Source organism: Macaca fascicularis, chromosome 5 (genome assembly GCF_037993035.2).
Source record: "Macaca fascicularis isolate 582-1 chromosome 5, T2T-MFA8v1.1".
Classification (NCBI taxonomy): Eukaryota; Metazoa; Chordata; class Mammalia; order Primates; family Cercopithecidae; genus Macaca; species Macaca fascicularis.
The window spans coordinates 51,404,180-51,474,967 of record NC_088379.1 but is presented as its reverse complement, the minus strand read 5'-3'; the positions used below and the strand labels follow the sequence as shown (position 1 = coordinate 51,474,967).

Here is a 70,788-nt window from a genome sequence, read left to right as displayed (position 1 = left end):
CCAGAGGTTTTTTTGTTTGTTTTTGTTTTTAATCACTTGACACTTTCTTGAATGCAAAGCAAGATTTAGCATCTTTGCCTTCGTTGTACACAGCTGAAGCGTGAGCCCAGAGAGGAAAGGACTGCCTGGCTTTCCTTGGTGGGGGAGGTGTGCACCCTGCAGCCCATGTTCTGGTGGTTGCTGTAGCCCCAAGGATGGGTGTCCTTCCAGTCATCCCACTCCCGAGCTCTGTAGAGTGTTTATTCATCATGCTTTTTCTCCTTTTCTTCTTGATGTTCCTGTTGCTGAGCTGCTTTTCTGAATTTCTCTGGTGTTGCCTTGGCTATTCCCTGATCTGGTAATTCTCCATATTTCCGATGTTGCTCATACCAGTCACTCACCGTCATAGTTGCCAGACTTGGATAACCTGCTCCAAACGCTTTGACTTGGGCGGTATTCTGAGTGAGAATGAAGGGTTTCACTGGAGGCTTCTCCTGGTGAGATGAGTTAGAAGTTGATGCCTCTTGGGCCCGGTATGGTGGCTCATGCCTGTAATCCCAGCACTTTGGGAGGCCAAGCCAGGAGGATCACCTGAGGTCAGGAGTTCGAGACCAGCCTGACCAATACAGAGAAACCCCATATCTACTAAAAATACAAAATTAGCCGGGTGTGGTGGCACATGCCTATAATCCCAGTTACTAGGGAGTCTGAGGCAGGAGAATCGCTTGAACCCAGGAGGCGGAGGTTGCCATGAGCCGAAATCGTGCCATTGCACTCCAGCCTGGGCAACAAGAGCAAAACTCCGTCTCAAAAAAAAATAAAAAAATTAAAAAAAGTTGATACCTCTTGAAGAGTCTCTTTCTCTCAGGATCTTAATTTCCTGGTCAATGCTCTTAATCTCTTCTAAGATGATACCAATCCACCTCTGAAGGTAAAGAAGATAATATTCACAAACACGCTCATCATCTGCTTGACCACTTTCCACAGCAGATTTCACTTCAGACAACCTATGCTCCAACTCCTTCTTCTGCTTGTATCTCTCTTCTTTACTCTGTCTTTGAGATGCCATAGCAACGAGGCTAGGATAAGCCATGGAGGAATTAGCAGTGTGATTTTCGGCTGAGTTGCTCTTGGCTTTGGTCAGCTCAAACTCTGCCACATGATAGCAATGACACTGAGTTAAGTAGTTTATAAAGTGTTTTCGAGCCCTCTGCAAATGATCTAGACGCTTGCTGGGGTTGACTTGTTTCACGGTGAGGGCTCCTTGAAACGCTGGCACCAACAGGCACTTCAGGTCGGTGGAAGCAATCTCTTCCAAATCTTCATTTCGGCTGAACAACTCGAGCGGCGGTAACGTTTCGGCAGCCTTATCAAGCAGGTCCAGGCCCTTGAACACCTTCTCCTGGACTATCCGGGAACCGGCGGGTTCAGTCGCTACTTCTACTTCGTCCAGAATCTGTTTGCCGGTTTCCAACAGCCTGGGGGGCAGCGGGAGCAGTAGTTCGTCGTCAGCAGCCATCTTAGGGAGGGCTTTTTTTTACCTTTCTTTTTCTTTATATTATAAAATTTCCACACATGCATCAGTGGTTCCTTTGAGGACATCACAAGTCTCAGAAGATTAAGATTTTTCCATCATATGCTATGACCAGAGTTTTATATCATTTTTTAACTTAAAATTGTTCAAGTATCCAAAGATCACATATCAATTAATTGTTGTATAAGTTCTTAAGATTTTTAAAACTTGGAAATTAAAATTTTAATTAACACATTTTATAGTATTACAGGAATTTCACGTAATCAAAATCTTTTAAAAGACATCTGTAATTAATTACATTTTTATTTAATTAAGCACCATATTATATTTTCAATCTTACACAATTTTTGGAAATAATAAGTTATTTGACTCTGAAGCCCAATATAAAAATTTAGAAAGTTTAAAGCATTAGAAATTTAACTTTAGTATTATGAAAATTAAAATACAGTGTTAGCATTTTTACATAACAAAATGCCATTTTTAACTTTTTCTGTTCAGAAATTTTTTATTATTTATGTGGACTAGATTTTCTAGAGTGCACACATGACAACAAAATGATTTTTTTTTTTAGTCAATTCACCTTTAAAATTTCTTGAGGGAGGATAGGAGGGAGAAAACAGGAAAAGAAAGTGAAAAGAATCCAGGCACAGTGGTATGCACCTATAGTCCCAGCTACTCAGAAGGCTGAGGCAGAAGGATCGCTTAAGGCCAGGGGTTCCCGGCTGTAGTGTACTATAATCACACCCATGGATAGCCACTGCACTCCAGCCTGGGTAACATAGTGTGACTCTGTCTCTTTAAAAAAAAGAAAGAAAAGAGAAGAAAAAGCAGGAGCCAGCTATAGATACATATACAATTATTGGAGAAAAGCTAATAATCTTTCTGCTCTAAGGAGAGGGAAAAAGTTTAGATATAGAAAAACCCATTTCAGGATACACATGCACACACACGAGTTTCACACCTGGTTGGTTGAAACAGTAACTTGGGCCCTTCACAATTTTGCCAACTCATAGAATAAAGCAGCCAATATTTATTAAACCCCTACGAATGGAAATGAAGGATGTTTTGGGAGGGAGGGAGTCTTTCATTAAACTAAATGATCTCTCTTTTAGAAAGATAAGACAAAAAGGAAAAACATTTAAAAAAAGAGAAAAAAATTAATAAAAAAGAAAAAGAATAGAGAAGACAGTCTCCTCATGAGACTTGGGTTTTTTTTTTTTTTTTCCTTTTTCATTCTAAGACATGTCTAAAATGAACAATCTTATTTGAGCCAAAGTTCTCCAGAGTAGCCTCTACAATTCACTGTCCTCTGTGAAGTTATGCCAGGAACTAGTGTAAGTATCTTGGAGGCAAACCACAAGAGGCTGGTTTGTGGCCAAAAATAAAAATATTACTTTTATAAGTAATATAAAAAGCAACTGTTTTTAAATACATTGTCTTTCTCTTTTTGAAATACAAAATATAAAAGAAAAACTCATGAATTTGGGCCCTAACCCCAAGGATAAATTGCTCTGCCTGCTGACTCAAGAAATCAGCATGACTCTAAAGGGCAAAAGAGATAATAAAAGTCCAGATTCAATGCGAGACCCATGTAATCAAGGACAGAGAGGCCTAAGGCAGCGGAGACTCAAGAAGTCTCAGATGTGCATATTATTACCAAGGGTTCTGGTTCATGGCAGCAAGGATCTTGGCCATACCTCCATGATATTGTTCCAGCCCAATCAGCCTCAGACCATCAGGGACAAACCTGTAGTTGAAAGAAGTAGGGTTTACTGACTTGCTACAACAAGAGAGGCTGCACATCAGAGAAACTATGAGATATGTCACCAAACAAAAGAAAAGATAAGATAGGGGGCTGGGCGCGGTGGCCCAAGCCTATAATCCCAGCACTTTGGGAGGCCAAGGAGGTCTGATCACTTGAGCCCAGGAGTTTGAGACCAGTCTAGGCAACCTGGTGAAACCCTGTCTCTACAGAAAATACAAAAACATTTAGTCTGGCAAGCTGGCATATGCCTGTGGTCCCAGCTACTCAGGAGACTGAGATGGGAGGATCACTTGAGCCCAGGAGGTGGAGGCTGCAGTGAGCTGTGATTGCACCACTGCACTCCAGCCTGGGCTACAGTGAGAACCTGCATCAAAAAAAAAAAAAAAAAAAAGATAGGGGCCGGGCATAGTGGCTCACACCTGTAATCTCAGCACTTTGGGAGGCCAAGGCAGGCGGATCATGAGGTCAAGAGATTGACACTATCCTGGTCAACACGGTGAAACCCCGTCTCTACTAAAAATACAATAATTAGCAGGGTATGGTGGCGCATGCCTGGAGTCCCAGCTACTGGGGAGGCTGAGGCAGGAGAATCACTTGAATCCGGGAGGTGGCGGCTGCAGTGAGCCCAGATCACGCCACTGCACTTCAACCTGGTAACAAGAGCGAGACTCTGTCTCAAAAAAAAAAAAAAAAAAAAAGATAGGATTTGGGGAAGAGAGACATTTAGGTGAAAATTAAATAAAGATAGGATCAAAGCAAAATAGGGTTGTATGTAAAGTGGGACAACATCAGATCTGGACTGCAAATGAGAACAGGTTCCTATTTCTTTTATTTATTTTTTCTTTTCTTTTTCTTTCTTTCTTTCTTTTTTTTTTTTTTTTTTTTTTTTTTTTTTTTTTTTTTTGAGACAGAGTCTCACTCTGTCACCCAGGCTGGAGTGCAGTGGCACAATCTCGGCTCACTGCAGCCTCTGCCTCCTGGGCTCAAGCGATCCTCCTGCCTCAGCCTCCTGAGTAGCTGGGACCACAGGCACCCGCCACCACACCCAGCTAATTTTGGTATTGTTAGTAGAGACAAGGTTTTGCCATGTTGGCCAGGTTGGTCTTGAACTCCTGACCTCAGGTGATCTGCCTGCCCTGGCCCCTCAAAGTCCTGGGATTACAGGGGTGAGCCACCATGCCTGGCCATGGTTCCCATTTCTTTGGGTACTAGAAAGTTAAGGTGGAATGTTGTTTTCAGAAAGTCCTCTGAAGCTTTGCACCTGGATTGGAAATTGAAGTTGCTTCTTTGTGCCTTAGATGTTCCAAGTAAGGGTGGCATATTTCATTCTTTCTGACATAATTTCAAACTGGTTTCTAGTCTATCATTTCAGGGAACCAAGCTTCTCAGTCAGAGAGAAAACAGTAGTCACTCCAGGAAGCGGGTGTTTTGATGCTTTAAAGCTACAGCATGTCCTTGAGGGAAAGATTATTTCTCTTTAACTTTGCAGCTAACTTTATTTGTATGTGTCCTCCCAGATTCATGCATAGCAGGGCATAGTTTTATTTTCTCAGTCCCAGTTAATTTATTTTCTCGGTTTTAAAGTCTGAAGAAATGGGCCAGGCACCGTGGCTCACTCCTGTAATGCCAGCACTTTGGGAGGCTGAGGTGGGTGGATCACTTGAGGTTAGGAGTTCGAGACCAGCCTGGCCAACATGGTGAAACCCTGTCTCTACTAAAAATACACAATTAGCTGGGCGTGGTGGCAGGTGCCTGTAGTCCCAGTTACTCAGGAGGCTGAGACAGGAGAACCGCTTGGACCTGGGAGGCAGAGGTTGCAGTGAGCCGAGATCATGCCATTGCCCTCCAGCCTGGGTGACAGAGTGAGACTGTCTCAAAAAAATAAAATAAAATAGCCTGCAGAAATGGTGAGATAGTGTTCTCTCTAACACCATTCAGGACAGAAAGAAAAAAAGAAAAAGAAAATGAATAAGCATTGAGATTTTACAGATCAACTCTTACTAGTCTAACATAGTTAAGGGATATGGACTGGTATATAGATGGTCTTGCTAAACTTTTCCACAGGAATCCAAGCTAGGGAAAACACCTTTGAACACAATACTGGCATGCAGGTTGATGTACAGAAAAGGGGCACAGGCTGTCTAGCCAGCCAGGTTTGAATTCTGTCTCTAATGGGACAAGACATGGGCAAATTATTTGTCCCTGCTGAGGTTTTCATTAACAGATGTTCATGGAGCTAGTTACTCTACACACTCTAAACTGGATTTCTCTCATCAGGGTTATTGTGAGAATTAAATATGTTAACAGGCAAATATATTTAGCACTGTTCCTGTCCCCCAAAATATGCTACCCTGAGTCTTGAAATGTAAAGAAAAGTCTGGAGGAGGAGACTGTTGACTTATTGGCATTCAGGATCCTAACAAATAGGGGCAGAAATGATTGCAGCTTGCATGAGGGGAGCAGGAGTCTAAGGATAATCTTTAAGAACCAGAGACATATGGTATTTTTCCTAAAATGACCTTTTTCATATATTAATATTTCTGAAATCAGGATATAATATAAAATCTATTATGTATATTTAATAGGGTATTTCTTAATTTCGACTAGAATAGATCACTTTTAAAAATATATATATATTCTTTCTTTTTGCAGAGATGGGGTTTCACTACATTGTCCAGGCTGGTCTCGAGCTCCTGTGCTCAAGCAGTCCTCCCGTATTAGCCTCCCAGAGTGCTGGGATTATAGGCGTCAACCACCACACCCAGTCTAACATGGATAGATCTCTCAATGGTTGTTATTTTCTTTTAATTTCTAATTTTACTGCATTGCAAATAGTGAAATGGCCTGATTTCTGTCTTTTGAAATGTGTTGTAATTTTCTTTGTGTCTTAAAGCATAATCAGTTTTTTATATTTCCTTTTTTTTTTTTTTCTTTGAGACAGAGTCTTGCTTTGTTACCCAGGCTGTAGTCCAGTGGCAAGATCTTGGCTCACTGCAACCTCTGCCTCCCAAGTTCAAGCGATTCTCCTGTCTCAGCCTCCCTAGTAGCTGGGATTACAGGCATGTGCCACCATACCCAGCTAATTTGTGTATTTTTTTCAGTAGAGACAGGGTTTCATCATGTTGGCCAGGCTGGTCTCAAACTCTTGATCTCAGGTGATCCCACCTGCCTTGGCCTCCCAGAGTGCTAGGATTACAGGTATGAGCCACTATACCTGGCCTATATCTATGCCTTTAAATCAAACTTGCTCATTACATTACTTAAATCTTAAATAGCCTTATTTTTATTTATTTGATATGTTGATTTTGTGAGAGATGTGTGTTAAAATCTCCCATTATGATTCAGAATTTGTTCAATTTTCCTTGATTACTAAAAGTGTTGGCATATTGTTTGATTCATAAAGATTCAAAACTATCGGCCGGGCGCGGTGGCTCAAGCCTGTAATCCCAGCACTTTGGGAGGCCGAGACCGGCGGATCACGAGGTCAGGAAATCGAGACCATCCTGGCTAACACGGTGAAAACCCGTCTCTACTAAAAAATACAAAAAACTAGCCGGACGAGGTGGCGGGCGCCTGTAGTCCCAGCTACTCGGGAGGCTGAGGCAGGAGAATGGCTAAACCCGCGAGGCGGAGCTTGCAGTGAGCTGAGATCAGGCAACTGCACTCCAGCCTGGGTGACAGAGCGAGACTCCGTCTCAAAATAAATAAATAAGATTCAAAACTATGATATCTGCCAGGTGTTTTAGACTTTTATTAATATGAAATATCGCACATTATCTCTGTTACAGCTTTTTACCCTGAATGCAGTTTTCTCTGTTACCAAATATTGTTAGTACTGCAGTTCTGTATGTTTTCTAATGCCAATATTTTCAGTCTTCTTGTATCATTTTCTTTTGGGTATGTCTCCTAGAAACAGCACATCCAAGTCTTCTGTTTATTTTTCCTTGTGTATTTTTTAGGTGAATTTAATTCATTGACACTGTGATAACTGTTATGTTTGGGCATATTCTGGTCATCTTATTTTGTACCTTCAATTCATCATGCTTTCTTCTTGGAGTATTATCATTTCTTTCTTTCCAGCTATGGTGGACATACTGTAAGGTGGTGTCCCGTTATCCCCACTTCTAATATTCATGCATTTGTGTAGTCCCCTGCCTTGAGTGCAGGCAGCACTTGTTACTTGTTTCCAACCAACAGAATATGGCAAAGGTGATAGGATGTCATTTGTTTTTGTTTTGTTTTGTTTTGTTTTGTTTTGTTTTGTTTTTGAGACGGAGTCTCGCTGTGTCTCCCAGGCTGGAGTGCAGTGGCGTGATCTCGGCTCACTGCAAGCTCCGCCTCCCGGGTTCACGCCATTCTCCCGCCTCAGCCTCCCAAGTAGCTGGGACTACAGGCGCCCGCCACCACGCCCGGCTAGTTTTTTGTATTTTTAGTAGAGACGGGGTTTCACCATGTTAGCCAGGATAGTCTCGATCTCCTGACCTCGTGATCCACCCGCCTCGGCCTCCCAAAGTGCTGGGATTACAGGCTTGAGCCACCGCGCCCGGCAATAGGATGTCATTTGTAATGATCTTACCCTACTTGAGATTCTGTCTTGCTATCAGACTCCCTCTAGAGACTCTTTTTGCTGGCTTAAAGTGGATCAGAATAGTGTTAGGTTTAAAAAAGAAACTTATATCGTACCTCAGAGTATTATTTTATTTTATTTATTTATTTATTTGTTTGTTTTTATTTATTTATTTTTTTGAGACTGAGTCTCGCTCTCTGGCCCAAGCTGGAGTGCAGTGGAGGGGTCTCCCTTCACTGCAAGCTCCGCCTCCTGGGTTCACGCCACTCTCCTGCCTCAGCCTCCTGAGTAGCTGGGACTATAGGCGCCCGCTACCACTCCCTGCTACTTTTTTGTATTTTTAGTAGAGACGGGGTTTCACCGTGTTAGCCAGGATGGTCTCGATCTCCTGACCTCATGATCAGCCCGCCTCGGCCTCCCAAAGTGCTGGGATTACAGGCATGAGCCACTGCGCCTGGCCTAAAATTTCTTTTTTGAGACAAGGTATTGCTTTGTTGCCCAGGCTGGAGTGCAGTGATGTGATCCTGGCTCACTGCAGCCTCGACCTCCTGGGCTGAAGCTATCCTCCCGCCTTAGCCTCTGGAGTAGCTGAGACTACAGGCACACACCACACACTGAGGCGGGCAGAGGCTGAGGCAGAACGGTTGCTTGAGCCCAGGAGTTTGCAGCTGCAATGAGTAGTGAATGTACCACTGCACTGCAGCCTGAGAAACGGAGCAAGAGAGCCTGTTAAAAAAAATACATAGGGCCAGACACGGTGGCTCATGCCTATAATCCCATCACTTTGGGAGGCTGAGGCCGGTGGATCACCTGAAGTCAGGAGTTCAAGACCAGCCTGGCCAAACATGGTGAAAACCCGTCTTTACTAAAAATACAAAAAAATTAGCCGGGCATGGTGGCGGGCGCCTGTATTCCCAGCTACTTGGGAGGCTGAGGCAGGAGAATCGCTTGAACCTGGGAGGCAGAGGTTGCAGTGAGCCGAGAATGTGCCAGTGCACTCCATCCTGGGCAAAACTGTGAAACTCCATCTCAAAATAAAATAAAACAAATAGATAAGTTACAAAAAAAAAAAAAAAAAAAAAAAAAAAAAAAAAAAAAAAAAAGGCCTGATTCTGATTAAATAATTTCAGAGAAATAAAAAGAACATTTATCGCCGGGTGAGGTGGCTCACGCCTATAATCCCAGCACTTTGGGAGGCCAAGGCGGAAGGATCACTTGAGCCAGGAGGTTCAGGCTGCAGTGAGAGAGAAAAGATGTTCATGAGAGAACATGAACCAGAAAAGAAAATAAATAAATAAAAATTTTAAAAAGAGATGTTATTTTTAAAATAAAATATATGTATCATCAATTTTACCATGTGCAGTTTTAGGTAAAATCATTTTTATTTGATGTCATTACTAACAGTAGTATTCATTTTAAATTTGACAAAAGACTGAGGCTCACTCTGTTGCCCAGGCTGGAGTGCAGTGGCGTGATCTCTGCTCACTGCAACTTCTGCCTCTCAGGTTCAAGCAATTCTCCTGCCTCAGCCTCCCGAGTAGTTGGGACTACAGGTGCCCGCCATCACGCCGGACTAATTTTTTGTATTTTAGTAGAGACGGGGTTTCACCGTGTTGTCCAGGCTGGTCTCCAACCCCTGAGCTCAGGCAATCCGCCCGCCTCGGCCTCCCAAAGTGCTAGGATTACAGGCATGAGCCACTGCGTGCGCGGCTGATAATTTGCACTTTTTCTTAGAAAATCCATGAGAAATAATGAGTAATTCCTTTTTCGTCATTCGGGCTTTATCCATTGTGCTAGATGCTCTAATACATTACTAATCTAATTTTCCCACATACTTATTAAGCTTCTGTATAAAGTAGTAACTGTCCACACTGTGACGAATACAAATAATAAATCATGGTATATTAAATATTCTCAATGGTCAAATTGACAGTCAAAATACCCTGCTTCACTGTCAAACTTATAAGGCAAATAATCCAATTTTTTTTTTGCGTTTTGGGAACTACTAATTAGTTCAGTCATATTAAAATGTAAAGAAAGAAAACTAGGCCAGGCACACTGGCTCACATCTGTAATCCCAGCTCTTTGGGAGGCCTAGGCGGGTGGATCATGAGGTCAGGAGATCGAGACCATCCTGGCCAACATGGTGAAACCCCGCCTCTACTAAAAATACAAAAATTAGCCGGGCATGGTGGCGGAGGCCTGTAGTCCCAGCTACTCGGGAGGCTGAGGCAGGAGAATTGCTTGAACCCGGGAGGCAGAGGTTGTGGTGAGCCATTGCACTCCAGCCTGGGTGACAGAGCAAGACTCCCTCTCAAAAAAAGAAGAGAGAGAGAGAGAGAGAGAAAGAAAACTAAAGGAACTTTAAGTTACCATTACATCTGTCTTAAGCTAAAAAAAAAAAAAAGTTAAGACCAATGTTGGCAAATATAACAAAATCAAATTAATTAATACAAAAATTTTACAAGTGGCTCTGTAGATTATTCAGTCTTTTTGGAGAGCAATATGGCAACAGTGATAAATTATACTACTTTGGGAAACGTACAACAAACAATTATTGCAATCCAAAAGAATAGGGATATTGTACAATGAGGTTTATAGTATAGTCTTCATAACAAAACTCTGAAAACTAAATTTTATCCATGATGTTATAAAAGCGGTGGAATGTATACAAAATATATACTTATCTATGAACATTTAGTTTTTTTTTTTTTTTTTTTTTTGAGATGGAGTCTCGCTCTGTCACCCAGGCTGGAGTGCAGTGGTGTGATCTCGGCTCACTACAAGTTCCGCCTCCCGGGTTCACGCCATTCTCCTGCCTCAGCCTCCTGAGTAGCTGGGACTATAGGTGCCCGCCGCCACGCCCGGCTAACTTTTTGTATTTTTAGTAGAGATGGGGTTTCACCGTGTTAGCCAGGATGGTCTCGATCTCCTGACCTCGTGATCAGCCCGCCTCAGCCTCCCAAAGTGCTGGGATTACAGGCTTGAGCCACCACACCTAGCCAAACATTTAGTTTTTTACAGTAGTTGATGTCATTTACATTTTCCCACATTTATACCACGTTCTTTCCCTTTCATTCATTTACGTATCCCAGGGGATTCTATGTGGGATCACTTGTCTTCTACAGTTAGTATTAGCTTTAGAATTTCCGTTGGTGACAGCTTTCTGGTGATTATGTGTTAATTTTTTTCTTGCAGAAGATTATCAGATGTCTTTTATCACCCCAAATCTTTTTTTTTTTTTTTTTTTTAAGAGACAGGGTCTTACTCTGTCTCCTATGTTGGAGTGGAGTGGCACCATCATAGCTTACTGCACCCTTGACCTCCTGGGCTCAAGTGATCCTCCCACATCAGCCTCCTGAGTAGCTGGGACCATAGGCACGCACTACGCTCAGCTAATCTTTTAATGTTTTGTTAAAACAGGATCTTGCTATGTTCCCCAGGCTGCTCTCGAACTCCTGAGCTCAAGTGATCCTTCCCTCTCAGCCTTCCAAAGTGCTGGAATTACAGGCATGAGCCAGTGCACCTGGAGTCACCTCCAATCTTAAAATAATTTTGACTGATTGGCAATTCTCAGCTGTAGTTATTCTCAACACATTCAGCACATCATTCCACTGTTAACTGTTTTTCACAGTTTCTATTCAGAGGTCAAACAAGTCAAAAATCAGCTTTACTGTTGCTCCTTTTTCTTTTCTTTCTTTTGTTCTTTGTTTTCTTTCTTTCTTTCTTTCTTTTTTTTTTTTTTTTTTTGAGACAGGATCTTGCTCTGTCACTCAGGCTGAAGTGCAGTGCCATGATCACGGCTCACTACAGCCTCGACCTCCTGGGCTCAAGTGATCCTCCCATCTCAGCCTCCAAAGTAGCTGGGACTACAGGTTTGTGGCCACCTTGCCCTGCAATTTTTATTTTTATTTTTATTTTTTATTAGAGATGAGGTCTCCCTATGTTGCCCAGGCTGGTATTAAACTCCTGGGCTCAACCAATCCTCCCACTTTGGCCTCCCAAAGTGCTGAGATTACAGGCAGGAGCCATTGCACCCAGCCAGTTGTGGGGTGTTTTTTAGATAGTCTTTATCGGGTGGTGGAAGTTCCTTCTGCATTAGTCTGCTCAGGCTACCATAAGAAAATACCACAAATTGGGTAGTCTAAACAACATACATTTGTTTCTCATAGTTCTGGAGACTAAAATCCCAAGATCAAGGTGCCAGAAGGATTGGGTTCTGTTGATACCTCTTTTCCTGGCTTGTAGATGGCTGCATTCTCACTGTGTCCTCCCATGGCCTTTTCTCTGCATTTGTGTTGGTGAAGTGGGGGAGATCTGATGTCTCTTCCTTTTCTTATAATGAGAGTAGTCCCCTCAGATTAGGGTGCCACCCATATGACCTCATTTAACCTTTATTTCTTTTAAGACGGTGTCTCGCTCTGTCACCCAGGCTGGAGTTCAGTGGCGCGATCTCGGCTCACTGCAACCTCCATGTCCTGGGTTCAAGCGATTCTCCTGCCTCAGCCTCACGATAGCTGGGATTACAGGTGTGCGCCACTATGCCTGGATAATTTTTGTATTTTTAGTAGAGACGACGTTTCACCATGTTGGCCGGGCCGGTCTCGAACTCCGACCTCAAGAGATCTGCCCACCTCAGCCTCCCAAACTGCTGAAATTACAGGTGTAAGCCACTGTGCCCGGCCTCATTTAACCTTCATTACCTCCATAAAGGCCCTGTTTCCAAATACAACCACATTGGAGGTTAGGGTTCCAACATGTGAATTTGAAGGGGGAACACAATTCACTTGATAACACCTTCTATTTCTAGTTTGTTGTGTGTATTTGTTTTTATCATGGAAGGGTATTATATTTTGTCAAGTGCTTTTTCTGTATCTGTTAAGGTTAGCATGTGGTTTTTCTTTATATTAATATGGTATGGTATATTGATTTTCAGATGTTAAACAAACTTTGCATTCCTGGGATAAATCCCATCTGGTCATCGTGTATAATCCTTTTTATACGTTGCTGGATTCAGTTTCCTAAGTTTTAGGGTTTTTTGCTTTTGTTTTTGTTGAGACAGAGCCTTACTCTGTCACCAGGCTAGAGTGCAGTGGCGTGATTTTGGCTCACTGCAACCTCCACCTCCCGGGTTTGAGCAATTCTCGTGTCTCAGCCTCCTGAGTAGCAGGGATTACAGGCATGCGCCAATGTGCCTGGCTAATTTTTGTATATTTAGTAGAGATGGGGGTTTCATCATGTTGGCCAGGCTGGTCTCGAACTCCTGACCTCAAGCAATCCACCCACCTCAGCCTCCCAAAGTGCTAGGATTATAGGTATAAGCCGCCATGCCCAGGCTTGGGGTTTGTTTTGATAATTTTTGTGTACATATTCATAAGAAATATTGGTCTGCAGTTTTCTTGTTATGTCTATGTCATTCTTTAATATCAGAGTAATACTAGCCTCACAGAATGAATTGCAAAGAGTTCCCTCTTGTTTTTTGGAAGAATTTGTAAGAACTAGTGTTAATTCTTCTTTAAACATTTTGGTAAAATTCACCTCAGAAGCATCTAGTCCTGGGCTTTTCTTCATGGAAAGTTTTTTTTTTTTTTAAATTATTAATTCAATCTCATTACTCGTTGTATATCCATTCAGATTTTCTTTTTGTTTTAGTTTTTATTTTACTTTATTTTTTTGAGACAGGGTCTTGCTCTATCACCCAGACTGGAGTTCTTTAGATTTTCTATGTCTTCTTGAGTTAATTTTAGTAGTTTTTGCTTTCTAGGAGTTTACCCATTTCATTTGGGTTATCTAATTTGTTGATATACAATTGTTCATTGTATTTTCTTATATTCCTTTTTATTTCCATAAGGTCTGTCTTGATGTCTCCTCTCTTATTCCTGATTTTAGTTATTTAAGTCTTCTCTCTTTTGTTATTGGCCAATATAACTACTGGTTTGTCAATTTTGTTGATTTTCAAAAACCAACTTTTGGTTTTGTTGATTTTCTCTATTGTTTTTATATTCTCTATATCATTAATTTTCACTTTAATCCTTATTAGTTCATTTCTCTGCTGGCTTTGAGTTTGATTTGTTCTTCTTTTCCTAGTTTCTTAAAGTGGAAAATTAGTTATTGATTTGACATCTTACTTTTTATTTTATTTTGTTATTATTATTTTTTTGAGACAGGGTCTCACTCTGTTGCCCAGGCTGGAGTGCAGTGGTGCCATCTCAGCTCACTGCAACCTCTGCTTCCCAGGGTAAAGTGGTCCTCCCACCTGAGCCTCCTGAATAGCTGGGACTATAGGCACAAGCCACCAAGGCCCTGCTAATTATTGGTATTTTTTGTAGAGACCAGATTTTGCCATGTCACCCAGGCTGGTCTCAAACTCCTGGCCTCAAGCGATCCACCCGCCTTGGCCTCCCAAAGTGCTGGGATTACAGGTGTGAGCCACTGTGCCCAGTCCTAATATTATTTAAAAAGCAAGATGTCAGGCCGGGCACAGTGGTTCACACCTGTAATCCCAGCACTGTGGGCAGCCGAGGTGGGTGGATAGCTTGAGGCCAGGAGTTTGAGATCAGCCTGGGCAACATGGCAAAACCCAGTCTCTACAAAAAATACCAAAAATAAGCTCACATGGTGGCACATACCTGTAATCTCAGCTACTTGGGAGGCTGAGGCAGGAGAATCACTTTAACCTGGGAGGAGAAGGTTGCAGTGAGCCAAGATTGCACCACTGCACTCCAGCCTGGGCAACAGAGCGAGACTGTTTCAAATAAATAAATAAATAAATAAATAAATAAATAAATAAAATATAGGAATTTACACCTATATATTTTCCTCCATGAACTAACTTAGCTGGATCGCATAGTTTCATATGCTGTTTTACTTTTGTTTTTGTTTTGAGATGGAGTCTTCCTCTGCTGCCCAGGTTGGAGTGCAGTGGCACGATCCTTGGCTCACTGCAAGCTCCGCCTCCTGGGTTCAAGTGATTCTCCTGCCTCAGCCTCCCGAGTAGCTGGGACTACAGGCGCCTGCCACAACACCTGGCTAATTTTTTTTTTTTTTTTTTTTTTTGTATTTTTAGTAGAGATGGGATTTCACTGTGTTAGCCAGGATGGTCTCAATCTCCTGACCTTGTGATCCGTTCACCTGGGCCTCCCAAAGTGCTGGGATTACAGGCAAGAGCCACCGCGCCGGAGCTGTTTTAGTTTTTATCCATCTCAAATTACTTCTCACTTTCTCCTGTATTTCTTCTTTGACTTACTGGCTATTTTGGAGTTTGTTGTTTAATTTCCACATACTTGTGAATTTCTCAAATTTCCTTATGTTAGTTAAGTCCTTATTTGATTTCATTGTGGTCACAGAAAATACTCTGTATGACTTCAATCTTTCTAAATTCAGGCTTTTAAAAAAAAATAATGTAGCATACAGCTTATGCTGGAGAATATTCCATGTCCATTTGAAAAGAATGTGTGTTCTGCTATTGTTGGGAGACGTGTTCTATAGATGTCTATTAGGTCTGGTTGTTTTAGTGTTTAGTCTGTTGTCCTGAGTCTTCTGTTTCCTTGTTGATTTTCTGCCTGGTTGTTCTATCCATTATTGAAAATGAAGTTTCATTGTTTACAACTGTTGTTCTTCAACTCTGTCAGTTTCACTTAATGTGTTTTCCTTAAATGCTCTGAAGCAGTAAGACTCCAACCCTTTGCTGAGGGGCTCTCTGAGTGTACTGGGGTAGTATGACTTTGATGCTCTAGCAGGCTGGTAACAACTCTGCCTTAGCTTTCCCTTCCTGCTTGTGTAGACCCTCACGGTCAAGCAGCAGTGAGAGATTAGCCCCTTCTCAGCTGTTTCCTGGGCATGTGTACGGCTCTGGCCATGAGTATGGCCTTCTAGAGTCCCAAGAATGTGTTGGAGATTTTTAAAGCCCTCAATGGATAATTTATCCCCCAGTTTTTCTTTCTTTTTTTTTTTTTTGGTAGTCTCTAATTAGCCCTAACTCATATTCCCATCTCAGATGGGTGTGATGTTAAACAACTGCCATCGAATGTTTTTGAGACTCAATCTAGGGCTATGGCTTTTTGCATAGAGTGAGCTCTGAGTCAGGTGAGATAAGGACAAATTTGAGTATAGAGCTTGTTTCAGTGAATAACCAGGTAGGTCAAATAGCTGCAATTCTGTAGGAATTGGTGTTTGTGGGGTGCTCTAAATCTATTGTGTCCCAGTGGTTCCTAAGCATCCGGTTTTTGTACTCACTGTAGTTGCAGAGATGTTGGTTTTCAAGGCTACCATGGAGCTGGAGAGAGAAGGATGAGAATACACAAAGCGCCCTATTCTTACTGAAATAAAACCCTTTTTTGGGGGTGCGGGGGTGCGGATAGTCTCACTCTGTGGTCCTGGCAGGCTGCAGGGCAGTGGCATGGACATTGCTCATTGCAGCCTCTAACTTCGGTCTTAAGCAATCCTGCCTCAGCCTCTTGAGTAGCTGGGACTACAGGCATGTGCCACCATGCCCAGCTAATTTTCTTTTTTTAGACGGAGATTCGCTCTGTCACCTGGGCTGGAGTGCAGTGGCACGATCTTGGCTCACTGCAACCTCCGCCTCCCGGGTTCAAGCGATTCTCCTGCCTCATCCTCCTGAGTAGCTGGGACTACAGGCATGTGCCACCACGCCTGGCTAATTTTTTGTATTTTTGGTAGAGACGGGGTTTCACCGTGTTAGCCAGGATGGTCTTGATCTCCTTACCTTGTGATCCTCGCATCCGAAGTGCTGGGATTACAGGAGTGAGCCACCATGCCCAGCCAATTTTCTTTTTTTAATTTGTTGTAGAGATAGGATCTTTCTTTTTTTTTTTTTTTTTTTGAGACAGAGTCTCGCTTAGTCGCCCAGGCTGGAGTGCAATGGCGCAATCTCGGCTCACTGCAAGCTCCGCCTCCCGGGTTCACGCCATTCTCCTGCTTCAGCCTCCCGAGTAGCTGGGACTACAGGCGCCCGCCGCCTCGCCCGGCTAATTTTTTTGCATTTTTAGTAGAGACGGGGTTTCACCGTGTTAGCCAGGATGGTCTTGATCTCCTGACCTCGTGATCCGCCCGCCTCGGCCTCCCAAAGTGCTGGGATTACAGGCGTGAGCCACCGCGCCCGGCCGAGATAGGATCTTTCTATGTTGCCCAGGATACTCTCGAACTTCTGGCTTCAAGTGATCCTCCTGCCTCAGCCTCCCCAAATGCTGAGATTATAGGCATGAGCTACCACACCTGGCCTTGAAATAAAGCCTTTGAAAAAAGGTACTCCTTGGATTGTTGCAAGACTATTACCCAGAGTTCTGAAAATGCTGATTTTGACCATTTTTGCCACTTGTCCTCATTGCTTTTGAGAGGTGAAGCCAGCTGGGCTTCCAGGTGGGCTGGGGACTTGGAGAATTTTTCTGTCTAGCTAAAGGATTGTAAACACATCAATAAGCGCTCTGCGTCTAGCAGAAGGTTTGTAAACGCACCAATCAGCACTCTGTAAAAATGGACCAATCAGCACTCTATACAATGGACCAATCAGCAGGAAGTGGGCGGGGCCAAATAAGGGAATAAACGCTGGCCACCGGAGCCAGCAGTGGCAATCCCGGGGGTCATCTTCTATACCATGTAAGTTTTGTTCTTTCGTTCTTCACAGTAAATCTTGCTGCTGCTCACTCTTTGGGTCCTCACTACTTTTATGAGCTGTAACACTCACCGTGAAGGTCTGTGGCTGCACTCCTGAAGTCAGCGAGACCATGAACCCACCGGGAGGAACAAACAACTCTGGATGTGCGTCACCTTTAAGAGCTCTAACACTCACTGCGAAGGTCTGTGGCTTCAGTCCTGAAGTTAGGGAGACCATGAACCCACTGGACACATCTGAACATCTGAAGGAACAAACTCTGGACACACCGTCTTTAAGAACTGTAACACTCCCGGCGAGGGGCCGCGGCTTCATTCTTGAAGTGAGGAAGACCAGGAACCCACTGGAAGGAACCAATTCCAGACACCCTTTGACAGAGCAGATTTTTGGATGTCCTTACTCTGCTATTGTGGAAGTGCTTCTGATTAATATGTTTGTTAAATATCCATTCTTAATTCCCATGGGTTTTTTGTTTGTCTTTGTTTTAGCTAAGAGTGATTTTAATAATGACTCAGGCTCTGCAGGGGGGTTGGAAAGCCACACTTGGAAACTGTCATCCAGGAAATATTTTCAAAATCACACCAGAACTGGATTCATAAAGACACCTGTTTCTGCTGCTGCTGCTGCTACTGTCTTGCTACACACAGATACTGCTCCTTTCAACATTATCAATGTAGATACTGGATGTTGTTGCTAGAACCACTGCTTCTTCTGAAAACTCATTGCCACCATGGCTGCTCCCTATCTCAGCACTGATTCCACGAAATTCCTACTTCTTTTGATTCACCAGCTTCAGGCTCAAAGTCCAATGCAAGAGAATTCTAATCGATAGAGCTGAGTTAACATGTCTATGCTCTGGGTATCAGGGAGCCGGGGAAAGTGATTTTTAAATTTCTATATTGGGTGGTACTCTTGGTACACCATGACTCATAGGATGGGAATTCTTCAAACATGGGGAAGTAACTCTCTATTTTCCATAAAACCTGTACAATGTCATAATAAAAGTGATTTGTACTTAATTTTTTAAAAGTTTTAATTGACACAATAATTATACATATTTATTGGATACAATATGTTTCAATACCTGTATACATTGTGATCAAATCAAGGTAATTAACATACCCATCACCTCAAACATTTATCATTTCTTCGTGGTGGAACATACAAAATCCTTTCTTCTAGCTATTTTGAGATATACCTTATTTTTGACTGTGGTCACCCTACTGTAAAATAGGATACCAACACTTACTCTTCCTTTTTTTTTTTTTTTTTTTGAGACGGAGTCTTGCTCTGTCACCCAGGCTGGAGTGCAGTGGCCGGACTCAGCTCACTGCAAGCTCCGCCTCCCGGGTTTACGCCATTCTCCTGCCTCAGCCTCTCGAGTAGCTGGGACTACAGGCGCCCGCCACCTCGCCCGGCTAGTTTTTTTGTATTTTTTTTAGTAGAGACGGGGTTTCACCGTGTTAGCCAGGATGGTCTCGATCTCCTGACCTCGTGATCCGCCCGTCTCGGCCTCCCAAAGTGCTGGGATTACAGGCTTGAGCCACCGCGCCCGGCAACACTTACTCTTCCTAATCGCAGCTTTGTACCCATTGACCATCCTCTCCTCATCCCCTCCTTCTCCCTACCTTCCCCAGTCTCTGGTAACTGCTGTTCCATTAACTACTTCTGTGAAATCAACTTTTTTAGATTCTACATGTAAATGAGAACGTGTTCATCTTTCTGTGTCTGGTGTATTTTACTTAACATAATGTCTTCTAGGTTCATCCATGGTGTCACAGATTTGGGAAGTTTCTTCTTTTTATCTTTTTTTTTTTTTTTGAGATGGAGTTTCACTCTTGTCATCCAGGCTGGAGTGCACTGGCACGATCTCAGTTCACTGCAACCTCCGCCTCCTGGTTTCAAGTGATTCTCCTGCCTCAGCCTCCTGAGTTGCTGGGACTACAGGTGCACACCACCACACCCGGCTAATTTGGGGTTTCACCATGTTGGTCAGGCTGCTCTCAAACTCCCAACCTCAGGTAATCCACTCCCCTTGGCCTCCCAAGGTGCTGGGATTACAGGGGTGAACCACCGTGCCTAGCCCTACCATATTTTCTTTATCCATTCTTCTGATGATGGACACTTAGGTTGATTCTATATCTTGAGTATTGGGAATAATGTTGCAATAAACACGAGAGTGCAGATATCTGTTCGACATATTGATTTCATTTTCTTTGGATATATACTTAATAATGGGATTGCTGGATCATATGGTAGCTCTGTTTTTAATATTTTGAGGAGCCTCTATACTGTTTTCCATAATGGCTGTGCTAATTTATATTATCACAAACAGTGTGAAAGGGTTCTCTTTTCTCCACATTCCTTGCCCACACTTACCCCTTTTTTTTTTTTTTGAGACAAAGTCTGGCCCTATTGCCCAGGTTGGATCCTTTGTCTTTTTGATCATTAATTTGCACTTTATATTCTTGCTTACTATAATAAAGGTTGCTTACCACGTCTCTTTTAATCTTAGATCCACCTACATTTCCCACTTCTTTTCATGTCATTTACTTGTTGAAGAAATGGGACATTCTTACGAATTTTCCACATTTTAGATTTGGATGGTTGCATCTTCATGGTAGTTTAACATGTGCCTTTATTTCTTTTCCTGATGACCGGTAGTTGGTTCTAGATGTGGCTGCTTTTAAGGTTTTGTTGTTGATTTTTTTTTTTTTTGGTTTTGCCATAGTGCATCTTCATGGAGATTTTTATTTTTCCTAATTGCAATTGTAGGGTATATTGAATTTGTAGATTCTATTGTCACTTCTGGAAAATTTTAAGCCATTACCTCTTGAAATGTTGCCTCTTATTCTCACTTCTAATTTTTTTTTTTTTTTTTTTTTTTTTGAGACGGAGTGTTGCTGTGTTGCCTAGGGGCTGGAGTGCAGTGGCACAATCTTGGCTCACTGCAACCTCTGCCTCCCAGGTTCATGCGATTCTCCTGCCTCAGCCTCCCGTGTAGCTGGGATTACAGGCATGCACCATCACACCTAATTTTTGTATTTTTAGTAGAGGCAGGGTTTCACCATATTGGCCAGGCTTGTCTCAAACTCCTGGCCTCAAATGATCTGCCCGCCTTTGCCTTCCAAAGTGCTGGGATTACAGGTGTGAGCCACCATGCCCAGCCAGCATTTTTGGTATTTTAAAAGCCTGTTAGATGTTACATTCATTAAAAAATGGACACAAGTTAACAGAAATATTCTTGATTTGGCTGCCATTAAATTAACTTGGTATGATGCAGATTATCAGATTGTAAATTCTGACAGCTATATATCTTTGATTAATAGAAATGTTATTACATAATGAGAGCAATATATTTGACAAGTAAAGCCATTCAAAACACATTGTCTATAGGGAGAAGAAATTTAAAGGGTTTCCTGGTGATGAAATATTGAAACTATTCTATAATATCATTTAACCCCCACTACTCACACCCTCCTTTCATTCCTCTGCTTGCAGTATCTATGAAAAAATATATGCCCCAGATGTTTCATGGTCCAAGGGCAATCTAAATAGTGAGTCAATTTCATAGGCCATGTCTTTCATGGGAAGAGTAGTTGCTCCAGATTATCCAGGCTCAAATTCCATTAGAGGAACAAGAATGGATCAATTGTAATATAATCCAACTTTGCTACGATAGATCTCAACACTCAGAAACCAAGTGTATTAAAGATTACTGACTGCCAGGCGCGGTGGCTCACGCCTGTAATCCCAGCACTTTGGGAGTCCGAGGCGGGCGGATCACGAGGTCAGGAGATCGAGACCGTCCTGGCTAACACGGTGAAACCCCGTCTCTACTAAAAAATACAAAAAATTAGCCGGGCGTGGTGGCGGGCGCCTGTAGTCCCAGCTACTCGAGAGGCTGAGGCAGGAGAATGGCGTGAGCCCGGGAGGCAGAACTTGCAGTGAGCCGAGATCTTGCCACTGCATTCCAGCCTGGGTGACAGAGCGAGACTCCATCTCAAAAAAATAAGTAAATAAATAAATAAAAATAAAAATAAACAAAAATTAAAAAATAATAAAGATTACTGACCAATCTTAATGCTTAAAGTATGCCTGATAGGAGTTTTATAGTTTAATAGACTGCAGAATGTAATCAGCATTGGTACATTCAATTAGCTGACTTCCCCATTTTAAAATCAGGGGATTAAAGCTAAAGCTGGACGTGGTGACACATGCTGGTAATCTCCCCACTTTGGGAGGCCTAAGTGGGAGGATCACTGGAGCCAAGGAGTTTGAGACCAGCCTGGGCAACATAGTGAGTCTCTATATCTAAGACAAGAAAAATAAAAAAGCTTTAACTTGGGCAATATAGCAAGACCTCATCTCTACTAAAAATCAAAAAAATTAGCTAGGTATGATGGCATGTGCCTGTGGCCCCAGCTACATGCAAGGCTGAAGTGGGAGGATTGGTTGAGCCCAGGAGGTTGAGACTGTAGTGAGACGTGATGGCATCACTGCACTCCAGCCTGGGCAAGAGTGAGACTCTGTCATCAATAAAACAATCCCCTGTGTTCACCAGCCAATACAAATACCCAGGTGGAAGGTGGAGAGCATATGAAGAAACCCTTTGTGCAACCTCATCAACTACAACAAATTCAATCAATTTTAGTCAGTTTGTTACCATAAAAGCCAACAGCTTCAAGAGCATTTTAGAACAGTTTTCTTTTTTTTTTTTTTTTTTTTTTTTTTTTTTTTTGAGACGGAGTCTTGCTCTGTAGCCCGGGCTGGAGTGCAGTGGCCGGATCTCAGCTCACTGCAAGCTCCGCCTCCCGGGTTTACGCCATTCTCCTGCCTCAGCCTCCGGAGTAGCTGGGACTACAGGCGCCCGCCACCTCGCCCGGCTAGTTTTTTTTTTTTTTTTTTGTATTTTTAGTAGAGACGGGGTTTCACCGTGTTAGCCAGGATGATCTCGATCTCCTGACCTCGTGATCCGCCCGTCTCGGCCTCCCAAAGTGCTGGGATTACAGGCTTGAGCCACCGCACCCGGCCTAGAACAGTTTTCTAAGTCTCTAATTTTCCTGAAACTACATTGAAAATATTTATAGACATGCATTTTTTGGGTTTGAAGAGAATTCACTTTTGGTCAGACTCCCAAAAGGAGATTACCATTGGAACAGTATGAGAAAAACTTGCAAGTAAAGTTTCTCACATTTTCTAGCTTGTGCTGGTCTTTAAGAAACCAAAATTAGCCTTTTTGGTTATTTGGATTTTAAGTGACAAGATTATGTTGAATATACTTTTTCGAGACGGAGTCTTGCTCTGTCTCCCAGGCTGGAGTGCAGTGGTGCTATCTTAGCTCACTGCAACCTCTGCCTTGTTCAAGTGATTCTCCTGCTTCAGCCTCCTGAGTAGCTGGGATTAGAGTTGCCCACCACTACGCCCTGCTAATTTTTGCTAGAGATGGGGTTTCACCATACTGACCAGGCTGGTCTCAAACTCTTGACCTCGTGATCTGCCCGCCTTGGCCTCCCAATATGTTGGGATTACGGGCGTGAGCCACTGCGTCCGGCTGAATATACTTTTTCAAACTACACTTTAGTCTCACTACCCTCTAAGATTATGATACAGTTCCCCGAATTGGTACATCTCTTTGAGTGGTAAGTCTCTTTGAAGTGGTACATCTCTTTAAAGGGTAAAACCAGAGATTAAACTGACACTTAAGAATAGCACAATTCTGGCAGGGCACGGTGGCTCATGCTTGTAATCCCAGTACTTTGGGAGGTGGAAGCGGGTGGATCACCTGAGGTCAGGAGTTTGAGACCAGCCTGACTGACATGGCGAAGCCCTGTCTCTACTAAAAATACAAAAATTCTAGCCAGGCATGGTGGCAGATGCCTGTAATACCAGCTACTTGGGAGGCTGAGTCAGGAGAATCGCTTGAACCTGGGAAGGGGGGGTTGCAGTGAGCCCTGATCAGATCACTGCACTCCAGCCTGGGCAACAAGAGTGAAACTCCAACTCAGGGAAGGAAAAAAAAATAAAAAACAGCACAATTCCAAGCTCATTCTGGTTGGGGATGGAGGGTGGTAGGGGAGGGAAGAACAGCAGAAGTTAAGGTCTTCAAAATGTTCAGCCTTGGCCGGGCACGGTGGCTCACGCCTGTAATCCCAGCACTTTGGGAGGCCGAGGCGGGCGGATCACAAGGTCAGGAGATCGAGACCACGGTGAAACCCCGTCTCTACTAAAAATACAAAAAATTAGCCGGGCACGGTTGTGGGCGCCTGTAGTCCCAGCTACTCGGGAGGCTGAGGCAGGAGAATGGCGTGAACCCGGGAGGCGGAGCTTGCAGTGAGCCGAGATTGCGCCACTGCACTCCAGCCTGGGTGACAGAGCGAGACTCCGTCTCGGGAAAAAAAAAAAAAAAAAAAAAAAAAAAAAAATGTTCAGCCTTACTCTGTAATACCCAGAACATCACTATATCCTTTCCTACAGTTTATAAAAACTAGTAAAGTCAAAGGTGTATTTTTTATTTTTTGCTATTAACTAAATCTTGCTGAAATTCCATATCTATTTCAAGACAAATGTAAGACCCCAACCAATCCTAAGAGAACAGCCTATATTTTTATAAACAATATTTTCAAAAAAACCCCAGTATTTTCTAGTGACTATAAAAAATACATAGAATTTGCATTGTGTTTGCTTAAAAGTTGAGACCACAGATTAGATGCCAACTCTATTTGGCTGAAAGTTTAAGGAAAGGGGGTTTTCTATGAATGACCCTTTGTAACTACTCAACACTAGAATCAATTGAAATGGTATACACACACATCTATAACTAAAATTATTCATACACTTACATGTTTTTGAATCACCTTTTAAAAAAATTGAGACTGGGTCTCATTCTGTTGCCTAGGCTAGGTAGAATGCAATGGAGCGACCATAGCTCAACTGCAGCTCAACATACCTGGTCTTAGTCTACTTTATTTTTGAGAGGTTCTCACTTTGTTGCCCAGGCTGGAGCACAGATCTCACTGCAACCTCCACCTCCTGGACTCCAGCGATCCTCCCGAGTACAGCACCATGCCTAGCTAGCTAATTTTTGTGTTTTTAGTAGAGTTGGGGTTTTGACATACTGGCCAGGCTGGTCTTGAACTCCTGGAATCAAGCCATCCACCTACCTTGGCCTTCCAAAGTGCTAGGATTACAGGCATGAGCCCACTGCGCCCAGCCAGCTTAGTCAGCTCTTTAATTGGTGAAGTTTAGCATCCTGCGATTTTTTGAGACAGGGTCTCACTTTGTCGCCCAGGGTGGAGTGCAGTGGCACAAACATGACTCACTGCACCCTTCATCTCCCTGGCTCAAGCAATCATCCTGCCTCAGCACAAGTAGCTGGGACTACAGGTGTGCACCACCACATTGGACTAATTTTTGTAGAGACTAGGGTTTTGCCATGTTGCCTAGGCTGGACTCAATGCACTTGCCTTGGTCTCCCAAAGTGCTTGGGATTACAGGCATGATCTACAGCACGCAGCCTAGCATCCTGATTGACATTAAATCAAATCTTGGTAATGGAAAGTGGCTTAATTGTTCAGATACGCCCTTATATTAAATTTTGTGAAGATTAGTGAGGCTCTCTGCCATTATGAAAATAAAGATGCACTGAAGAGTAATGGAATAAGCTATGCTTATCCATGCTAGCATCCCAACAGACATCTCATTTTAATAGTCCTCATACTATAAAAATGAGCGAGATTACACATTAACATGTTAACCAATGAAATTACTAACGTCTTTTGTTAGGATAACATCACACTGAATTTGGTCTAAACAATGCAAAAGGCAAATACAATGTATGAAAACATATACAAACCGAGTATTTGTTTGTTATAGGTACTTCAGAAGAATTCATTTCTATCCCCTCCCCAATAAACTTGTCCAATTACTTTGTTCTAAATTAATGTTTGGGAATGAGATCTTGATACTAGCTTCACAGTTCATCCAACCTAGGACACTTAGCCTAAGAGTATCTATTCAAATTTGCATCAGTTGGTGAACTGATGGGCCCTGAAATCTTAATTAAATCTAGAGTTCAAAGCCCCTGCAAGAAAAATCAAGTGAATTCTTACTCCCCCTTCAATTGTTTGTAAAACATCTCAATCATCTCTAGATGTAATATATTTTTTCTCAGTCATACATATCAAGACTTGATTAAGTTTGGATTTTGTTTAAAAAGCCTTTATTCATTTTTTGATCAGGGAAAAGGACAATCTCAATGTCAACTTGTCACCTAATCATAAATTTGAACTTACAGGATTCACTACCCTAGACACTGCACCTGACAACACAACCTAAAAATGAACTTCCTTCCATTCCCTAAAGTTGCATGTTGAATGAACAGAATCCCTTCTAACAACCAACACTGGTACTTGGCCTAGGTGTGTGTGAGAACAAATAGCAAAACAGCAGCAAAAAAAGGCCAAGAGCATTATAACGTGATAGCCCAAGAAGTATAATCATTGTAACCAAGTTGTAAGCACCAAATTAAAAAAAAAAAAAAAAAAGGGGCTCATCAGCATAAGAAACACGTTTTGTGAGATCACCCGTGTGAGATCAACTACTCTGCCTGTGAACACATCTGCCAATCCCAGTAGCTAACACTGAGGCAAAGGTCCCAAAATCCAACTACACTGAATGCAAAATTCAAAGCTTTTATTTATTCCAGGTCTTCTCAAACCTGGATATAAAACGGCTTTTCAGTGCACCCAGAGGGTCCACTGTAATGACTCAAGTCACATTTGGATTGACACACCTAAGATACCTTTTCCACTATTCCTATGTCTGAATATGGAAATGTCTAACTACTCAGTTCATGCACTGTTAAAAACTAGATTTACTATCAAGACTTTTTCTAAACTCACACAGCATTAATAGCTAACTGTAATACAATTTCCTCAGAATGCCCAAACAGAAAACATGTTGTTCAATCTTGTGGTGACTGCGAGAAAACAACACAACTAAATCTTTTGCCACTATTTCAAATTTTAATCTAACTTTTGACCACACTCATACCTTTCTACCAAAATCCTTGAGTTATAACTACTTTAAATGCTCTTAAACCATAGATCCTACCAGTTTTACAGTGCTCCTGTGTGCATCTGAATTTTTATCAAGAATTAAGTGATTGTGTTATGATTACAAAGCTTTTACCAGGTGACCACTGATTAAAGCCAAAGTAATTAGCGATTCAAAAATGGCTTTCCAGAGACAGGCACAAAGTAAAAGGAGCTAACAATTTTATTACAATCCAGAAGAAACATGGTCTACTAGAAAGCTTCTACTAATCACAACACTTACGTCTTCCTCTCAGGACAGTCTTCAGATAACCAGAGGGGAAAGAACATTGTTCAAAGGTGTGGTAGAAACCTCACTTAACAGGGAGAAGATGAAGCCTTAAGAGCATAGAATACACCTACAAATTGGGGAAGAGGGTGATGCTGGCTGGCTATTTATAAAGGACCACAGTTTCTCCGTATGAACCAATACTCTCTACAAAATCAACTGTGCCTTAATTATTGCTTATTTTAAATTACATTTTTACAGAGCTATGTAGTACCTGACGCAAAAAAGCAATCACATAAGGAAGCATTTATTTGAAGTTTAACATGAAATGATACAAATAAAATGTGTATAAACAAATCCACATTGAGTCATAACACAGATAGCAAAGGACAAAGTAAAAACAAAGAAAACTAATTGGCAGCTATATACAGTTGGACACAATCGTGTCTTGTACACTAGAAAGTCTTTTACAAAATAATCATCTTAGATCAACAGAAGACCAATCTTCAATGTCGTCCTGCAAGATGGGTTACTTTAACATCTCCTCCTAAAAACAAAAACAAAATACCAATTAGATTTGTGCAACTCTGACAAGCTTTTAAAGGTCCACTTTCATGAACTGTTTTAAGTCCTCACTTTATTCTTTTCTTCAATAATTAAAGATCATATGCATATTTATTGGCAAAATACAGTTTGGTTAGTCAATAAACTCACCCTGGAGTTCCCAAATAATAATAAATTCAAATCTATTCAGGAAAGAATCTGGGAATACAATCTTCCCATATTCACAGGTTCAACTATGCTAGATTAAGGTCTACTAGAAGCATCTCTAGTAACCCAAGTAAAATGCTATCACAAACACCAATTTCTAATAAGCTTATTACAAGAACATAAATTGAATTGTGCATATGATCTTTAATTTATATCCCAGATTTAAAAGTTCTTGTTTTGGTTTGTAGATTTCACTATTAGCTATAAAAAGAAAAAGCAAGCATTAAATCTTAAAAGAATGAACACTTAAAATGAGGCTCCACAATTGAAATACAACACTAAACAGAAGACCAAAATGATTAAGCTGTAAAAAGGCATTTATGTATTTTAACTCCTGTAAAAAACCATTTAAGTTAAGTTTAGACACTTAATCTCCAAAAAGATTAAAAAAGAAGCCAAAGTCTGAAGTTTTCCACTTTAATCTTTACGCTGGTACATGAAGTTGGAAGAGACCATACCACAGGACAGCGTTTTCTGGTGTATGCCTTGCGCTCTGCCCGCAACGTGCGACCCCCAGAGATAGACGTGGTCAGGGTGACACACGGCCTGCAATGAAGTTCCCGCTGGCGGGTACAAACAAGGTATAATGTCAGAGTTAGAAGACAACATTCTTGTTTTCCTTAAGTTGTACCCATTTCAGTACTTTACCTGTTAATAGTTCTAAAATGTTTAATTATTCCTCTAGACCACCTGGTACACAAAAGCAAACAGAAAAACTCTTAAGTTTTTCTGCAATACTAAAGAAAGTGAGATAAGACTTTAAAGTTAAAGATCTATAGACACTTTAGGCAAAACAGGCTCATAAAGCAATTAAAAAAAATCAACAATTTAGTAAGAACAAGCTACATAGTATTTTGTTTTTACGTTTGTCTATTGATCTTTAAATTAAATTAGACATTTCTACTGTTTTCCTGTACTCTTATACACACCTGTTTTCTCCAATGTTCTCCTTTAGTATGGCTGGTAATTGTTTTGGTGATTGCCACCCCCTCGAGATGCCTTGCCATAAGTGCTCTGTTGACCTATTTTGAAAACACAGAAATTTCATTAAGATAGTTTTCTACAAAACTGTTTCTTTACAAACACACTGAGAAATGATTAAATCTACAAATCTTTGCATGCTAAATAAAAAGTATTAAAATATTAAGATATTTTAACACCCATTATAAGCTAGTCGTAAATCATACATCCTAGTTCATTTATAACCACCAGACTATGTTAGTATAATCACCCTATGATTGTAACATGCCTCAAACACTTAACTCCAAACAGAAAGCCCGTACACACAATTTCAGAACAGGATTGTATGTTAACAATGAATTTTAATACCACTGGTTTATAAAATTAAGTTAAATATTCTTACCACTGTAGTCTGCATATCCCTGTCCATATCCATAGTTCCCATAGTTATACCCAGTATAATCATATCCGCCATAGCCACTATAGTTTTGATCACCACCATAGGCACTATTGTAATTTCCATATCCTTGATCATAATAGTTATTAAATCCTTGGTTCCAGTTTTGGCCCTGACCTGAAACAATGCACAATGATTGTTAGGAAACAACTTCTGACCCCCAATTCTAACATAAAATGATGCGTTCTTGTCTCTCACTCTGCAAATCTTAAAGGGCAGAATGGACATATATAGCACTATCTGCTTGAAAAACTATTCTTCCAGCTGTTATTAAAAAAGGGGGGCAGAAAGTCCAATTGTGCCAGTATCAAACTTCCTAAATTTAATGGAAAATCATTCAATTTTCCATTAAAGCTGAAGACAGGTATACTGTTCTGTTTAAAACAAGGACTCCTGCCCAAGAAAACCCATCACGCCATGGCGCATCATGTAATGGTACACTTTTCCTGTCAGTGATGACACTAATTGTCAAAATGGCCATACTTTTAACAGTTTTTTGAAACCAGTGAGCTCACAACAAAAACCACCACACACAACCCCCACTAAGCTGAACATTTTCCTCCCGCTGGAATTGTTTTAAGTTTAAAGTTTTAGTTTCGTACAGGACTACTCATATTTAGCAGTATACAGCTTAAACCATGGAGTCATATTCCAAGAATTAAGTCTCACCTCGGCCACGACCCCTCGTACCACCTCGGCCACCAGCCGCAGCACCTCTTCCACCTTTTTGTTGTTGCTGTTGCTGCCTATATACCTCTTTGGGTTGTGCAACTTTGATTTCACACTATAAACAAATTAAAAAACACGAAAATAGAATTTTTACTCAAGTTCTAAAATTTAATCATTTTATTTTTCTCAAACACATTGAGAAATTTCAAAAACTAAAAGATAAAAAAAAAAAAAGAAAAAAGAAATCCTTAAAATTTTCATTTAAAGTACTTAAATGGCTTTACCTTCCCAGAACCAATTTGATGGTATCTGCTTTCTAACAATTTTTTTACTGGCTCTTCATCGGTGTATGTGATAAAACAAAATCCTCTTCTCTCATTTGTTTTTGTATCCATGGGAAGTTCAATATTTTCAATCTGAAATCGAGATGCACACTCAAGGTCATCCCATAATTATAAAATGCTACCAGAGTGTCAGAATGCCACAGGTACTTTTCAGGCTTCAACTTAAACATGTTATTCTTATCAGGTGACTTCTATACAGACATCACTGCTTTATGATCAACATCAGCCTTCAGTGATTTGTTGTATATTTGAAGCATTGAGAGAAAAGTAAAACATCCTTTAATATTATTTTGTACCCCAAAGATGCCACTAACTAACAAGTCCAAACACCGACCACATTTAAGTGCCCATGTTTTGGCTAAATTAAGATAGTTGGGTTTCCATCAGAGCAGCAATCAAATCAAGGTACAGTCCCTGGAAGCGACTTGAGCAGTCATTTAATCCTACCCTCACACGAAACATGAATCTGCCCTGTATAAATCGGACCAGGATTAAACATTTTATAAACACATCAAGCTTAACATGTGTAAACATAATCACACACCTCTCCAAAGGCTCCAAAATATTCTTTAATTTGTTCTTCAGAAGTATCCGGGCTCAATCCACCCACAAAAACCTTTTTGGGGGGTTCTTTCCCTTTTAAAGCTTTGGCCCTTTTGGGATCTATCAATTTGCCATCCAGTTTGTGTTCTTTCAGTTCCAAAACCTACAAGACAGATTTATTTAATCTGACAGCAGCATATAACCCCCAGAAAAATGTGCAAAACACTACAAAAGCAGCACAATGCAAAACACAGTTCCTACCTTATCAACACTAGCAGCATCTTTGAAAAGCACAAATCCAAATCCTCTTGATCTCCCAGTGACTGGATCTGTTTTAATTGTGCAGTCTACAACTTCCCCAAATCGAGACAAATACTCTGTCAGATCTTTTTTGCTTGTATCCCAGCTCAAGCCTCCAATAAACATTTTACTAGAAATAAAAGGTTTTTTAAAAAATTAACAGTAACTCAAATGATCCTTCAGTTCTGGAATTAAATCGTAGAATAAAAACAGGAACATTTATCCCCTAAGTGTAAGCAATTTAATCCATGTTTACATTTAATCTATGTCACACAAAAATCCCAATATCCCAACAAAGTTACTCAAACCAGCGGACAGCTCGCTCTCCGCACTACATAAAGCAAAACTCAAAGGAGACCAATAAAATATAGTAAAGGTTCTGCCCAGATTGCTTCAGCTACAAGGCCCAACTTCCTAGATGAATCCCTCACATCTTATCTTAGGTCCATCCTCGTCCTCAGCTGTCAAGCCAACGTTCCACCCAGAGAACTCATCAATCATAATACGTTTTGTGAATCTGGGTACCAGTCGCCTGCTTGTGCCCGAACTCAGAGTCCTCTAAAACTCTTCCCAGGAAAACCGCGCCGAGTGGTAACAGAGACACAATGAAGAGGCGTCGGCAGCTGCAGCGAGCGGCGCTGGGAGGCCGGCCCCTCCCCCCCGGGTCCCACGCGGCGCCTGCGCGCTCGGGACAGAGACGCCGCCGCCCTCCTCCTCCAACCCCTCCGCCCTTCCCCCACTCTTCCCGGGTCTCTCCAGTCACCCCCTCGATCTCTTACTTTCCTCTTCCCTCCAAGCTAGTGGGGCCCAGAGGGCACGCGGGGAATCGACTCTGAGAAAGAATGGGGGCAGCGCGCGGCTCACGAGGGACGAAGGGCGCGTGCGGCGCGCTGGGGGAGGGGGAGCGGGGGAAGAAGCGTGCGGTACCCGTCATCCTGCTGATTCTTGCTCGCGTTTATCTTGGACCCCTCTGCGAATTCTTCTATGTTGCTGTACTCGTTCATATCCTCCATAGTGGCGGAGCTGTTGGCAGGGGGGTGCTGGCGCGCAGTCCGGGTCGCGGCAGCAGCGGCGGCGGAGCGTTGTATGGAGCTGGATTTAAAATGGCGGCGGAAGAGATCCGGGCGCCGCCTGCGCCCTCCCTTTATAGTCGCCCCGCCCGCCAATCGGGAGGGCTGCTGGGCGGTGACGTGGCGCTGGGCCCGGCGCGCCCCCTGCCGGGCGGAGCTGGGAGCGAGTGAAGGGAGGAGCGGGGCTAGCTGCCGCGGCGCCCGCGGCCGCCAATGGGAGAGGCTGCGGGAGGCTAAAGTAGCGGGAGCGGAGGGGAACAATGGCGGCGGCACATGGGAAAGCCGGGGCGGGACCTCCATCGCGGCCCTCCCGGCAAGGAGAGAGGCCACGCGTGAGGGGACGCGGGCTTGGGAGAAGAGAAGAATCAGAAGAGAAAAACGAAGGGGCGTAAAGTCCTGGGGTCAGCAGTCCCGAACAGAGCCGACGCAAGGCCACAGTCCCTCTTGCCTTGGGAGCCTTTGTCTCTGGCGTCCGGTCCAGCCCACTCCTACCAAAGAGCCGTGAACCCCGCCTTTTTCTGCCCTCGGTTCGCCAGTGCGGAGCCGCTGCGGCGGCCGCTGCTACCGACTAGCACCGCGGCCGGGCTACTCCGGAAAAAGGCGGACTGCGCCCGGCGCTGGCAACTGAGGCGGCGAGCGCGCTCGCCCGCCGCGCGCACGCGTGTTTTGTCCTCGAGCTGGCAGGAACCAGCCGAACAGGAAGCGGGCGCGCGACGGCCCCTCCGGACAGCGCAGCGCGGGCGTCTCTTCCGCTGTGGCCACGGGCGCGCGGGCCGAGGGGGCGCAGCGAGGCCTCCTGGCTGATCGGCCGAAGCCCGAGCCCCGCGCGGCCTCTCTGGCAGGCTGAGGCCGGGAGGAGGGGCGGAGGCTGGCCAGATGACTGTATCTATGCAAGGACGGAGGCGGTGGGCGGGGAGGGGGCTGGATGCAGTAGAGGGCAAGGGGCACTCACATCCCCGGCGCGCCACTCGCGGGGCTCCCTTCTGCACGTGCCCCGGGCCTCTCCCGCTCGCTCAACCTGTCTGCGGAGGGCGCGCTCTCGCGCATCCTGCTCCCGCGTTCGCTTCTTTGTTCCCGCCCACGCGAGGCCCATTTTGACGGATCGCGTTCGAGGCCCGACGGCGACCAATTGGCGCTGGGCTTTCGCACCCCGCCCCGCCGAACCCAGCACGGCCCGCCCCTTTTCCTGCCCACGTGGTCTCGGGCTCCTGCCCCGTCCTGCTCACGAGTTCAGGGGCTCCTGGGCGGCCGCCTTTTCCAGTGCCAGGTGTGCAGAGGTGTTCTCTTTCCTACGCGCGGCGGGCTGCACTTGGTCGCTGACTCCAAGATCGCGCGGGGCCGTCGGAAGCCCAGGACGGTACCGGGGGCAGCAGCCGCAGCCGGCGCCGCCCTCCTCCCTCCCCGACTGCAGGCCGAGTCCCGTAGCATCCGGTAGGGAAATGGTCGTGCTTTCGGTCCCCGCCGAAGTCACCGTGATCCTGTTAGATATCGAAGGTACCACAACCCCGATTGCTTTCGTGAAGGTGAGGGGCGGAAGGGAGCGGGGATGTTACTTCTCCTTAAAAACAGTTATTATTTTTTTCTAAGTATTGCAGGCCTTGCATTAGAGACGAGGGTTAGGAGAGGCGGTGTGGCTTTGCCTCTTCTGTGGAATGGGGAGGGAGGAGAGAAAGCCTGCGGCGGGTGGCGGGGATGCTTTTCCTCGCGGCACTAGCTTCTCCCTCCCCCGCCCTTGGGCTTGGTTGGATCCAGATGGGTGGGAAGGGATGGAAGTTGAAGCTAAAAATCGCCGAAGGGCAGGTAAGCCGGGGCGGGGTGTGACCGTGCGGGCCTCCCTACCCGGCAGGTGTGCACCCGGTCGCTTCCGCCGGTGAGCGCAGCCTTTCTGCTCCGTCGGGCCTGGTGTGGCAGCGGCAGCGATTTAATGGTCCTTGAAGCTTCTAATCTCAAAATGGAAAGACTGAAGTGTCAAGAGGAGTCTTCAGGTGGCCCTGGTGTCGGGCAATCAAGGTTCCTCTTTGCCCCTTCCCACTCTTGCTGTTAGTGGCCAAACTGCACGCTGTATTACTTTACTCTGTTAGGCTCTGTGGTCCACAGCGCTGATTTTTTTTGAGCGATAGGACACGTTTAGATTCCGTTCACTTTCCTCAGAAAACCGTAGAAGCTTGAAGCTCTTATCCAGAGCGTTCCTTCTAGGATGTCATTGTGAACCAGCACTTGTCTGCACCTCAGCTTACAACTTAGCGGATTCCTTCTTTATTCTTTGTCTGTTAGAATAAGTAAATATGAAATGTTACTTTAATTTTTGAAAGAATTCCTCAGGCCTTGTCTTTTTATTTGGCTCCCTGAGGTTTAAGAATTCATTGCAGGCCGGGTGCGGTGGCTCACACCTGTAATCCCAGCACTTTGGAAGACTGAGGCGAGCGGATCACGAGGTCAGGAGATCGAGACCATCCTGGCTAACACGGTGAAACTCAGTCTCTACTAAAAATACAAAAAATTAGCCGGGCGTGGTGGTGGACGCCTGTAGTCCCAGCTACTCGGGAGGCTGAGGCAGGAGAATGGGTGAACCCGGGAGGCGGAGCTTGCAGTGAGCTGAGTTAGAGCCACTGCACTCCAGTCTGGGCGACAGAGCAAGACTACGTGTCAAAAAAAAGAAAAAAAGAAAAAAAAAGAATTCATTGTAGATACAAGTACTTCTTCTTAGAGGTGCTTGCATACACAATCATAGTCGAGATATACAAAGTATATTACAAAGTAGGAAAAATCCATTTTCCAAGAAACCGAGCAGCTTGGGTTTTAAATTCTATTTTAGTTTACATTTTAAAAAAATTACCTGTGAATGAGGCTTTTTTTTTTTTTCTTTGAGACAGTCTCACTCTGTTGCCCAGGCTGGAGTGGAGTGGAGTGCAGTGGTGCAGTCACAGCTAACTGCAGCCTCGACCTCGCTGGGCTTAGGGCATCCTCCTGCCCCAGCCGCTGGAGTAGTTGGGACGGAAGGGAGAGCCACCATGCCTGGCTAATTTTGTATTTTTTGTAGAGACGGGGTTTTGCCATGTTGCCCAGGCTAGTCTGGAATTCTTGGCCTCCCAAAGTGCCAGGATTACAGGCATGAGCTAAGGCGCCTGGCCTGAATGAGTTTCTTGATGTAGGTTATAATACAAAATCCATGTATGCTTTTAGGACACCAAACATAACAACCACTTAAAATTCTTTTAGAAGAATCACAGTACCTTGACATCTTAGCATAGGTTCAGAAGAAATCGAGTTTAGCATTTTCTCCACGGTTTTCATTTTTGTTTTGAGGCGGAGTCTCGCTCTGTCACCCAGACTGGAGTGCAGTGGCATGAGCTCAGCTCCCTGCAACCTCTGCCTCCCAGCTTCAAGCGATTCTTCTGTCCCAGCCTCTCCAGTAGCTGGGATTACAGACATGTGCCACCACATCCAGCTAATTTTTGTATTTTTAGTAGAAAGATGGTTTCACCAGGCTGGTCTCGAACTCCTGACCTCAAGTGATCCACCCACCTGAGTCTCCCAAAGTGCTGGGATTACAGGCATGAACCATGGCGCCCGGCCTCTTCCCCACATTTTGTTTTGTTTTTTTGTTTTGTTTTGTTTGAGACAGAGTCTTGTTCTGTCTCCCAGGCTGGAGTACAATGGTGCACCTCCGCCTCCCGGGTTCAAGCGAGTACAGTGTTGTACCTCCGCCTCCTGCCTCAAGCGATTCTGGTGCCTCAGCCTTCTGAGTAGCTGAGATTACAGATGTGCACCACCACGCCCGGCTAATTTTTGTATTTTTAGTAGAGACACAGTTTTGCTATGTTGGCCAGGCTGGTCTGACTTCAGGTGATCCGGCCTCATTGGCCTCCCAAGAGTGCTGGGATTACAGGCGGGAGCCACCGCGCCTGACCTTCTCCACATTTTTAATCACACCAGAGACCTTTGCGGAAAATTCCAGGACAAATACTGATGATTGATTAATTTCCTTTTTTTGGATTGTGACAGAGTAACTGCTTTCTTGGTTTTCAGAGAAAAAAGGAGTCCTCATTTTTGTTATTTATAGTTAACAGCTCACTCGTTCCATTCTGACTCTCTCTTGCTTTCTACTGTCATCAGGAGACCAAAGATAAGAACAGGAGAGGTAGTGATGTGGCATTAGATCATTAGATACTACCATTATCTGAAGGTAGATTTAGGGAATAAGAAACCTCATACAAAATCAATTTTGCATCAAAACATAATACCCCTCCCCCACCTTTTCCCCCAAGTGTGTCTTCTGCTAGATGACATTATGAGCCACTTCTTGGAATCTTTGTGTCTGTGGCAGACTTATTCTGAAATCCGAAAATAAAAATGTCTTAGTTGCCTGAATAAATTTTTCTGAGTTTGACGCTAGGCAATGTGCAAATTCAATGCAGGCTGCAAAAGAATGATTCAGGGATCTCATTTAAAGGATAATTTCTTATGCCCTGTCCTATAATACTATCTATTGTTAGTTATTAATATTGTTGATCTATTATAATCTAATCTATTATTATGATTTGTTAGACATGCATTTATCAAAACCATTGTTCCTAAAAGTATGTTTAAAAGAAAGGTCTATGTGGATGTTTGGTAATTATGGTAATTATGTAATAAAGGATTCCATTAAATGCACTTTTGGGAAATGCTAGTCAGAATGAATGCAAATAGATTTCTTTATTGCATGACTGCTCAGAACCTTCAGTATCATACATATATACACACATACACACTTTGTGAGATTTCAAGAGAGTGACATTTCACAAATCTACCTGAACAAAAAACTTAGTAGAGTATCTCAGTGACTAATCTTTTAAATACCTTTTAAAGAGATGCTGAGTTACATTCTTGAATCTGAGCACGGACGGAGAGGTTGAGCATGGGAGTTGAAAGATAATCTACTTGGAGCTTTAAAGTCAGAGTAGGTGTGTGAACTTGTAGCCCTTCCTCCTGTGGAATGATGGAAGGAAACATTGAGTACTGTATACATGCAGTACTCGATCCTTGACTCATTCTAAAAGACTGTGTACGCACTGTGTCTACACTTTACTTAGGATGGAACTGAGGCTCTGAAAAGTTGAAGAAGATGCCTGGGATTTGAACTCAGATTGTCTTATTCATAAAAACTCTTATTTTTTCCATTACTGCACTCAGCCTTGGAAACGGGACCCTCCTGTTTGTCCTGTCTCCTTTGCTTGGCTGCTGTGTATGTTAAATGACACAGTTAGTATGAGAGTCCTTTAATCAACGTGAAGTACTGTACTATAAAAGTATATGGTAACAAGCTGGATGCGGTGGCTCGGGCATGTAATCCCAGCACTTTGGGAGGACAAAGCAGGTGGATCTCTTGAGGTCAGGAGTTCAAGGCCAGCCTGGCCAACATAGTGAAAGCCAGTCTCTACTAAAAATACAAAAATTAGGCCAGGTGTGGTAGCTCATAATCCCAGCCCTTTGGGAGGCCGAGATGGGATGGGTGGATCACTGAGGTCAGGAGTTCAAGACCAGGCTGGTCAACATGGGGAAATCCCCGTCTCTACTAAAAATACAAAAATTAGCCAGGCATGGTGGTGAGCACCTGTAATCCCAGCTACTTGGGAAGCTGAGGCAGGAGAATCACTTGAACTCGGGAGGCAGAGGTTGCAGTGAGCCGAGATTGTGCCACTCCCTTCCAGCCTAGGCAAGAGAGCAAGACTCTGTCTCAAAAAAAAAAAAAAAAGAAAGAAAAAAATTAATAAATAATTCAAAAATTAGCTGGGCATGGTAGTGCGCGCCTGTAATCTCAGCTACTGGGGAGGCTGAGGTGGGAGAATTGCTTGAACCTGGGAGGCAGCAGTTGCAGTGAGCTGAGATAGTGCCACTGCACTCCAACCTGGGTGAAAGAGCGAGACTCTGTCTTAAAAAAGTATATGGTAACAAATTTTCAGTTTATACCACGTCTTTGTGTCTTGCCTGAGGATCATTGCAACTTGTAGGGAGTAGAGCTGCAGCAGAGCCCAGTTTTCCTTAGATGTTCCCGCTGCATCTAAGTCCACCACTACCATTCTTGCCCTTTACCACAGGACACATACTTCTGGTGTTTGTTCTTTTTTGCTTTTGTTTTTCTGAGACCAGGTCTGCCTCTGTCCCCCAGGCTGGAATACAGTGGCACGATCACAACTCACCGCAGCCTCGGCCTCCCAGGCTTAAACAATCCTCCTACCTCCAGTCTCCTGAGTAGCTGGGACCACAAGTGTGCACCACCACGCCCAGCTAACTTTTTTTTTTTTTTTTATAGAGATGGGGTTTCACAGTGTTGCCCAGACTAGTCTCAATCTCCTGAACTCAAACAATCTTCCCTTCACGGCCTCCCAGAGTGCTGGGATTATAGGCATGTGCCACCATGTTCAGCTAATTTTTAAAATTTTTTGCAGAGATGAGGTCTCACTGGGTTGTTCAGGCTGGTAAAGCATTTTCAGAAATAGTGAATTCATTCTTGATTATTTAACTGTGCTTATAATTTATGTCCTCTTAAATATATTCTAATAATGTATTTTAGAAGATAATAATTGGGGGGAGTGTTGCAGTTGACATCTTTCTTATGAAAACTGCTATATTAAATTATGGTCTTTCTAGGAAGGCAGCTTGAAGTCTGATAGTTATCTCCCAACTTTGGTTAAACATCCATTTGATAAGTATTATTACTTGTGTTATTGCCAGCATTGAGAAGTGTATGATGTGCACTCTGCCCACACGATGAAACAGCTAGAATAAAGCCTACAAGGATGGCAAATTGGAAGCATTCTTCTACCTGTACTATTTATTACTGACACCAGTAACTGTAATAGGATCTCTTTCCCTATCTTCATTCAGTCTAAAGATTTAGGCTTTTTCATCTGCAAGGATGGGTTACTAGGATATGTTTTGTTTATAAAGGTGGTGATGAAGGTTAAATGCAAAAGCCTTTGAAAATTATGAAGTCCTATAGAAACACTGATTATAACGCAGGAAGTATCAGACTGGAGGAAATAGAAAGTACTTATGAAGGAAGGATTGGTAAGGAAAAGAGGGAACTTACATTTCCTGAAACCCACCATGCTTCCAATTACTTCCACCATGTTTACTCCCAGTTAGTCTGCTCCTTATTGCCCTACCCAGAGATACATTAAAAATAAGATGCAGGATATTGTTGATCTCTAAGAATTTGTGGAAGCACTGGAATGGCAGATAAGTAGTTATTGATGGGTTGATAAACCACTGCCCCCTTCTCCCCAACCTTTTCTACTGCTTAGGGCAGTGTTTCCCAACTACATTCATGGTAGTATGTGAGAGGATTTTTGTTGACTCGGCTTGAAACAAGGTGAGGAGTCTTTGGAGAATCACTGTCTTGCGTATATCAAGAGGTGGATAGAGCCTTAGCCTTGGTAGTTCACACCTGTAATCCTAGGACTTTGGAAGGCCGAGGTGAGAGGATTGCTTGAGTCTAGGAGTTGAAGACCAGCCTGGGCAACGTAGCATGACCTTGTCTCTACTAAAAATAAAAAAAGTTAGCCAGGTGTAGTGGCATGTGTCTGTGATCACAGCTACTCCGGAGGCTGAGGTAGAAGGATCATTTGAGTCTGGGAGGTCAAGGCTGCAGTAAGCCATCATTGTGCCACTGCAGTCCAGCCTGGATGACAAAGCAAGACCCTGTCTCAAAAAAAAAAAAAAAAAAAAAAATGGTGGATAGAAAGCACCTCTAGCCTCCTCTGGAAGGAAACTGTCCCACCTAGCTGGGAGGGGCCTCACCTAGGATTCAGGAGACCTGGGCTGCCTACCACACGAGCCTTAGACAATCTGCTCACCCAGCCACCTGTTAGTTCCCTAAAGCTGGGACTGTCATGTTCATCCTACTCTCACACAGAATATATTGTAATGATTATCATCATCATCATCATCGTTGGAACTGAAAGAATCTGCATTAAGTAAATAATTCAGGCTGGGCACGGTGGCTCACCCCTGTAATCCAAACACTTTGGGAGGCAAAGGTTGGAGGATCACTTGAGGCTAGGAGTTTGAGACCAGCCTGGGCAACATAGCAAGACCATGTCTTAAAAAAAAAATTATAAAAATAGCACCTCTGGCTTTGATTTCTGGTTCCTTATTTTTCTAGAACCTTCAGTATTGTAGCATTAGCATAATCTTTCCAGCCTAATCAATCCTTCTTTCTTTCCTTTCCCTCACATTTAATTGAATACCTGTCATGTTCCAGGATATGGTAGGGATCCAGAGTCCTTAAGACCCAACCGTCACCCTCAGGGAACCTAGAAAGGAAGACAGTTACATAAATAGGTTACCTTTGCACAATCACAGTCCTCTGTAGTCTCCCATTGGCTGTGAGATGAGAGCTCAACAAATTGGGTTTTCCAACTTTCTATCCCTCTCTTCCTTTACACTTTACATAGCTGAACATGCACATTCCAATCATGCCCTTTCTTGCTGCCACCATTCTTCCAACTTGGAATGTCATACCTTTTCCTCCCCAAGTGTGGGGCTCATGCACTCATTAACTTAAAAAAAAATTACTTATTGTGCTAAGCTGTGGGAATATGGAAGTAAGAGCTACCTCTGCTTGTAAAGGACCTATTTAAGCACGTCCTCTGTACTCATTGCCAGTACCATGTATAGTGTTTGCTACTGGAGCCAGTAGCTGACTTGTGATGTTGCATGTGTGTCCTCTTTTCCAGGCTATATGGAACGCTCCTCAAGGGCAAGGACCAGAGCCTCACACAGTGCTTATATATCAGGCATGCCGTACATGCTGGGTGATGGTGATATGCATTCTGGAATGGGTGTGGGAGGGACTGGGATTCAGTTTCTTCCACACTCTACAATCCTTGCTATTTCAGATTTCCTCAAGGTGGTACTTTATTGTATTTGGACGATTTAACTGAAAGTGTTTCTAGAGTGGCATTGGAATTCATTGACTCAACATTTCCAAAACCTACAAGTTTTAGAGGATGAAACCAGCTGATAATGGAAATTAAATGTCATAAAAGAGAAAATTTTATTAACAAAATTAAGATAAAAAGTGAAATATGTTATTCTATAGAAACTTGCATCTGTTAATGTAAGACTAGAGGAAAGGTTTTCCTACCCTCCCCAAATATTCTTCCTAGAAAATTAGTTCACCTTGATTATAAAATTGCAGATAAAGAAGAGTATGATATAGAGAGTGAAAGCCCTGATATGCTCCTACCACCCAGAGGTGACCATTAAGAGTTTGGTGAATATTCCTTCTGTTTTTTTCCCTAGGTACATAGTAAAGTCATAGAGATCTTTGAAAGATATATAGTCAGACTGATTGAGTAAAAGGGGTTGGACATGGTGGCTCACACCTGTAATCCCAGCACTTTGAAAGGCCGAGGCAAGGAGATTACTTGAGTCCAGCAGTTAAAGACCAGCCTGGGCAACATAGGGAGACCCCATCTCTACAAAGAATAAAAAATTGGCTGGACATGGTGGTGTGCACCTATAATCCCAGCTACTCAGGAGGCTGAGGTGGGAGGATCACTTGAGCCCAGGAGGTAGACTGTGGTGAGCCATGATTGTGCTACTGCATTCCAGCCTAGGTGACAGAGCTGGAATGCAGTGGCATGATCAAAAAAATAAATAACAATTTTTAAACGGGGCACCAATTTTAAGCTATAACCCCTATATTTTAAATACATAGGCTGGATTTTATCTTGCTCATACAGACTTAAAATGATACCCTGTGTTTAGCCCTGAAAAGTGCTTGCTTCTTTGTCTGATGGGTCTTAACATTTTCTATCCTTACAGCTTACCCTGTGTTACCACTCCACTAAAGAAAAAAAAGTATTCTTTTTTACAATAAAAGGTTATTTCTATATGAAACTTTGAATTTCACATTTATCAACTCATTTTATTTTCAAAATTGGTTTTGGTGGAGGTGCAGGTCAGAAGAGGAATGGAAACCAACCCGCCCTAATCCTATTGCACCATTTTCCCATCAGCTCACTAAAGAGTTGTGTGGAAACTTGGTAGCTTTATCTTCAGAGGCCTTCCTGGCTCCTCTCTGGACCTTTCCTAGGTGACACCATTTCAGGAAAATGGGTTTCTTTTCGAAGACAGAACATGTTTAGGACAGAAGGGGGTTGTTTGCCTTCTACGTATGTGCATGAGGGGTTCATTTCTTAGCTTGATTTTCTTTCCAGTGATTCATAATGTGACCTTCTAACAAGTTCATTTTCTTAAGTCTAAAAAGTGTGGACCTGATACCCTTTACTGAGTAAAGAGAAACTAAGGCGTGCGGTTTGGAAACTAATGGTAATTTCAGCATTGAGACCTTGGGTGGGACTTTGGAGCTCACTATCAGAACAGTGTTTGACAGTTAAGCTTGTGTATACTTGGACTCCAAGAGACTCGATAACTCCCTGGGCTGGTCTCGTATGGGTCCAAGTCGTTGTAAGTTCAGGAAGCTAATTAGATCCCTTTGATGGGGGTAAAGATGTACATCCCCTGATCTGATAGGGGGTAGATTCCAGGGATCTGACTCTACAAACTCAAAAAGAAAGACCTGATTGATAAACTGTAATCCCAGTTTGTTAATTTGTACTTAAACTTTATGTGCCTTTGAAAAATGGAGGAAGTAGGAGCTCCTATTTCATAGGGTTATTATGAAGATTAAAATGACATTATTCAGGCCATGCATTATCAGTAAGTTGAGTAAATTTTGAATGCTTCGTGGTGGCAGTGGTGAGAAGTGATTGGATCTGAATACATTTTGAAGGTAGAACTGATGGAATTTGCTGATGGATTGGTTGGATGTGGAGTTTGAGAGAAAGAGGAGTCAAAGATGACTCTAAGGTTTTTGGCCTGAGCATCTAGAAGGATGGCTCTGTCATTTACTGTGATGTGGTTATGTAGGGGGAGAAGGAGGATTAAGGGATGGAATCAAGAGTGTGGTTTCAGACGTGTTTAGTTTGAGATACTTAATAGACATCCAAGTGGGGATATTGGGTAGGCATTTGGAAAAGGTCCAAGCCAAAGGTAAGAATTTGGGGATCATTAGTATAAATGGTATTTAAAGTCATGGAATTAGATAAGATCACAAAGGAGTGATTATAGGTAGAAAAGAGAAGTGCTTGTCATACTAAGTGCTCAGTAAATGTTGGCAATTACTCCCATTACTATAACTTCTTGAATTATTATTGCTGATACTTTATAGGAAATGTTACAGAACTGCTGGGTGAACCATAATCTCTCATTTTCTTAGTATGAAACCTCTTTGGGGAATCAAAGCTATATTAGAAATTTCCATAAAGAATATGCTGTCAAGATCCAGGGAGTTAGATGATCCTAGTGAGTAGTGTTCCTTGAAGTCATTCAACCGTGAGAGCTGGATGGCTTCAGGTGTTGGGGATTGATAGGCCTGGGTTTGAGTCCTGGCTTTACTCTGCACCCGCAGTGAAACGTCTTTGAACCTCAGTTTCTTCATCTATGAAAAAGGGCTTACCTTGCAAGGATGTTAGGCAGATTCAAGGAGATGAATGTGAATGCCTTCCTTTCCCCTCCACTGTTAAGGACTAGGACTCTGGGCCAGTCAGTTTCCCTCTCTGGAACTCATTGGAGATAATGGAGATGTTCTGTCTCTTTTGTGCTGCTGCTTAAAACCTTACTCCAATTACTAGCCCTTCTGTACTGATAACCATCCCTTGTTCAGTGTGATTCATTGCACTTAATTAGATAACAGCATATCTTTTGTTAATTATAATTTAATCTCCTTAATGGGATTATCTTTTGTCTTATCAGCACAACATTGATTGATTCATTTTGAATGCACATGTGAAATCTGATGTTCATTCCTAAGGTTTCAGTTTTCAACTTACATCCCTTGTGTGGGTCCAGCCCTGTTTACCCCCATGAAGATGAGGACAGTAGGATTTTAATTCCTGAGACCATGTGGCAGCCAGAACACAGAAACTTCTTGATAGCTCCTACTATGGTCTTCAGGAAGCCTATTTGAGGAGCAATTCTAATACCACAACTGCTGAAACTATCTGGCAGATAGCATGGACCACTCCAAGAAGTAGCAATTTTCATTGTTAGAAGTATTTAAACAAAGCTTGGTGTATTAGTCTGTTCTCATGCTGCTAATAAATACATACCTGAGACTGGGTAGTTGATAAAGGAAAGAGGTATAATGAACTCACAGTTCCACATGGCTGGGGAGGCCTCATGATCACGGTGGAAGACAAAGAGCAAAGGGACGTTTTACATGGTGGCAGGCAAGAGGGCATGTTCAGGGGAGCTCTCCTTTATAAAACCATCAGATTGCCGAGCGCGGTGGCTCACGCCTGTAATCCCAGCACTTTGGGAGGCCGAGGCGGGTGGATCATGAGGTCAGGAGATCAAGACCATCCTGGCTAACATGGTGAAACCCTGTCTCTACTAAAAATACAAACAATTAGCTGGATGTGGTGGCGGGCACCTGTAGTCCCAGCTACTCCGGAGGCTGAGGCAGGAGAATGGCGTGAACCCGGGAGGCAGAGCTTGCAGTGAGGCGAGATTGCGCTACTGCACTCCAGCCTGGGTAACAGAGCGAGACTCCCATCTCAAAAAATAAATAAAATAAAATAAAACCATCAGATCTTGTGACAGTTATTTACTCCCAGCACTTTGAGAGGTTGAGATGGGAGGATCACTTAAGCCCAGGAGTTCAAGACCCGCCTGGGCAATGTAGTGAGACTCTGTCTCTACAAAAAGAAGAAGAAGAAAAAAAACAGTAAATTAAAAAAACCAAAAAAACCTAATATATTACATTCTCCTAATATTATTATCACAGACATCTGACAGTAAACATCTGTGGGAAGACTGCATGGGAAGGCTAACTTTAATAGAGAAAGATGCTAGGTGGCAAGATCATCAAAGTAAGTGTATTTGAGCCAGGGAAGAAAAGTGGCTCAGCACAAATGTGGTTCTTCAGATTGATCATAGTATAGCTGATTCACTACCTGTGCTGATAAGCTCTGTTCTGTTGAAGTCACAGTCTAGTCACTCTGATTGGAATTTGGATTTTGCTAAATTCCTCAGTCATACTGCCTCAGATAACTGGCTCTTCTTGTCCGTTGCATGTAATTTCCCGTAATTTTATTCTCTGGATACAGCCTTTAATTATTTTTCTTTGTAGGGGGTGATTTTGTTTCAAACACTGTCAGCAGGCCAGCTTGGTGGTGGCTCCTGTAATCCCAGCACTTTGGGAGGCCAAAATGGGGGGATCTCAGAGGTCAGGAATTCAAGACCAGCTGGCCAACATGGAGAAACCCCGTCTCTACTAAAAATACAAAAATCAGCTGGGCGTGGTGGCGCACACCTGTAATCCCAGCTACTCAGGAGGCCAAGGCAGAATTGTTTGAACCCAGGAGGTGGAGGTTGCAGTGAGCTGAGATCGCACCACTGTATTCCACCCTGGCTGACAGAGCAAGACTGTCTCAGAAAAAAAAGAGAAAAAAGAAAAGCACTGTCGGCAATCTCTGATTTTTTTTTTTAACATTTAATTTTGCTAACTTTTTGCACTATTAAGGTTGTACATTTTTATTGTAGAAAAGAGATACGCAAAAAAGTTTCTTTTAATGTCATAACCCAGAGAGAACCTTTGTAAACATTTTTCATGTTCTCTTATATTTTGTTCAGTGTGTTAAATATCCCCCTAAATAAGATTATGCTTTACATACTGTTTGTAACCTGTTTTATTAATTGTTTGTATGATGTGATTTATATTTAGGAACCATCAAGCCACTTAATTTTGTTTGTTGTTGTTGAGACAGAGTCCTGCTCTATCGCCCAGGCTGGCATGCAGTGGCGTGATCTTGGCTTACTGCGACCTCTGCCTCCTGGGTTCAAGCAATTCTCGTGTCTGGGATTACAGGCGCCAGCCACCACACCTGGCTAAGTTTTTGTTTTTAGTAGAGACGGGGTTTCACCATGTTGGCCAGGCTGATCTCAAACTCGTGACCTCGAGTGATCGCTGGCCTTGGCCTCCCACAGTGCTGGGATTACAGGTGGAGCCACCGAGCCCGGGCCTATGTCTCTATTAATGTTAGAGAATAAAAAGCAAAATAAATTTATGTGGGGCTGGGCATGGTGGCTCATGCCTGTAATGCCAGCACTTTGGGAGGCTGCGGTAGGATAATTGCCTGAGTCCAGGAGCTTGAGATGAGCCTGGCCAACGTGGCGAAACCCCATCTCTAGTAAAAATTTAAAAAATTAGCTGGGTGTGGTGGCTCATACCTGTAGTCCCGACTACTCAGGAGGCTGAGGTGGGAGGATCACCTGAGCCCAGGAGGCGGAAGTTGCAGTGAGCCAAGATCATGCCACTGCACTCCAAAAAAAAAAAAGAAATAATAGCCCACCAATGGGGGCCGGGTGCGGTGGCTCACGCCTGTAATCCCAGCACTTTGGGAGGCGGAGGCAGACGGATCACAAGGTCAGGAGATCGAGACCATCCTGGTCAACACAGTAAAACCCCATCTCCACTAAAAATATACAAAATTAGCCGGGTGTGGTGGCAGGTGTCTGTAGTCCCAGCTACTCGGGAGGCTGAGGCAGGAGAATGGCGTGAACCCGGGAGGCAGAGCTTGCAGTGAGCCGAGATCGCCCCACTGCACTCCAGTCTGGGCGACACAGCCAGACTCCGTCTCAAAAAAACAAACAAAAAAAATAGCCCACCAATATTGCCTTTGTGTTGTTTAATTTGTTTTCTAAAGAATATTAAGTTCTCAAGTACTATAAATCATTTGCGTTGTATAGTTCCCTTGGAGGGCTTTTAATATTTATTATTTTTATTATTTTTTGAGACAGTCTGCCCGTGTCACAGACTGGAGTACAGTGGTGTGATCTGGGCCCACTACAACTTCTGCTTCCGGGTTCAAGTGATTCTCCTGCCTCAGTCTCCCAAGTAGCTGGGATTACAGGCTGGTGCCACCGCGTCCAGCCTTGGAAAGCTTTTTTTTTTTTTTTGTGGGAGACGGAGTCTCTCTGTGTCGCCCAGACTGGAGTGCAGTGTTGCGATCTCAGCTCACTGCAAGGTCCATCTCCCGGGTTCACGCCATTCTCCTGCCTCAGCCTCTCGAGTAGCTCGGACTACAGGCGCCCGCCACCACACCCGGCTAATTTGTTGTATTTTTAGTAGAGACGGGGTTTCACAGTGTTAGCCAGGATGGTCTCAATCTCGTGACCTCGTGATCCCTCCCAAAGTGTTGGGATTACAGGCGTGAGCCACCGCGCCCTGCTGGAAAGCTTTTAAAGTAGTTTGTTTATGTAGCTGTATTCTCAGCACTATTCTTTTCTTTCTTTCTTTCTTTCTTTTTTTTTTTTTTGAGAGGGAGTCTCACTCTGTCACCCAGGCTGCAGTGCAGTGGCACAATCTCAGCTCACTACAACCTCCGCCTCCGGGGTTCAAGCGTTTCTCTTGCCTCAGCCTCCTGAGGAGCTGTGACTATAGGCGCGCACCACCACGCCCCGGCTAATTTTTGTATTTTTGGTAGAGACGGGATTTCACTATGTTGGCCTGGCCTCTCAGCACAATTTTTAGGAGGTACCTTTTATTACCTGTTTTATTCAAAGGAGATAAGTAAATATTGTAACAACAGTTTGATTTTTACTAATTCTATGACCTTTTCATTAAAACAACCACGTGAAGATAAAGCATATCCGTAGGCCGGGCGCGGTGGCTCACGCCTGTAATCCCAGCACTTTGGGAGGCGGAGGCAGACGGATCACGAGGTCAGGAGATCGAGACCATCCTGGCTAACACTCTGAAACCCCGTCTCTACTAAAAATACAAAAAATTAGCCGGGCGTGGTGGTGGGCGCCTGTAGTCCCAGCTACTTGGGAGGCTGAGGCAGGAGAATGGCGTGAACCCGGGAGACGGAGCTTGCAGTGAGCCGAGATGGCGCCACTGCACTCCAGCCAGGGCTACGGAGGGAGACGCCGTCTCAAAAAAAAAAAAAAAAAAAAAAAAAAAAAAAAAAAAAAGCATATCCATATTTGAACTTCTAAACATTTACAAGGCAACTAATGTATTTTTTTTTGGGGGGGGGGAGTGGGGACGGAGTCTTGCTCTGTCGCCCAGGCTGGAGTGCAGAGGCGCAATCTCGGCTCACTGCAAGCTCCGCCTCCTGGGTTCACGCCATTCTCCTGCCTCAGCCTCCCGAGTAGCTGGGACTACAGGCGCCCACCACCACACCCGGCTAATTTTTTGTATTTTTAGTAGAGACGGGGTTTCACCATGTTAGCCAGGGTGGTCTCGATCTCCTGACCTTGTGATCCTCCCGCCTCGGCCTCCCAAAGTGCTGGGATTACAGGCGTGAGCCACTGCGCCCGGCCAAGGCAACTAATGTAATTAGATCTTCAAAATTTCTTGGCTCTTTCAGTAAGCTATCACTGAGCTGTGTAGAGTAATATAAATTGCTGCTTGCACAGTGTCCCCTGTAACATCTAGTGGAATTTAATCATATTCCCCTACAAGGCAAATAACTCTAGTTCTATAGGCTTTTGTTGTATGTGCTGCTAAATCACGGTAACTCCTTAAGTGCCTGGTGTACTGAAAATATTCCCACGTTTATTTGTAGAATCCTGAGTTTATTGTAGCATATTTGTCATACTATAGTGTTCTGAAATTATCTGTAAGTGGATCATAATGAAGATAAAACATTTATCATCAATGGGTACGGTGGTTTATGCCTGTAATCCTAGCACTTTGGGAGGCTGAGGCGGGATGATTGCTTAAGCCCAGGAGTCAAGACCAGCCTGAGCAACATAGCGAGATCTTGTCTTTACAAAAAAATTTTTTAAAAATTGGCAAGGCATGGTGATGCACACCTGTAATCCTGGCTACTCAGGAGGCTGAGGTGGGAGGATCTCTTGAGTCCAGGAGTTCTAGACAGCAGTGAGCTGTGATTGTCACCACTGCATTCCAGCCTGGGTGACAGATCAAGACTCTGTCTCAAAAAACAAAAATTCTTATAATGTATGATAGCACATGCCAGGCTATTTTATAAGTAACTTGAAGGCATTGTATTTGTCTTACAGATATTCTCAATAAGTATGTTTAAAGATTGGATAAAATTTTCATAATTTAGTTGATTATTCCATGTACATACATTTATGCAGTAACCCTTTTGCACTAAAATAGTACAGTCTGCTAACATGTTGACTGCAAATAATTTTTTTTTTTTTTTGAGTAGGAGTCTCGCTCTGTCACCCAGGCTGGAGTGCAGTGGTGCAATCACAGCTCACTGTAGCCTCAACCTCCTGGGTCAAGTAATTCTCCTGTCTCAGCCCCTCCAAGTAGCTGGGACTACAGGTGTGCATCGCCAGCCCAGCTAGCTCTTTAATTTTTGTGGAGACAGGGTCAGGCTGGTTTTGAACTCCTGGATTCAAGTGGTCTTCCTGCCTTGGCCTCCCAAAGTGCTGGGATTACAGGCATGAGCTACCATGCCCGGCAGCAAATAATATTTATAGTCCAGATGTTATACTAAATTCTAGCTTTGTGTGATGACTCAGTACAGTGGCGCATTTTATAGATGAGGGGAGGGGCATATTGGATGATCAGGAAGGAACTCTAAAGTAATCTCCAACTTCTAAAGCTGTTCCCAAATGTTCAGTATTGTTTGAAACCTTGCACCTTTTATTTCCTTGAGTTCTCTGAGAAGATTGGCTATGGTTCATAACTCCAGTGTCCTGCTCTCTGTAGGTTCTCAGGAAAGTTGAATTAATAAGTTGGTTCTGCTTGTGATTTATCTTCTGGGAACTTCTCTGCTATTATTTATCATGAAATTTGGGTGATCCTTGCTCAGTTTAACTGTGTGTGCTGGAGAATATGTTAAGAATATATTGCCAGGCACAGTGACTCACGCCTATAATCCCAGCACTTTAGGAGGCTGAGGCCAGTGGATCATTTGAGGTCAGGAGTTCAAGACCAGCCTGGCCAACATGGTGAATCCCTATGTCTACTAAAAATACAAAAATTAGCCAGGTGTGGTGGCAGTTGCCGTAATCCCAGCTACTTGGGAGGCTGAGGCAGGAGAATCTCTTGAACCCGGGAGGCGGAAGGAGGTTGCAGTGAGCCAAGATCTGCAGTGAGCCGAGATCTCACCACTGCGCTCCAGCCTGGGCAACAAAGCAAGTCTCCATCTCAAAAAAAAAAGAAAAAAAAAAAGAACGTATTCAGTGGTAAGATATCAGGTGCCTTCCATTAGACAGTCCAGTCCTCCAGTGACTTTGCCTCATATTATTCCTGTGTAGCAAATGAGAAAACTGGCTCAGGAGCATAAGTTATTTGAACACAGCTAGTAAAAAGAAGAGGTAGAAGCCTGACTGGGAAAGAAATTCCTAATGCATGGATTACTGACAGGTTATTTATTACTAAATTGTTTTGTGTATCTTTTTTTTTTTTTTTTTTTGAGACGGAGTCTCGTTCTGTCCCCCAGGCTGGAGTATAATGGTGGGATCTCGGCTCACTGCAACCTTCGCCTCCCAGGTTCAAGTAATTCTCCTGCCTCAGCCTCCCGAGTACCTGAGATTACAGGTGCCCGCCACCACATCTGGCTAATTTTTGTATTTTTAGTAGAGACAGGGTTTCACCATGTTGGCCAGACTGGTCTTGAACTCCCGACCTCAGGTGATCCGCCCACCTCGGCCTCCCAAAGTGCTAGGATTACAGACATGAGGCACCACGTCTGGCTGCATGTCACTTTCTTATAGGATACTCCAAAGGTAGTCTGGTTACCAAGAAAGAGTCATGGTGATCAAGTTTGTTTGTTTGTTTGTTTTTAAATACTTGTCATGCATGGGTACCATTCTTTTCAGCAGATTATTTGAGTGATATGTACAATAACGTGGTATGCATTGGGGATATAGCTGTGAGCAAGACACACTTGATCCATGTACTCAAGGACCTTTGGTCTAGCCATCTAGTTCCATAGTTGGGAGACTTTTTCTGTAAAGGACAAGACAGTGAAGATTTTACGCTTTGCAGGCCCTATGGTCTTGGTTGCAAATACTGAATTCTGCCATTGTGATGTAAAAGTAGCCACAGACATTATTTAAATAAATGAGTGTGGCTGTGTTCCAATAAAACTTCATTTACAAAAATAGGCAGTGGACTTGATTTGGTCTGCAGGTTGTAGTTTGCCAACTCTTGGTCTAGTTTATTTGTTTCTTGGCCTCTGTCTCTCTTTCTTGCTCTTATATTCACAGCAGCAATTTTTATAAAGAGTTCCATTGATTTATTTGTTACAGTTATGTAAGGTAAGATTGTGGAAGAACTGGATCTTGCACAACTGATACAAGCTAACTCTTGTATTTTCTTTTACTCTTTTATCCAGGACATTTTATTTCCTTACATCGAAGAAAATGTTAAAGAGTATCTGCAGACACATTGGGAAGAAGAGGAGTGCCAGCAGGATGTCAGTCTTTTGAGGAAACAGGTTGGAACATTTCTGGCTTACATTCCCAAGTGTCTTAGAAATGAGAGTACCTGGAGATTTAGAACATGCTATGAGCATTTTGTAAAATAAGTGCCCTGGTTTGATAAGGGATGGAAGTTGCAGTGACTTAGTGAGTTGCCTGCTTAGGAATTCACAGTACATAATTAAAGGCTGGATCATGTCAGTTTGTTGTTTCTGGAGTTGCTCTTTGTTTTTTTTCTTTCTTTCTTTTTTTTTTTTTTTTTTTTGAGATGATGTCTCGCTTTGTCGAACAGGCCGGAGTGTGGTGGTGCGATCTTAGCTCACTGCAACCTCTGCTTCCTGGGTTCAAGCGATTCTCCTCCCTCAGCCTCCCGAGTAGCTGGGACTACAGGCGCCTGCCACCATGCCCAGCTAATTTTTTGTATTTTTAGTGGGGATTGGGTTTCACCGCATTGGACAGGCTGGTCTAGAACTCCTGATTTCAAGTGATCCACCCTCCTCGGCCTCCCAAAGTGCTGGGATTACAGGCATGAGCTTACCACCCCCAGCCCACCCAGAAAGGGCTTAAGTTTACAAATATATGGCATTTTTAGGCAATTTAAATAGCTCTAGAAATAGGCAACTCTAGGCTGGGCATGGTGGCTCACACCTGTAATCTCAGCACTTTGGGAGACTGAGGTGGGTGGATCACTTGAGGTCAGGAGATTGAGACCAGCCTGGCCAAAATGGTGAAACCCTGCCTCTACTAAAAATAAAAAAATTAGCTGGATGTGGTGGCAGGCACCTGTAGTCCTGGCTCCTTGGGAGGCTGAGGCAGGAGAATTGCTTGAACGTGGGAGGCGAAGGTTGTAGTGAGCCGAGATGGCGCCACTGTACTCTAGCCTGGGCTACAGAGCAAGACTCTGTCTCAAAAAAAAAAAAAAAAAAAAAAAAAAAAAGTCCTTCCTGGGTAGAATGCAAAAGGTTTTGAGCAGTCTCTACATTTTTTATTAACATCTCTATATTAGTCTGTTCTTACATTGCTGTAAAGAAATACCTGAGAGTGGGTAATTTTTAAGAAAAGAGGTTTAATTGGCTCACAGGTCTACAGGCTATACAGGAAACATAGTGGCATCTGCTTCTGGGGAGACCTCAGGAAGCTTCTAGTCATGATGGAAGGCAAAGCAGGAGCAGGCGTCTCACATGGTGAAAGTTAGGAGCAAGAGAGTGGGGAGGGGAGGTGCTACACACTTTAAAACAGCCTGAACTCATTATTGCGAGGACAGCATCAAGGGGGATGGTGCTAAATAAACCATTCATGAGAAGTCTATCCCCGTGATCTAGTCACCTCCCACTAGGCCTCACCTCCAACATTGAGGATTACATTTCAATGTGCAATTTGGGCAGGGACACACATCCAAGCTACGTCATTCTCCGTGACAGTACTTCATCATTTTGCACTCCCTCCTTCCTCACTGCAGGCCCCTGCTGCCCCCTCTCCAGTGCTCCTGGGTCCTCACACCCACACTCCTTTTCCAGACTCCTCACCCCAGCTCACTCTGACCTAGCCCTCATACCTCCTTTGGTCTCCTGTGCTTTGTTCTGCTCTCTTCCCACCAGTCATCAGTCTTTTCCTTCCGCATTGTGTGCTACGGAACTCCTGCTCTGTTGTTTTTCTTGTTAAAATTGCTTCAATGGCAAAGATCTTAAAAGGTCTGCAGAGCTAACTCACTGGCAGTTATTTTCTAGTTAGTTCTATATTGGATACTGTGGAATGCTCTCTGTAGGTGTTTTACTGTTAGGAATTAGGATTCGAAATGTAGTTATGTCCTTTGGGCATGGAATATTTGGGTTTGTTTAATTTTCTGGATAACTCAGGGTTAATCTGAAATACAATGAGTCCTTACTTAATGTTGTTTTTAGGTTCTTGGAAACTGACTTTAAGTGAAATGGCACTTAAATTTCAATTTTCAATTTTAAACCAACTATAACAAAACCAATTTTTTTCCCCACATAAATGTTATAACAAAATGATGTTGAAGGAAATGACATTATTTGAGAAGGTCATGTCACTTGAAGTCACAGTTTCCAAGCACCTTTTGAGGATGCTTTTGATGATGTTAAATGAGGACTTACTTTACTTTCCTCCCTTACCTTTTTTTGTTGTCAAAACCTCGTTGAAACATACATACATAGTCCCCCATTATTGTATATAAATATGTATATATGTATCTTTAGAAATTGGACTGCTTTGTCACAAGGTCATTGTTCTAAGTGGCTATTAGGATTTTTGCAAGATGTGGGAGATCATAGGAGACTGAATGTGAACCAACCTCATTACTTCACTAGCTTCTTTTCACTGAATTCCAGGCATAAACTAATTTATGAGATTTTCTTTGTTTCTTTCTCAATTAGTTATAGTGCAGAGAAAATGATCAGATTGAGTTAAAATCCTGGTTTGTTGATCCCAGTAGTGAATCAACAAATCAAGTCTTAATTCTATCTTTATGTGCTCTCTCTTCTCATAAACAACATGCCTGTCAGTTTAAATTTCAGCTTTTAGCAAAAGGAAAGGTAATGCAAATTTATTAATCCACATTCTTTTAGGAATAATTTGTATCAGCTCCAAAGTATATGCTATTTCAATTTGCAGCCATACTAGGGCTAATGATGGAGAAAGTTGTTCTGCTGGGGTTTTGGGTCTCGTTTTAAATGACTCTTTTTTGAATAAGCAAAAAACAAACATCATGTTGTTTCTGACTTAAAGGCTGAAGAGGACGCCCACCTGGATGGGGCTGTTCCTATCCCTGCAGCATCTGGGAATGGAGTGGATGATCTGCAGCAGATGATCCAGGCCGTGGTAGATAATGTGTGCTGGCAGATGTCCCTGGATCGAAAGACCACTGCACTCAAACAGCTTCAGGGCCACATGTGGAGGGCGGCATTCACAGCTGGGCGCATGAAAGCAGAGTATGTGCTCGAGTCAGCCTAAACATTTCACCAGTCCCAAATCCAAATATGTTTTTTCACTAGTCCTCCCTTTCCAGCGTAAGTCACATGATTGGTAAAATAGATAAAAATCCACATTCTTCTTAAGTCTAACAAGTGAGCTTTGTTTCATTTTTTCAAAACTGGGCTAAAATATTTCAGCTGACTAGATTACCCGGACCTGCCTGTCTGGTCTTGTGGGTTGGTTGAAAGACTTGTCAAAGTCTCCGTTTAAAATAGCTTCCTAGAAAATGGTGATTTCCTTGAACTAAGTCATATTTGATTCTTAGCACATGAGTGACAGCTCTATTGGGCTGCTTCCCTGGACTGTGAATTACCTGCTTTTTGCTCTATGAGACATAGGAAATTGTTTCCCCATCATGTTGAGGTTACTCAGAGGATGTCCTCACTACCACATTCTTCTTTGCTCTTTTGAGCAACTTCACAGATTCTTTGAGTCTTGGTTATGGAGTTCCTAAAAGCACTCCAGCCTGAGGAGACTTTGGAGTATTATACTACTGAGAAATTCTTGATTGATTCAGACAGGATCCCACTCTGTTGGCTGGAGTGCAGTGGCATGATCATGGCTCACTGCAGCCTTGACCTCCCCCAGTTCAGGTGATCCTCCCACCTCAGCCTCACAAGGAGCTGGGACTAGGCATATATCACTATGCCCGGCTAGTTTTTGTATTTTTAGTACAGATGGGGTTTTACCATGTTGCTCAGGCTGTTCTCAAACTTCTGGGCTTAAGCGATCTGCCTGCCTTGGCCTCCCAAAATGCTGGGGTTACAGACATGAGCAACATACCTGGCCTATTTTTTTTTTTAGAGCTGGGGTCTTGCTCTGTGATCCACACTGGAGTGCAGTGGTGCCTTCATAGCTCATTGTAGCCTTCAAGTGATCCTCCCGCCTCAGCCTCCTGATTAGCTGGGACTGCAGGCATGCACCGCCACATTTTTGTAGAGGTGTGGTCTTGCTATGTTGTCCATACCATATTGCTGAGAAAGGCTTTTCATTTGTTTGTTTTTGTTTTTGCTTTGAGACCGATTCTTGCTCTTCACCCAGGCTGTAGTGCAGTGGTGCAATCTCAGCTCACTGCAACTTCCACCTACTGGGTTCAAGCGATTCTCCTGCCTCAGCCTCTGGAGTAGCTGGGATTACAGGCGCCTGCTACCATACTAATTTTTGTATTTTTAGTAGAGATGGGGTTTCACCATATTGGCAGGCTGGTCTTGAACTCCTGACCTCAAGTGGTCCACCCCGCCTCAGCCTCCAAAACTGCTAGGATTATAGGTATGAGCCACCTCTCCCAGCCTATTTTTGTTTTTGGAGACAGAGTCTTGCTCTGTTGTTCAGGATGGAGTGCATTGACATAATCTCAGCTCACTGCAACCTCCGCCTCCCGGGTTCAAGCAATTATTTGTATCTCAGCCTCCCGAACAGCAGGGACTACAGGCCACCACACCTGGCTAATTTTTTGTATTTTAGTAGAGACAGGGTATTACCATGTTGTCCAGGCTAGTCTTAAGCTCCTGAGCTCAGGGCAGCCTACCCACTTTGGCCTCCTATAAAGTGCTAGGATTACAGGCATGAGCCACTGTGCCCGGCCTGCTAAGAAATTTTTTTATTTTTTTTGAGACGGAGTCTCGTTCTGTTGCCCAGTGATCTCCGCTCGCTGCAAGCTCTGCCTCCCGGGTTCACACCATTCTCCTGCCTGAGTCTCCCGAGTAGCTGGGACTACAGGCACCCGCCACCACGCCCAGCTAATTTTTTGTATAGTAGAGACAGGGTTTCACCGTGTTAGCCAGTATGGTCTCTATCTCCTGACCTCGTGATCCGCCCACCTCGGCCTCCCAAAGTGCTGGGATTACAGGCGTGAGCCACCATGCCCAGCCGTGAAATTCTTAATAAGACTTTGCCTCTAAGGATTTTGGGCCACTGCCTGCTGTAAACCCTAAGATCCAAGATTGTTTCCAGCTGCGTATATTTCTTTTGTGTTTCTATCAAATGAGATGTTGTTTCTTTTTTTTTTTTTTTTTGAGGCGGAGTCTCGCTCTGTCGCCCAGGCTGGAGTGCAGTGGCGCGATCTCGGCTCACTGCAAGCTCCGCCTCCCGGGTTCCCGCCATTCTCCTGCCTCAGCCTCCCGAGTAGCTGGGACTACAGGCGCCGCCACCACGCCCGGCTAATTTTTTTGTATTTTTAGTGGAGACGGGGTTTCATTGTGTTAGCCAGGATGGTCTCGATCTCCTGACCTCGTGATCCGCCCGTCTCGGCCTCCCAAAGTGCTGGGATTACAGGCTTGAGCCACCGCGCCCGGCCGAGATGTTGTTTCTTTATGTACTTTACAAGGAGCTTCTACCTTTTAAAGGATAGACTGGAATTTCAGGATATGCCAGTGATCTGGGAATATCAGCCAGGTTCACTTTGTAAAGCACTCAAAAAAGTGGAGACAGGAGACTGTGCACCCGGTAGTTAGCCCTTACTTCTCTTCATCTTGGTTCCTTAATTATACAACTAACTGCTGAAGACAGGAGAAATCCTGTCTCCATGAGTGCAAACTAGTACTCAGAATAACATATGTCTACTGGTTTTGAATATGTTGATCTCTTTCCTTCGATTAGTGCAACATATTAAGCATGTTAATACATACAAAGCGGAAGACTCCACTGACATTTTCCAGGTAATTTTTTAAAGATGACTGGTTCTACAACCCAGGTTCTTTGTGCTTCTCTTTTCACCTTTCTCCTGTGATGTTAATTTCCTCCATGAATATGGAAGACACTGTGGAATTGGTAAAAGAGACAGTGTCAGAAGTCAGAAAAAGACACCTTTGGCTGACTGGTGTGAGATGGTACTAGTCTCAACTAATTTGTTACGTAATTTTTTTCCCCATATAATAAAACGTTGTTTTCTTAGTTCTCAAGAAATGCAGGCCAGGTGCAGTGGCTCACGCCTGTAATCCCAGCACTTCGGGAGGCTGAAGTGGGTGGATCACTTGAGTCGACGAGTTTGAGACCAGCCTGGGTGACGTGGCGAAGCACCATCTCTACAACAAATTAAAAAAAATAGGCCGGGCGCGGTGGCTCAAGCCTGTAATCCCAGCACTTTGGGAGGCCGAGACGGGCGGATCACAAGGTCAGGAGATCGAGACCATCCTGGCTAACCTGGTGAAACCCCGTCTCTACTAAAAAATACAAAAAACTAGCCGGGCGAGGTGGCGGGCGCCTGTAGTCCCAGTTACTTGGGAGGCTGAGGCAGAAGAATGGCGTAAACCCGGGAGGCGGAGCTTGCAGTGAGCTGAGATCTGGCCACTGCACTCCAGCCCGGGCGACAGAGCGAGACTCCGTCTCAAAAAAAAAAAAAAAAAAAAAAAATATATATATATATATATATATATATATATATATATATATATAGTTGGGGGTGGTAGCACCTGCTTGTAGTCCCAGCTACCTGGGAGGCTGAGGTGGGAGGATCACTTGAGCCCAGGAGGTGGAGGTTGCAATGAACTGAGATCACACCACTGCACTCCAGCCTAGGTGACAGAGCAAGACCCTGTCTCAAAATAAAAAAAGTAATTCCATTTTCTAGCTAATCATAAGTTTGTAGCTTTGAGCCTTCAAACTTTGTTTTGATTATTTTGGGTGCAGATCTTTTTAAAAAAGCATTTCCATGCTTTAACCTTTCTTTGTCATGAAGAACATCCGAAATTATATTATTGCTGTTGTTTGCTTTTTTGAGTTTTTTGGGAATTTAAAAAACACTTTCCCATTTCATCCTTTTATCTGTAGTCCCTTTTTACTGTCACTAGTGGCTGTCTGTTCAAAACTATCCTCCTTTCCACATAGATTGTTGCTTCTAACCTGCTGTGAGCCTGGAACTCGGACAATACGTTTATTAGAACTGCAGGAGTTTGTAGTCTCAGGGAGCTGCTTCTCAGGTTACCATTTGGGCACAAATAGAGAAACATATGGCATCTGTTTCGACAGGTTTTCATCTGGCTAGATGAGGTGTTCCTGTATTTTAACTTAGTGGTCTTCCCTCTAGGTTCTTTGCAGATGTAGTTCCAGCAGTCAGGAAATGGAGAGAGGCCGGAATGAAGGTGTATATCTATTCCTCAGGGAGTGTGGAGGCACAGAAACTGTTATTTGGGCACTCTACGGAGGGAGATATTCTTGAGGTAGGTTACCTAGTTTACTTTGTTTTTTGATGCTATCAAAGCATGAAATAATGAATGTTAAAGAAAAACTAATTGGAACTAATAGAATGCTTTTTTTTTTGATTGTTTAAAGTTAGGTAAGAAGAAAATAATCACTTTTAATTATATTGTATTTACAGTTTCTTCTATATAAGGTTGTTACATAAAGTTTATTCTGTGTCTTCAAAAATAAAATCAGTTAGGATGCAAAACAGGATTGTGCAGTGCTGAGAAATACATAAAGACTTTTTGAATACAGCAGAGGACAAGGTGCACTCATTTGTTTCTGGCTCTTTGAAGAAGTATAGATTTTGTTTAAGAAGAAACAGCATATTATAGGAGAACCAGGCACATTTTTAAATGTAGTGATAAGGTTGTCACCTGTTGCATTTCGTGTACATGAGAAAATTCTTGCTAGCCCCTCTGTGTCATCATCCCTGCGCCCCCTGGAGGATGGGGTGATCAATGAAAGAAGTGACTACATGTAGGGTTTTAAAAAGAAGTGCTGATTAGCTGAATGTAGACCAAACTTACAGTAGGTAACTTGAAATATAGACAACTTAAAATAGGTTACTTACAATAGGTAACTTGGCCAGATACTTTTTTTTTTTTTTTTTTTTTTTTTTTTTTTTTTTTGAGACGGAGTCTCGCTGTGTCGCCCAGGCTGGAGTGCAGTGGCCGGATCTCAGCTCACTGCAAGCTCTGCCTCCCGGGTTTTTACGCCATTCTCCTGCCTCAGCCTCCCGAGTATCCGGGACTACAGGCGCCCGCCACCTCGCCCGGCTAGTTTTTTGTATTTTTTAGTAGAGACGGGGTTTCACCGTGTTAGCCAGGATGGTCTCGAACTCCTGACCTCGTGATCCGCCCGTCTCGGCCTCCCAAAGTGCTGGGATTACAGGCTTGAGCCACCGCGCCCGGCCTGCCAGATACTTTTTAAAAATAAATATTTACCAGCCAGGCGCAGTGGCTCACGCCTGTAATCCCAGCACTTTGGGACGCCAAGGTGGGTGGATCATGAGCTCAGGAGATTGAAACCATCCTGGCTAACATGGTGAAACCACGTCTCTACTAAAAATACAAAAAAAAAAAAAATTAGCCTGGCGTGATGGCAGGCGCCTGTAGTCCCAGCTACTCGGGAGGCTGATGCAGGAGAATGGCGTGACCCGGGAGGCGGGGCTTGCAGTGAGCAGAGATCGTGCCACTGCACTCCAGCCTGGGCGATAGAGCGAGACTCCCGTCTCAACAACAAAAAAAATTTTACTTATTTTAACCTACAATAGGTAACTGGAATATAGACTGAACTTGCAATTTTAACTTATAATAGGTAACTTGAATGTAGACCACACTTACAATAGGTTACTTACAGTAGGTAACTTGGCTAGAAAAGTTTTTAAAATAAATATTTATTGAGCACCTATCATGTGCAAAGAACACTTTGGCTTTGGAGGTTGTCATATTCTAATTTTAGGATTTTCCTACTTTCTTATTTTTAAATCAAATATTAAATCAATAATGAAACCCTTTAATCCTTGGTGACTGTTCTCTTAATACAGATACAACTTCTTTTCTGCTCTCTCTGACAATCATGACAGGACAAAAGTACCTACTAAGTTCACTAATAAGAATTTTATTCTCTAGTTACTAAGTGAGGCAAACTGCGAGAAAAAGAAAATATGCAAAATCAATCTTGACTTTAAAAAAAAACCTTAAAATTACTTTTTATTTATTTATTTATTTATTTATTTTTAGCTTCCCATAGGCCAAACCCAGTTTGTCTTTGAGTGCTTACTATGCTTGTTTTTAGTTTGTGAAAAGTTCTGAAAACATTCAAAAAATCACATCTTAGTAACTGACCCTAAATATGGACTTATTTTAATTACTGTTGCTAAAATTAGCAAGTTACAGATTTGACTCCAATTGTTTCCAAGAGGGCAGAGACATAGATGAGCCCTTGGGTAGAATTTCAAAATGTTTTAATTAGAAAATGAGAATTTCTTGTAAGTAAAATAATAGCTTATTCATAAGGCAGGTTAGAGAAATTTTTTCATCATAAGATTAAAGGATAGTGTTCAGAATCTTTCATCAGGAGTAGAATTCAATCCAGTAAGTAGTTGGAGTGCAAATCATCTTTAAGGGTAGGATGTAGGGCATATTTATTTTAAGCTATTTCAGATGTAAAATGAATGCTAGTGAAAACCAGGTAGATTATAAAATGACCTTATGTATATTAAGCTGCTACTTTTCTTCTTCCAAATGTCTGTTGCCATAAAATCTTTATTTTTACTTTGTGTAGCCTCCATAAAGTTCCCTATTAAGTAGATTTTCAGTAAATACTGAACGAATGAAGTAACTGTGATTATCATGTGTTTCAGAGAAAGGCATGAGGGGCACTGCAAGTGTATTTGTATTGTCAGTCTTTTGCCTTCTATTTGTTCAGCTTGTCGATGGTCACTTTGATACCAAGATTGGACGCAAAGTGGAGAGTGAAAGTTACCGAAAGATTGCAGACAGCATTGGGTGCTCAACCAACAACATTTTGTTTCTGACAGATGTTACTCGAGGTGAGTAATAGACTTCTTATACTCCAGGATATGAACTGAGCCTGGCACTACAAATACATTGCCTCTTTAAAGAAAGTCTATATGGGGATCGTTGAAAAATCAGTTTTACAGTTTTATATAAAGAAACTGTCTGGTTCATGTTTGAATTTAAAAAACAGACAAACAAAAAAAAACAGCAGTGAAGGTAGGCATGGTGGCTCATGCCTGTAATCCCAGCACTTTTGTGGTCTTAAGCAGGAGGATTGCTTGAACCCAGGAGTTCGACCCTAGCCTGGGAAACAATGTAAGACCCCTGTCTCTACAAAAAAATTCAGAAAGTTAGCTGGGTGTGGTGGCTCACTCCTGTGGTCCCAGCTGCATGGGAGGCTGAGGCAGCGGGATCAACTGAGCCCAGGAGGTCGAGGCTGCAGTGAGCCGTGTTTGCACCACTGCACTCCAGCCTGGGTGACAGGGCAAGACTGTCTCAAAAAAGAATGAACCAACTCTGGGGGTTGCACGTGGGGAAGTGGCATTGAAAAGACTAACTCTTCTCGTTTAACTCCTTGTCCATGATCTCCCACCTATTGCTATGTACACACACATACACATTATGACACAGGAAATTAACAAAGGAAGACTTACAGGAATTGTCATGGGAAGGAGCACGCAGGCGGAGGTGTGAGTATAAGGGGTGGTTAGTTGACAATAAAGTCACTGTAGACCTGCATCAAATGCGGTTAACAGTAGTAAGATCAGCTATATGCACCCAGCCAAAATAAAGAGAGAGAGAAAGAGAACTGTAATTAGCTTAAGCAATTTTGCCCATCGTTCCAATTGGTGCACTTCCCCATTGTGAGTAGGTGAGTCACCCCTGCCAGATGGTCTTCGTTCCCCAGGAATCTCTGAGGTTGTGAATCTCAGGCTTTGTTATACATGATTCACTTCAGAGATGTATATATTTTTTACTCAGCATGGCTGTCTTTGTTGTTTATAGTAACAGTAGCATGTATATTATTACATTATGGGTTGAATGCACAAAACAGTGTATACCATACTTTGTTGGTAATATACATTATTTCAAGAGTAGTTTTTTTTTTAGACAGGGTTTTGCTCTGTTGCCCAGGCTGGAGTGCAGTGGTGCAATCTCAGCTCACTGCCTCCTGGGTTCGGGCAATTCTTATGACTCAGTCACCTGAGTAGCTGAGATTATAGGTGCGCACCACCACCCCAGCTAATTTTTAAAATATTTTTAGTAGAGATGGGGTTTTGCCATATTGGCCAGGCTGGTCTCGAACTCCTAACCTCAAGTGATCCTCCTGCCTCCGCCTCCCAAAGTGCTAGGATCACAGGTGTGAGCCACCGCGCCTGGCCTTCAAGAGTAGTTTTGATCAAATGGAAAACATACTCGAGCATCTACCTAAGAATGTGAGTCCTCTAGAGAATTACAGAAGGAGAAAGTAGTGAATGAGGAAACAAGCAGGTGAAAGGTAAAGAGTGCTGGAGGAAGGTGGCCTCTGCAGTTTTTACTGAAAAGCCCCTGGTTGGTGAGGCTTTCCCCTGGCTCCAACTTGTGATTGCGCATTTATTCTCCTTAGAGTGTTAGTGCATTACCTACTGAGCCTACTTTTGGTGGGTTTATAATTTCCCTTGCATTTGAGGGCAGCTCCACATACTTGTGTTTCTTCCATTCTGCGATGGGTTGCAAGTTTCTCCGGGCCTGAAATCATACCTTCTGTTTACCCCCAAAGCAGGGCTTAGTGTACTGTGCAGCTGCTCTTGGCAAACTGTGTCTGTGACAGGAGGCTGGGGAAGGGGATTAGGGAAAAGGAACAGAGGAGAGGAGGAGGATGCTCTTTTGCTTAGTCAACTCCACATGACTCCTGGGGCCTCCTGGTAGCAGCTTCAGCAGTCTGTAAGCAAGAGTCCTCTCTCCAGCCCTCCCTATCTGTTACTATAGAACTAATGTCACTCCTGAGGTTTTCAGAGCTAGGACCCAAAGGAAAATCCAGGCTCTGGTAAAGGTGCCTTACCTGAGGTAGTGTGTTTGAACTGTTCTTTCTCTTCTGCTGACCCTTGAGCTTTTGGTTTATTGAGATAGGCAAGAGTTGTAGGTATATATGCAGATACTAATTTGCTAAGCGGTTTTAAAAAAAATTAATCAGCATAGGTCATCTAATATCTAAAAAAGTTTTAATAACTTTTTCTAGAGAAATAGAGGCAGAGCAGGCTTAATTTTACCTGACATACAATAGACATTCAGTCATTATTAATGTCTTTGTTAAATTTCAGTCCTTGGTTAATCTAGACTGGAATTTTATTTTATTTTATTTATTTATTTATTTATTTATTTATTTATTTATTTATTTATTTTGAGATGGAGTCTGGCTCTGTCATCCAGGCTGGAGTGCAGTGGCCAAATCTCAGCTCACTGCAAGCTCCGCCTCCCGGGTTTACGCCATTCTCCTGCCTCAGCCTCCCGAGTAGCTGGGACTACAGGCGCCCGCCACCTCGCCTGGCTAGTTTTTTGTATTTTTTAGTGGAGACGGGGTTTCACCATGTTAGCCAGGATGGTCTCGATCTCCTGACCTTGTGATTCGCCTGTCTCGGCCACTGGGATTACAGGCTTGAGCCACTGCGCCCGGCCTTATTTATTTTTATTTTTATTTTTATTTATTTTTTGAGACAGAGTCTTGCTCTGTTACCCAGGCTGGCGTGCAGTGGCACAATCTCGGCTCACTGCAACCTCTGCTTCCCAGGTTCAAGCGATTCTCCTGCCTCAGCCTCCCGAGTAGCTGGGATTACAGGCACATACCACCACGCCCTGCTAATTTTTGTATTTTTAGTAGAGACGAGGTTTTGCCATGTTGGCCAGGCTGGTCTCAAACTCCTGACCTCAGGTGATCTACCCACCTCAGTCTCCCAAAGTGCTGGGATTACAGGCGTGAGCCACCACACTTGGCCTGGAATTTTAAATCTGGATGTTAATTGACGAGATTTGAAAACTCAAAAGATTTGGCAGGGATCAGCCCATGTCCTGTGTGTCCAAGCATTTCTACAAACTCTCAGCTCATTTTTTTCTACTTTCTGGAAAGCTTTATATTTACATATCTGATTGCACTGGAGGAGAGACTGACAGATGCACAGACACAATGCTTCAAGGGTCACTGTATAATGACTAGGTAGCCAGGCCATGTGAAATGTACTGTCAATGAGCATTAGCCTTAGCAACAACCATTTCACCTGGCCTCTACTTTGAACTCTCTGTAAATGTTTGCCTATCATTTTTCTGTATAGAAACCTTTTCCTGATTTGAAACTTCACTATACCCTTGTGATTTTGAGGGACTTAGAGTGGTAGGGTCGGGGGTCATTACTATCAATGAAGGGTAGGTATGTGTTATCAATTCCTGTGAAGAATGAGAATTTGAAAACCTTTTACTACGTTTTGCTTCTTATGAAAAGGAAATAGGCCTTGTTCTGGTGAGTTTAGCTGATTTAATCTGTGAATTGTTTTTCTTTAACCATTCAGGCTGTTGGAGATAAAAGTCTGTAGTTTTGTTTATATTTAATTTCCCTAGCACTTTGGATAGTAAATTTCTGCAGGCTTAGAATTAAGGGTCTGCTTTGTGGCGAGTGCTCTGCTCAGAGCCAGCCAATTCTGGGATTAAATGCACAGTTCAATTTGTGATCCCCGGACCTTTGCTCTATCTCCATATTAAGAATTACAACCCCTGTCCTTAGACCACTTACAGTTTCTTCATATTCTTGTAGCCACTTAGTTTTTGTATTTGGGATCACATAGTAAGTCTATAATTTCAGATCTTCTCACTTAAGCCTTTTCCTCAGTTGTAGTTGTAGAAATTATTCCTAATTTTGGAGAATAGAAATAATCCCTAAATTGGCTTCAAAATGAAATTGGCTCCCTTTGATTCTCTGTAAGGCAGTTTTATTCCTGCCCTTTGTCTTCTGCTGGCCCCATACATGCTTAGGCAGTGGGGCCAGAACTTGGGTCATTGGCAGATGGGATGAGGCGGGGAGCTGTCTGCCTTCTCGCTCTTTTCTCTCTCTCTGGTCCTGTTTTGGTACCACATGCCTTCCACTCCTGAGGCAGAATGAAAAACTAAGTTAATATCCCAAATAATGGCTGGGCGCGGTGGCTCACGCCTGTAATCCTGGTACTTTGGGAGGCCAAGGCGAATGGATCATTTGAGGTCATGAGTTCAAGAACAGCCTGGCCAACATGGTGAAACCTTGTGTCTACTCAAATACAAAAATTAGCCAGGCGGTAGTGATACACGCCTGTAATCCAAGCTACTCGGTTGGGGGCTGAGGCAGGAGACTCACTTGAGCCTGGGAGGCAGAGGTTGGGATGAGCGGAGACCATGCCACTGCACTCTAGCCTGGGCGACAGAGAGAGACCCTGTCTGAAAAAATAAAATAAAAATAAAATCCCAAATAATACCCAAGTATGAAAATGTATCTCAGTATTATAATAGTAGAGCAAATAGATGCTTAGGGATAAAACTTGCCCTGTGGTGAATTAGATAAGAAGCCTGAATATGGAACAGCCACTCGTAGTGTCAAGTCCCACGTGGATTGTGATGGCTCAACTTGGTCAAATTCCCGGGTTGCCAGTCACGATGAAAACTTTGCTCAAGGCAGTCAGGCTAGGAAGTAGGGGTGAGTGGAAGCTAGCTGCCTTTCTCCAGTGGCATCTGCAGAGGTGGGCTGAAGAAGGCATTCCCACTCAGAGAGGGGAGTCTTGAATACTGTTGGCTCTGGGAAGGTGACAGGCCCTTTCATAGGCAGCACAGAAAATAGGCTTGAGGTGGGTGGGTGGGTGAAGAGACAGCTCAGCCCCAGTGTGTCTCCTGGGAACTTCTTAACTCTCTCAGCATGACTGCCCTGCAGTTAATCTATTCAGGTGCTGTGACTCTTCTCCAAAGGCTGAGAAACTATTGGGGATTACTCTTATACCAAATCTAAACTCCACAGGATGTATTCCAGATTTCTCACCAGTTTTGTTCTATCTGTCCTAGTAAGCGCCATCTCTCTTATCACAGTCCAGTATCCTGTTTCCCACTCTAACTTGCTCCGTTCTAGGCTGGGAGCATGACATATTTAGGGTCTGGAGGTAAGAGCAGATATCTTGGGCTGATTAGACCATAGGATTCCATTTGTCCCATTATCTTCTTTGTGTTTTTATTTTTTTGATACAGGGTCTCTGACACCCGGGCTGGAGTACAGTATTGCGATCTCGGCTCGCTGCAGCCTTGACCTCCTGGTCTCAAGCAATCCTCCCACCTCAGCACTCCTGAGTAGCTGGAACTACAGGCACACACCACCACGCCCAGCTAATTTTTCTATTTCTCTGTTTTTGTAGAGAGAGAGTTTCGCCGTGTTGCCCAGGCTGGTCTTGAACTCCTGGACTCAAGTCTGGCGTTCAAGTGAACTCCTGGGTCCACCTGCCTAGGCCTCCCAAAGTACTGGGATTATAGGTGTGAGCCACTGTGCCCAGCCCCATATCATTTTAATTGGTATTACCAACAGCCTGTCCTTTGGGAAATAGCTCAGTTCTCGGTATGGGCTGATGGGAGGAAGTGGAGGAAAGGTGTAGGACAGAACATGGCTCCATCCTTCTGCATTCATAAGTACTTAATAAAGCTCAGAAGTGTAGGATACACTGCCATTCTCTTCTGTCAAGTTACGTATTTTTAAAATTTTTATTATGGAAAAATTAAAACATATATAAAAGATAATAATATAGTCAACCCCAGGGTTCCCACCTTTTAACTTCAACAGTTATCAAATCAGGGCCAAATTCATTTCTTCCATCCCCACATCCCCCTGCTGGCTTTGATGCAAATCTCAGACATCATTTTTTGGTGTTTCTGACACACACACACATCCTTTGATTTTCACAGAGGCCAGTGCTGCTGAGGAAGCAGATGTGCACGTAGCTGTGGTGGTGAGACCAGGCAACGCAGGATTAACAGATGACGAGAAGACTTACTACAGCCTCATCACATCCTTCAGCGAACTATACCTGCCTTCCTCAACCTAGAGGAGGGTTGTTAAGGCAGACCGCACTGTTCCCAGAGTTGTCCCTGTAGTGTCTAGGTTTATTCTAATGGTCAAAGTAACTTACTTAAAAAACATACATGTACACATAATATGCAAGTATGTATATATGTGTATGCTCAAATTAACTTCCACAGGTACATAAGTGAAAGAAGTCTCAGTTCAGTGAACACAAAACTTATTTAAAGATGTTTTATATGTAGAAATTGTTTGAAATCATACTCTAACCCTTAGTGAGGGCAAAGTGTAGTTGATAGAAGAAATTGCTGAAAACCAATCTAATGTGCTATGTTTATCAAGTCATGTACTAAAATGGAAAGCTAGTTTTGAGAGATTATTCAGAAGCCTTGTTATTTTAAAAATGAAATATTTCAAAGACTTATTTCTAATAATAATTCATTGCCCCTGTTTGTGATTTAGAAGATTATAACAGCTGTATTTCATATTTGCATCCTTATATATATCAAAGACCAAGGTATTTCCTTCTGCTCCAAAAGATGAAAATTGGGAAAGAAAACTCACTTGAGTCTTGATCAAACAAGTGTCTTTTAAGAAGAAACTTGGTAATCATTGTGGCACCCACAGCAAGCTGTTGCCTTACCAGTGAAAAAGGTGCACTGATGTAACAGCTAAAACAGAGCTGTGTTCTTCATGGAACAGTTCTAATCCTGCCGGGTGTTATCGTTATATATTTTATAGTTACCTTTCTAACTACTTAGCACCGTTTGAGAATATGTTAATTGCTATTTACTATTTAAAAAGTTTTACTGAAATCAGTCCATAAGATTAAGATGAGCTCTAATACGTAAGATTTTCCTCTGGAATGGATGTGAGAAATGTAAATTTTCTAACAGCAGTATTTATCCTGGTTTAATTCTAATAGGATGTCTGTTAATTTCATGTTGTGATTAATAAAAGCATTTTCTTCTTCACTCAGTTTTATATAGGTTCCTGAACTCTATCCACATGCTGCCATAGCAAAAGAGAAACTGAAAAACAAGAATATTTAGCTCTTACCTTAATTGTGTATGATGTGTGTGTTTTAATGGAGTGCCAGTGGCAATTCATTGGTTATTATTTGAGTTATGTATACATATAAGGTTACTATTCCATTTGGATAGTAAGCATTCAGGATATGAGTGGAGTTCCTTACATTTTTGAGAATCTTAACTTTGAGGTCTATAAGGTAATGCTTGAAGGAGGGAGTTAACTTTCCTAACTAATCAAGAAAAACTCATGAATCCTGGAGGAGTAATTTTAAAAATGCTTTGAATAAGGAAAAAGAAGTCTTAGAACTATGAGAGGACAGGGGATATAAAATATTTTATGTTAATAATTTTGATCTAGTAGCCAATTAAGAAATCTAGGGATTATGAAAATATATGAGTAAAAAAGAAAGGAAATGAGTTTAGGTAAATCTTAGAAATGGGAATAATTTGTAAATGATGATGAAACCACAAATGGTAATAAAAGGATGAACTTGATACCTTTTTTGGAAAGCTCATAGGCAGATGGCAGAAAGGGGTATATCTTGATACTTAAGGAGTAATTGGAAAAGGAAGAAATGAGAGAAGATTAGGCACTGGGATCTAGATTAGAAAGGAATTGAATAACACGGAAGGCACACAGCATCTAGCCAGCAGAGGATTGAGGTGGAGAGGCATTTTACCACCTATGTACACTGAGTAAGGAGGACAGAAAATAAATAGATTTCAGGAATGAAGAGAAAGTTGAAATACCAGATTTATTTTGCAAAGTAATGGAAAACTAGTTGAGTGGAATAGTTTTTAGATCCTGAGAAACCCATTCACAAATGATGGAGAAAGGTCTTAGGAAGAATTTGAAAGATAAAGTAGATTGGCAAGAGAGGAAAAATAGCTATTTAAGAATGTAAGTAGTGATACACAATGTACACATGTACTGAAACACCACCGTGTACCCCATAAATATGCACAGTTGTTATGTGTCATTAAAAAACTTTTTTTTTTTAATGTGGATAGTAAGCTAGAAGGTGAATTCAGATGAATTCATAGTCCTTATGAGGGAAAGGAAGGAAAAAAACCTCTGGAATTTCTAAAAAGAGGACAAAGGCACTAAATTTTCTCAGCCTCTTATTTGCAGAGAATACGGGGGACAAAGGCCTCTTAAAGTTGTGACTCTTTTTATTCCTGTTTATTAATCCAGATGTGCTTCTGTTGTTCTCTTTCCTACAGTGGCACTGATTTCCAATCTTGGATCAAAGCCCAGGTTGGTTTTTTAGAAGAGAAGCCTTTGACAGAAGATTCTCTAATCTTATCAACATATTCTGGAGTAGCAGGACTTCCTTTTGGTCTTCTGGAAAGCTGGTTTTCGTTGCTACGCAGAACATCAAATGTATAGTTGCACAAGGAAAGGTGTAGTTGCACAAGGCTTCTTGCCAGGGCAGATGCACGGCAGCCTTTCCCCAGCAGGTGGTGCTGTTTCTCCAGACTTGATATCAAGTATGAGGCTCCACCCACCCCCTCCCAGCTGCTCGCCAAGTACAGCAGATGGAGCTAAGAGAGAGAAAACTATATTTTGTTTATCCTTACAAGCCAAAAGTATGATGTTGCAAGAGTTGGAGTAATTTGGGAAAAATGGCAGTATTCCTGAATGAAATCCAACTATCTAATATTCCTCTTCCTCAATAAAAAATTAGTGATTTTTAGATAGTCCCTTTTTCCAGCGGCAGTGTTAAAAAGGGATCGTTTTCAGGGTTTTTTTTATTCCCCTGAGTACAAAGTTGAGTATAATATATTCAAAAAGTTTGTTATCCTACCACCTGTGCACAGATGGCAAAGTGATATTATCCTCAACCTAATATTTAAGAATGTGGAGTTTTTACTAAGACACTTGGAGTAACTAACAGAAGTAAAATTTCTACCTTACAAATTTAACCCAAATTTATTCCTTAAATATTTATTAAGCATTTACCTTGCATCCCAGATCTGCTATGAGGGAACAGAGTTCCTCCCTTCTCCCATTGTGCATAGATTCTTGGAAAAGAGAGACAATGGTGACTAATGACAAGAAAATATTAGATACTAGTAAGTGCTCTGCAGAGAATATAGGGTAGAATAACTTGTGGGGGATGATGAGAAGGTGACATCTAATCTAAATGACATAGAAGACATGTAAGAAACTGGGAGAACTGATGTCCCGTGCAGATGGAACACCACAGCACAGATCTAGGGCAAAGCTTGGTCTGCTTCAGGAATTGAGAGCCCACTGGCTGGATATCATCAGAGAAGTGGGCTGAAGCCCGATGATAGGGCTTTGTACTCCAGTAAGAAGTTTGAATTGTATTCTAAGTATGGTAAGAAGCTACTGGAGGATTTTGAGCAGAAGATAACCTGAGTGATTTACATATTTAAGGAATTCTGTATGGAATGGAGAGTGGTTTATAGGTGAGCATGAGTGGATGCAGGAAGAATGAGTTAGGTATATCAGAGTTGAGTGTTGCAGGCAAAAATCACAAGGAGTTAGGTGTATACAACATCAGTGGAAGAACTGGCAGAAGAGTCAGGGCAACTACCACTGGTCTGTGGAGTTAGAGGACACCTCAAGTGGTTAGCTCAGGAAGCCTGCTACCATTGCCAC

At 43.0% G+C, this 70,788-nt stretch overlaps 2 protein-coding genes, 1 non-coding gene and 1 pseudogene across 11 annotated transcripts; 1 reads left to right on the top strand and 3 right to left on the bottom strand.

The window, feature by feature from the left end:
• Positions 1–65: 65 nt before the first annotated feature.
• Positions 66–1,510, bottom strand: LOC102135819 (immunoglobulin-binding protein 1-like; annotated as a pseudogene).
• A 44-nt stretch (positions 1,511–1,554) lies between these two features.
• On the bottom strand, positions 1,555–1,621 carry LOC123573780 (small nucleolar RNA SNORD42). The gene has a single exon (XR_006698514.1). It is a non-coding gene; the product is annotated as a small nucleolar RNA SNORD42 (small nucleolar RNA).
• A 25,470-nt stretch (positions 1,622–27,091) lies between these two features.
• Positions 27,092–33,018, bottom strand: HNRNPDL (heterogeneous nuclear ribonucleoprotein D like). Of its 6 annotated transcripts, XR_277111.5 has the most exons (9): positions 31,772–33,018; positions 30,806–30,974; positions 30,546–30,707; positions 29,942–30,073; positions 29,658–29,772; positions 28,935–29,105; positions 28,501–28,593; positions 28,030–28,134; positions 27,092–27,347 (listed from the first exon to the last, which is right to left on the bottom strand). XR_277111.5 is itself a non-coding variant. In XM_005554938.5 (8 exons), exons 1-7 carry the CDS (start codon positions 32,212–32,214, stop codon positions 28,523–28,525), a joined length of 1,263 nt encoding a protein of 420 aa, XP_005554995.1. In that variant the 5' UTR covers positions 32,215–33,018; the 3' UTR covers positions 27,092–28,134; positions 28,501–28,522. The 6 variants fall into 6 exon arrangements, 4 of the variants coding, with proteins under 4 accessions (XP_005554995.1, XP_005554996.1, XP_005554998.1 ...); XR_012434843.1 differs by lacking the exon at positions 28,935–29,105; XM_005554938.5 differs by having other exon boundaries at positions 27,092–28,134.
• A 92-nt stretch (positions 33,019–33,110) lies between these two features.
• ENOPH1 (enolase-phosphatase 1) lies at positions 33,111–68,102 on the top strand. Of its 4 annotated transcripts, none has more exons than XM_045392414.3 (6): positions 33,111–33,437; positions 51,300–51,401; positions 54,130–54,332; positions 58,400–58,532; positions 60,988–61,111; positions 67,014–68,102. In XM_045392414.3, the coding sequence occupies exons 1-6, from the start codon at positions 33,354–33,356 to the stop codon at positions 67,151–67,153; spliced, it is 786 nt and encodes a 261-aa protein (XP_045248349.1). In that variant the 5' UTR covers positions 33,111–33,353; the 3' UTR covers positions 67,154–68,102. The 4 variants fall into 4 exon arrangements, with proteins under 4 accessions (XP_045248349.1, XP_065401126.1, XP_065401127.1 ...); XM_065545054.2 differs by having other exon boundaries at positions 66,309–68,102; XM_065545055.2 differs by having other exon boundaries at positions 60,965–61,111.
• Positions 68,103–70,788: the final 2,686 nt, after the last annotated feature.

Bases quoted from the DNA above. Each gene is read 5' to 3' on its own strand.
- HNRNPDL (XM_005554938.5), bottom strand. From the start codon at position 32,214: ATGGAGGTCCCGCCCCGGCTTTCCCATGTGCCGCCGCCATTGTTCCCC. The intron at 30,975-31,771 runs GTACCGCACGCT...TTTTATTTCTAG, and splicing joins AAGAATCAGCAGGATGACGG to TAAAATGTTTATTGGAGGCT. The intron at 30,074-30,545 runs GTGTGTGATTAT...TCTCGATTTCAG, and splicing joins ATTTTGGAGCCTTTGGAGAG to ATTGAAAATATTGAACTTCC.
- ENOPH1 (XM_065545054.2), top strand. From the start codon at position 33,354: ATGGTCGTGCTTTCGGTCCCCGCCGAAGTCACCGTGATCCTGTTAGAT. The intron at 54,333-58,399 runs GTATGTGCTCGA...TCTTCCCTCTAG, and splicing joins GCTGGGCGCATGAAAGCAGA to GTTCTTTGCAGATGTAGTTC. The intron at 58,533-60,987 runs GTAGGTTACCTA...CTATTTGTTCAG, and splicing joins CGGAGGGAGATATTCTTGAG to CTTGTCGATGGTCACTTTGA.